The sequence below is a fragment of the Tenrec ecaudatus genome, chromosome 2 (genome assembly GCF_050624435.1).
Source record: "Tenrec ecaudatus isolate mTenEca1 chromosome 2, mTenEca1.hap1, whole genome shotgun sequence".
Classification (NCBI taxonomy): domain Eukaryota; kingdom Metazoa; phylum Chordata; class Mammalia; order Afrosoricida; family Tenrecidae; genus Tenrec; species Tenrec ecaudatus.
In genome coordinates this window covers 215,646,160-215,717,619 of record NC_134531.1, presented here as the reverse complement: position 1 = coordinate 215,717,619, position 71,460 = coordinate 215,646,160, and the positions used below count along the sequence as shown (strand labels likewise).

At 48.3% G+C, this 71,460-nt stretch overlaps 1 protein-coding gene across 1 annotated transcript; it reads left to right on the top strand.

Annotated features, from left to right (window-relative positions):
- Positions 1-50,069: 50,069 nt before the first annotated feature.
- On the top strand, positions 50,070-70,655 carry ETS2 (ETS proto-oncogene 2, transcription factor). Its single transcript, XM_075542288.1, has 10 exons — positions 50,070-50,245; positions 55,739-55,810; positions 58,964-59,075; positions 60,192-60,311; positions 60,804-61,004; positions 62,434-62,517; positions 63,831-64,055; positions 65,071-65,334; positions 67,280-67,398; positions 68,179-70,655. Exons 2-10 carry the CDS (start codon positions 55,739-55,741, stop codon positions 68,392-68,394), a joined length of 1,413 nt encoding a protein of 470 aa, XP_075398403.1. The 5' UTR covers positions 50,070-50,245; the 3' UTR covers positions 68,395-70,655.
- The last annotated feature ends 805 nt before the right edge of the window (positions 70,656-71,460 follow it).

The window sequence follows — 71,460 nt, the reverse complement described above, 5'->3', positions numbered from 1 at the left end:
ATGAAACCCAGGATTGATGCACCTATAGAGACAGACAGCAAGTAGAATAAGGAGCTCAGATCTGTGGGCAACTAGACATCTCCTTACAGAAGGGTGTCAGGGAGGAGATGAGCTAGTCAGGGTGCAGTGTAGCACCCATGAAACATATAACTTTCCTCTAGTTCCCAAATGCTTCCTCCCCCCGCTCCCCCCACCCACTATCATGATCCCAATTCTACCTTACAAATCTTGCTAGACCAGAGGATGTACAATGGTACAGATAGGAACAGGGAATCCAGGACAGATGATCCTCTCAGGACCAGTGCTGAGAGTGGTGATAATGGGACAACAGAAAAGTGGGTGAAGGGAAACGTCGGACAGTGTCAGATATGACAAACTAATAATAATTTATAAATTATCAAGGGTTCATGAGGGAGGGGGATCTGGGATGGAGGGGGGAAATTAGGAGCTGATACCGAGGGCTCAAGTAGAAAGCAAATGTTTTGAAAATGATGATGGCAACAAATGTACAAATGTGCTTGACACATGGATGGATGGATGGATGGATGGATTGTGATGAGTTGTATGAGCCCCCAATAAAATGATTTTTTAAAAGAATAAGGCATTCAGGGGTGGGGTAGGGTACAGTGGGGGGGGGAGGGAGATGATATCAAATAGTCCATGTAGAAAAAGAATAGTTGAAAACTGATTGTGGTAGCAATTGTATAATTCTACTTGACGTGAGTGAAATATGGTATGATGCATTATATGTCTTAAATCCCAGCTAACAAATAAATTTTTTTAAAAAGAAAGATCAAAATTGAATTGCTCAGCAAAGATCACAAAGCATATATCTGCATAACCACTGCCCAGGGCAAAGGCAGAGCAGAAAGCATGCAGTGGCCCCTAGGTGCCCTTCCCAGGACAACAACACCCTCCTCTCCAAGATTCAGACTCCAAACTCACTGCCCTCCAGTCGATTCCAATTCATAGGACCCTATAGGACAGGGTAGACCTGTTCCTGTGGTTTTCTGACACTGTAACTCTTTATAGGAGTCGAAAGCCTCATCTTTCACCCTCAAAGCAACTGGTGGTTTCAAACTGCTGACCCTGAGATTAGCCGCCCAATGAGTAATGATTACACTACCCCTGCCCGACTTTCTTGCTAACCACTGCCTGGCTTCTTTCTAGCTGCACCTTTAAAGCACGCCTTCCTTCAGACAACAGTTTACTTCTGCCTCTCTTTACACTTTATAAATGGAATCGCACAGCATGTTTTCTTGGGGTGTCTGGCTTCTGCTCAGAATCGTTTGTGAATCATTGAAGTTTAGATAACTGTAGCTTGATAACAGTCATGTGTAACATATGGTCTATTCAGGTAACATCTGACCCGCTATAGATCCATCTGTAAAAGTCTGTTATACAAAAAATCAGAGGTACAAAATTGGAATGGCTGGTGGCTTTGAATGGCTGACCTTGTGGTTAGCAGCCCAACACATCATCCACTACACCCCCGGGCGAACTTAAAGACAGATGTAGGAACCAAAGCTGTTTCTAATCGCGAGACTGTATATAATATGGTGTGATTTGCACAACATCCAAATCACATAGTGCCTTGTTTCACAGACTGCGTTGTGGACACGAAGGAACACATGCTGTATTTTCATTGCCGTATAATGTTTTAGTGGCTTCCCTGTTGCTATCATGCCTTTTCAAATATGGACTGACTCATCCATTGTGGATTATTTTGACTTCTTTTTTTCAAAAAAATGTTACTTAGATGGGTTGTATCTTTCTAGAATTTGTCCCTTATCATCTTAATTTTTAAATATGTAGCAACAAAGTTAGATGTCCTATTCTCTTATCTTAGAAACTGTAGTATTATTGTCTCTTTAATTCCCGATTGTGGCCCCTTGTGTTTTCTCTCTTACCCTGCCCCCACCCCTTTCACCTGTGTTGCCAGAGATTTATCAATTTTGTCAGTCTGGTGCTAGAGGAGAAAAAGAGGCTCCAAATTCAGATACAATTTAGAAAGACACAGTAATGAAGCCTTAAACAGGACAGAGACAAACCAGCATACACATGAGGCCATAATGGTGCCCAAGGATTCACAGGAGCTCAGCCACTTAAACGGGACTTAGAGAGAACAAAGGAAACCATGTAAAAGCGTAACTGGCAGGAGGTCAATACAACAGTTGCAGGCGGGACTACAGGAGGAGGAAAGGGACCAAGATGGGATAGAGATACACTTGCAGATAGCAGAGTTTACAAGATTGCTTCACGACCCTCCAACCAAGACAGTCAGATCATGACTCACGATTGTTCAATCCCAGGACTCTAGCTTCCATCAAGGACACACCCAGCCAAGTCTCTGAGGGCCAGGCTGCCCCGTTCTGGGCTGCCTCGGGAAGTGGTGGTAATCTGCTTTCAACCCTCTGCCTGAGGTTTTTCACATTGCCCGACAGCGGTCAGGAAGAACTCAGTGGAGGCCCCCACCATAACCCATAAGGAGGCCAGGTGGCTCTGGTAGTTTAGCATTGAACGGCTAACCTCAAGGTTATTGGTTTAAACTCATTAGCCACTCCATGGGAGAAAGGTGAGGTTGTTTGTTCCTGTAAAGACTCACAAAGCCTTAGAAACCCTACAGAAGGTCGCAAGAGTTGGCAATGAGCTCAGGTGGTGTAGTGGATTATACTTTGGGCTATTAACCACAAGGTCAGTAGTGCTAACCCACAACGACCCTGGCGGAGAAAGAGGAAGCCTTCTACTCCTATAAAGAGTTACTCTCAAAACCACAGAGGCAGCTTTCCCCTGCCTATAGGGTCCCTCTGTGAGTCTGGTTGACAGGTTCAACCTGGTTCCTTTGTGAACGGGGTCTCTGGAGGAGTTGGCAGCTAACGACCACACATGTAACGATTGTTGATTTGTCAATTGTCACAAGATGTTAGTGGCAGGAGAAAAGGGGTGCAGGGGAATGAAGGCATATGGGAACCCTCACATGAAATATTCAACAACTTTTCTGTAAGCTAGAAAATAAAGTCTATATGGAAAAAATATTTTGCCTACAATGTCCTTGCCAGCATTTAAAAAAAAAAAAGCAACAAACTTTGCTTCTTATGTTGCTATTATTAATTCACACGAAAAACATTGATTTTTTTTCCCCCTTAAATTTCCTTTTTGTAAAGTGCTATTAAGACGGAACGTTTCTCCTAAACTTGTTGCTATTGCTGTCAGGTTCGGACTCATAGAAACCACGTACAAGAGAACCAAACCCCGGCCGATCCGCGGCAGCTTCACAGTTCCTATGTACGAGCCCATCGTCCCAGGCACTGCGCCAACCCATCGCACGAGACACGTCCTCTTCTTCATCGACGCTCCACTCCAGCAAACATAAAGTGAGTCTTCAAGGACCAGCCCCTCCTGATAACATACCCAAAGTCCCTGCGATGACATCTGGCCATCTTTGTTCTCAGGAGCAGTCTGGTATTTCTTCCAAGAGAGTGTTGCTCATTCTTTGGGCTTCTTTGGGAACCTTCACCCAGGCCATAATTGAATGCTTCCGTTTCCCTTTCCAGTCAGTGCCCAGCTGTCATGAGCATAGGAGATGGTTGACAGCACCATGTCTCAGGTCATGTGCACCAGTCCCCAAAGTGACATCTCGACTCTTTCACACGTAAAGATCTCTCTTGCTGCAGTTCTTCCCAACGCAACCTGCCATGTGATTTCTTGACTGCTGCGTCCATAGACCTGGATTATCAATTCAAGTTAAGTAAAATCCTTAACAACTTTAATTTTTTAAGTATAGTTATTAGTTGCATGTATTCTTTTGTTCAAAGGAGCTCTGCTGGTGCTGCGAACTGCAAGGCTGGCGATTCAAAACCACCAGCCACCGCAAGGGAGAACATTTAGAGAATCTGGTCCCATAAAGACGTACAGCGTCAGAAACTCTATGTCAGGTTGCTGGCAATCTGATTGACTCAGTGTCCTGGGGTGGCTTCATTTATGTATGTATAGTTTGTATGCTGGTAGCACGTATCCAACAACAATTTGGAAAACACTCTTTAGATAAGACAACTTTATCATAATATGTAATAGCAACCTGTTTTTTCAGCCCACTGAAACCATCCGTTCTTTGGTAGACTAGGGGCTCCTCGTTCTACCCTGTGAGGCAGCATCTCCTGAACCCTGTGCCCCTGCCCGTCAGGTGGATTTAAACACCCCCACCACTGGTGCTCTTACACTATGTGCACTGAATCTCTCAACAAACCTCTGGTGCCCACTGCGTGCCAACCATTGTGGTAAATACAGAGAATAAAACAAAGCTGTGTTTTCATGAGTTCCGTCTGATGGGGACACCAGAAGGTGACGACGGCATGTGATGTAATGCCAGAATGAAGGAAAATGAAGGAGGAAGGAGGTAAAATCTGACTGGGAAAGGGGCCTGGGGAAAACAACACTGAACAGAATGATACACTCCTCCTTGCCTTGTCCTGCAGCTTCCACTTCATGCTCTTCACACGCACACACACACCACCCAATCACAAATCCCACCCCAACACACAGTTACCCCCCACATACTCTCACACTTACCACACACACATACACACACACCAGAAGTATACCATATACCAACACTCACACCACACATATACACCGTACGCTCACCCCCACATACAAATCAACTGGCAGCAGTGACAACATCTGACTCACCTTTGTGCACCCACAATTCTTGGCACAGCCCCTATGCCCAGTTGACACAATTCTGTCAAACTAACAAAAGTGGTTCAGGGCATCTTATTAACTTAATGCTATCCCACGGTAATTTCTGGACGAGTCTGGAAAGTTCTGGAGATTCTCTTGCCCTAAGCAGTCTCTGCCTTCTGCATCGGTCAACAAGGCTTGTGTTGAGGTTCTCTGAACAGCCCTTTTGCTTCTCTGAGTATGCTGGGTGCTCTGTCACATGACCTCTTATGGCCCTAGGAGGTTTCACGCCATTGTTTGGTTGAGTTTCAGGTTTACATGTAGACACAGGTCAACAAATTTTGACTCAATTTCTCTTCCGAAGGTGCTCTTGTGCTTCCCAAACTTACCCTAGGGAAGAGAAGGAGTGCCTGGCAATCTATAAATTGTGTCGTCCTGCCTAGACCCCACCCCCAATTTCAGATGAATAGACATATTGACAGTGATGACGGGTCGGGGAAGCACTTCCCCTTCCCTCTCTTGCCTGGTGGTCTCAGTCAGGTCCCTTTCATGTCTGTGGTGCTCTGAAGGTCCTGCAGCCCTTCATCTGGTGCCCCTTTGGCCCGGGGAGAGTCAAGACGTGCCCCCTTCCCGCCCACTTCCCCTGCTCTCCCTGCCCTTGCTTATACTGGGTTAATAGGAACCACTCAGCCATGCTCCCCCTTCAAGTGTCGCCCAGGGCAGGCGCCATATCTGCCATACCTTAGATGTGCCTCTGACTCCCACACAGTCCCACAAAGGCTCTGACTCTAATAAAATCTTCATTAAACACCATGTCCCGCCGATGCCCAGGGGACTGGGCAGGGGAGGGGCTTTGCTTCTAAGGAGATGCAGCGGGGAGGAGGCGCGCCTTCCTAGGCTACCATCAAACTTCAACTTTGGTAAATATAAAACTCTTTGTTTCCAACCTGCTAAAAAGTCCAAACATGTAGGTGTGTTCCTGTTTATGTTCAATCAAAAGGCCATGTCTCCTTGGATAGAGGCGCCTTAGGAAGCAGAGTGCAGGGAAGGCGCTCTGGGGACCAACCTCTGAGTCTTAATCACCCTGCAGCCGCAGAAAGTAGCACAGCCAGGCTTGCTTCTTCAGGTTAGGTGAAAGTCTCACCAAGACACCAAGCCAGCAATTTCTACGCGTACAGTTAGTGAGGTTGTCTCAGAGGTTCCCAAACTTATTTAGTCTACTGCCTCCTTTCAGAATAAATAAGTAAATAAATAGATAGATAGATAGATAGATAGACAGATAAATAAATAAATAGATAGATAAAGTCCTCAGCACCCACCTGGCAATACGAAACTTCTGTCCTGCAGCCCAGAATTCCGGGCAAGGGTAGGCACCAGCTTCAGCAGCCCCTCTGGCTTGTTCCAGCACCCCCAGGGACTCCCCCCAAGGGACAGTCTCTCCCACTTTGGGAAACTCCTCTTGCTAACCTTTCCAAGTGGTTGTGTTCTTCTTAGCTTAAACTCACTGCCCTGAAGCTTCCCAGCTAACTTTTCAAGTTGCTGTGTTCAATTTGATCTCAGAGAGGTCATTGTTTTTTGGTGTTTGTTTTTTAATGGGGTAAGGATAAAATGATAATGATATAGAGATAAAAATACAAATAATGAGTAAGAAAGAAAAAGACCACCGTGAATGTTTAAAAGGCAAATTTTCGTCATGGAACTGGCAAGAAATACTTGCAAGCAGAACAATTTCAGGTTGCGTCAATGTGAGGGGCGGGTGTCAATTGACCAAGTATCAAGTTTGATTCCATATAGTCATGATTACAATGATCTCTATCTGATAGTAAAACTGTTCAAGACCCTTGCCTGTGGCTAGAGGGGATCTGTCAGTGACTTAATCTGACTAGATACGCTGCAGATGGGTGATGGGCTTCCTCTGTCCTCCAGAACCTTCTACAAATTGGGAGTTGGCCATTTGAGCTCTGGTACTTTTTCCTTGGTCATATTTGAATGCTGTTCTTGTCATCTTTGGATCACACAAGCTGGTGTGCTTCTTCCCTGTGGACACAGGTACAGAGAGGTCATTCTTCACAGGAGCACAAGAGCCGGACAGACTCACCAGCCACAGGAAGCGAAAACAACACCAATATGAACAACTCGGTTCTTGCAGATCAGAACAACAAACCACAAGGTGACATGGTGGAAAGGCGTTTGAAGATAAAAGCCCTATGCTGGGAAGGTGTTGTTTGAATGAGATCACACAAAAGCGAGGAAGGAGATGAAGATGGAGTGGTTGACTATAGAACGAATAACTGCCGTGTGTCCGGTGCCTTTGAAGGTCCTTTGGTGATGCCAACAGCTTGTCTTTGTCTATGAAGCTAAAAGCTGGTTGTTCAAACCCATCCAGAGGAGCCTTGGGAAAGCACTAGGCAATGTGTTTCTGAAACGTCACAGCCAAGAAAGCTCTGTGATGCTCCAACATCGGGGTGGCCTCGTGCTGGAATCAACTCACTGCCCGTGTGTTTGGTTTAGCTCCATATCTTCTCACATACGTTATCCAGCTGAAGCTGGTCTAATTTTCACACACCTCTGAGAGCTTGATGTTGTTCGTTTTTACACCTTCGAGGTGAGGAAACAGAATCTCTGAGATGTTACTTCCCAGCACCAGGTCTTCCAGGGCAGAGGTGGGCTTCCGCTGTGTTGGGAATAAAGGGCTTCTGATTCTGCAATCAGGCAGCTAGCTCCCCCTGAGATGATGGGGGTAAAGAGGCCGAGGTCCCTGTGCCGCCTGCTCGCGCTTCCATCCTCTCACCTGCCAGCACCTTTCCCCCAGTGGCTGTGCCTCAGAGGATCACAATGAGATCAACGCAAGTCAACGCAAGTGAGTCTGGCGGGTTTCAGTCGCCTTTTCCTTTCTCATTCCTCCAGACGAAGGGCTTCGGTTGCCAGCAATCTGCAAAACGCACGTTATGTTTTAAGGGGAGCGTATTTCATTTATGTAACTAGTGTTGTGTAATTTCTCTCTCCCTTTTCCTTCAAGGTGATTTTTCAGATTGGTTCTTGTGACTTCTCATTAAAACCAAACCAGTTGCTATAGAATTGGCCCCAATTCCTGGGGACCTCGTGTGTGTCAACGTTGTCCTGCGCTCCACAGTGACTGTTGTCACAGACGTAGTTCACTAGGCTTTGCTTCAGAGGCACCGGTGAGTGACCGCAAAACCCCAACCTTTCAGTTTTCCGACAAGCGCTTGCACTCCCCCCCCCACCCCCACCCCCCCGCCTGACCCCCTGGGACTGTCATTTGGAAGTGCTGCCCCGCCCCTCACCCAGTGTCTGAAAATGCCTTTCTGCCTTCACACTGGACTGATGGTTTCCATAAGTATGGAATTCCAAGTTCAAAACTATCTTCCTCCAGATAATGATGCTGAGTAGTGGTCCAACACCTTTGGCATCGTGAAAGCCCACTGAGAGCTCCATTTCTTCTCTTCATCAGCCTTTGGGACCTAGCGCTGCTGTTGGGAAGCCTAGCGTCATTCTCAGCCTGGAAACTTGGCATGCTACCATTCCATTTTCCCCTCCCTGGAAGTTTATGAAATCTTTCTTGCCCAGGTGGTTGTGACATGTCACAATAGGGTAGGGTCGACTTTTATCCATGGTGCTGAGCACTTTTCACATCGTCGTTGGTGTTGGGTGCAGTGCCATCAGGTCAGCTCCAACCCAGCGCACTGCGGAAGGAAGCCCTGCCCCGCCCGGCACCACCTTACGATCGCTCCTATGCTGGAGCCGCTGTCGCAGCAACTGCCTCACCCCATCTCCTTGAGGGCCTGCCTCCCTTTCTTTCTGATTACAAGCCATTTTTTCCCGTTATCTCTGGAAACATGTCAATTGTGCTTAAAGAACTTCCAGCATTTTCTCTATTCTCCCTTCCAAATACTCTTGCAAATCCCAGGCTTCTCGTTTCTGACAATCTCCTTTTTTCTCTTTGACATTTTGTTCAATTTCTGAAAGACTTTTTCAACCACGCATCACAGTTGTTGTTGGTTTTTAATTGGATCTTTTATTGCTGCTGCGATGTTAATTTCCCATGGCTTGTTTGCTTATCTGTGTTGTTTTCTGAGTGTTGCTTTTTAAAAATGTATCCTATTTTTGGTGCATCTCACAACAGTGACAATAATTATTGGAATACATACAATATTTTTATAATGTATTTTTTATCTTTTACACTAGACAGTCTGTTGAAACATTTGGTAGTCCTTGGCATCTTCGATCCAATCTTGTTAAGACTAAGGAAATTAAAAATTGACTGAAGGTACAAATATGAGAACACAGAGTTTGATGGTGTAGTGATTGTGTTACTTTTCCACAGAGAGAAAGAAAAAGAAAGGCAATTAAGTTCTACTTCTGTAGTACCTACTGACTGAAAATCTCGCAAGCATATGGAACAGTATCCAGTGAAAAATGGAAGGGCTTGCACCCCTACCCCAAACCTTCCCTCCACATTCAAACTTTCCAGAAGCAATCACTTTTCACACATGTGTGTGTGCTGTGCAGAATCTCCTCTATTGGCCATACGAACATACTCACCCACATTTTTGTTTTGTTTCATTTTCCTTTAGAACCATAGACTTCTGAAACTGGCTTGTCCACTCAGTGAGACATGATGGACATCTCTCCAAATCAGTAAGTATGGACGTTATGGGTTACATTATGTGCCCCCTACCCACCCCCCAAAAATACAGACTGAAGTCCTAACCCCTGGGACCCAGGAATGTGACCTAGTTGGAGACATAACCTTTGAAGGTGTTATCAACTAGGATAACATGAAGTTACACTGAAGGAGAGTGGGTCCTAATCCAATGAGTTGGGTCCTTATGAAAAGAGAAGAGTCACTCTGTAGTGACACAGAGAAGAGAAGGCATGTGATGGCAGAAACAGGGATTGAAGTTATGTTACTTCAAGCCAAGGTCAGCCAAGGACTCCCAACAGCCACCAGAAGCTAGGGGAAAGGCAAGGAACAGAGGCACCTTCAGAGAAAGCAGAGGAAATCAACCAGCTTCTAGCTTCCAGAACAGTGAGGCAACACATGTCAGTTCTTGTCAGGCAGTCATTGTCCGGGCTTCATGACAGCCGCCCTAAGAAGTGACTACAACAGATTTATTTCTGAAGAATTGTGCGCCAATCTTAGGGCAGGCCCATGGGTTATATTGATGGTGATAATGTACAGTATGCCTTGGAAGGAATAGCATGTGTTTTATAAGCTACAGGCACAATTGGCTGCACACTCATTTGGCCTACCACAAAGGCCAAGTCACTCGCTTTTATAAGAGTCCAGATAAATAGTAAGGTGTGTGTGTGTGTGTGTGTGTGTAAATCCATCCGTTTTAAAGCCAAGAATTCCCGCCAGCTGTTTGTGAAGCATTTCTTCAAAGTTAGAGAAGTCTCAATGAGAGGAAATAGTCATAGTCCTAGTTGTTGTGATTTTTATCAATGTTCGTAGGAGAAATTGTGTCTTTGCATCTTCAATCTAGTAGAAGGTAGACCTAATTTGTGTGACGCAGGGATGGCTAACTTCTCATTTCACTCCAAACCCCAAACTGTTTTTGAGGTGAATCATAAAGAGCAAACAGACAAACTACATGATTAAGAAAGTGAATAACTTCATTTGTTTTCTCAAAGACCATAAATAATTGTGGGATTCAACGAGGTCTTGAATTACCCAGAAAAATAAAATTATTCAAGGGATTTTGCACGTTCGGAAGGCAGAATCCATTTTTGCTACCCCGATACTCATGTTATACCAGTGGTTTTTAAGCCGAGGTCGTTTTGTTCTGCAGGGGACATTTGGCAAAGTATGGAAACATTTCTGATTGTCACAACCAAAGGAGTGACATCTTGTGGGTGGAGGCCAAGAGACAGAAAAGACTTATCCTGCCAACAAGCAACAATGCCCAGGGAGAAAGTTAGCTTTTTCTCTTAAAGCAAACTTGAAATTCTATTTCATCTACTTTTTAGACACATCAGAAACACATATCATTCTGTTATTAAAATCCTACATACACACACACACACACACACACATTTAGTCTGGATTCTTGTTAATAAAATTCAGCTCCAGCCTTGCAGCAAAATCGGGGCCAGACTCTCTTCTTTTTCCTCTGGGACCACCACTCGGTTCTAACCCCCAGTGAGCGACGTGGGTTTAACCTCCCATTTTCCCACACACTTCCCTCACAGTTGCCCCATACAGGTTGCAGCTGTGGAAATTGTGTGGTGTGGGTCAGCAGTTCAAAACCACCAGTCGCTCCTTCGGAGAAAAATTAGGCTGTTTACTGCCATAAAGAGTTAGTCTTAGAAACGCTGTACAGTGGGGCAGTTTACTCTCAGAATCAACTCAACAGGAATGAATTTGAGGGTTTTTCATTTTAGTGGGGGGGTCAGCATGGCATGGTTGTAGGGGGTGGATGTCTCCTTGCCTCACCCCTGCTTTGACATGTCCCATTGTCCTAATAGTTAGCAAACTCACTAAGACCACCAATAGGGTGAGAGAATGTGAAACATCCCCACCTGCAGCCTCGTGTACTTTAGCTGTTTGTTGAAGGGCAGGCAGTAATAGGCTTTGGATGAGGCAGGAGTTTTACAAATGGATTTACGGAGTCGGCAGAAAAATGCATGCAATAAATAATAGAATTAGAGGTGATAAGAATGGGTTCCACTAGATTACTATTAACCAAAATGAGAGAGACCTTCAAGGAGATGGACTGGCACAGAAGCCACAACAGAGTCCAAGATGGCAATGATTGAGGCGATGGCCCAGGACAGGCCGCGCTTCACTCTGTGATGCAGCAGACGGCCGTGAGACAGGACCGACTTTATGGCAGTTAGCAGCCATACCTCTTGCCAAAGGGAGGGCCACCACTTATGGCTATCCACTTTAGGGAGGTCCAAAAGGTCGCTTCAAAATCCACTCTCCAGTTGGCTGGCGTTGCTCTGCCCTGAAAGGAGTGCTTCTCTCTCGCTTACACAGCACGGTGTACACTTGCAAATAACTGCCTTTGCGCAAATGCGCTGATGAGCAGCCTGCCATAAAAGACGAGAAACACGAAGAGCAGCCATTCTTGGAGGCATAATAAGGGGTTTAATAAGGGGTTCCCTCTGAAGAAGCTTTGCTCTGCCCTCCGCACGCTCATTCAGAATCAGGAATGAGAAAAGTGCTGATCGCTATTTATTTTTAAGCTATCATAAAATAAATAATCAGTGCCTATTAATGACCCTAATTATCCAGCTCCTATTTTTAAATGCTGGTCTTTCAGCATGCTCTAAGTGGGTGGTTTTAATTAAGCCTAATTGTCACGACGTCACATCCAAATGCACACCCTGCATGAATGATTAGCAAGGCTTGGAATTTAGCTCATTCACTAAGTATGAGTTTGCAGTGGGCTGGTGTATATCAAACTTAAACGCATCATATAAGTAATTTTCTAATAGCCACGATGGCGACGAGGGTGGTTTATGAGACTAGAGTCAGTTGGGTTTTCATCTACTACTGGTCTCTGATGATCAATTGTAGGCACAGCTGTCAAGATCCCTGAAAGGATGTCTCCTTAAGACTCTACGTTCGAATGCCTCTCTGTACCCATCTTCTCCTTCCGTCCAAGGTCAACCAGTTCATCTCATTCCTTCCCTAGAATTATAGGAACTTCAGGATCGCTTGCTTGAGAATTACCCTGCCAGCATCTGACTTGCAATGGAGAACTGATTTACTTTATTGAAACCATCGCCTCTTATTTCATCATGTGCATGTGGGCGGGGAAGCCCAGTCCTCCATTCAATCATGGACCTCCATACCACACACCAGTGAGTCAGCCTTCCTCCACCCATCCAGTGTCATCTTGCCATGAACAGCTATGGCTCTGAAGGATGCAAACATTACTGATGGTCTTTCAATAAACACAGTAAATGCAGAGAGAACCCCCAGCGGTGCAGCGCGCTGCGCACGTCTGGATCGGCTGATTTACCCTAGAGAAGCGGACAACCTCGGTGGAGCGTTCACCTGAAACTTGGTGCAGTGGTGATGGTGAGGTAGTCAGTGCCTTGTGCCAAGGGAGCAATGCGTCAAACCCAGTAGCAAAACGCAAATAACTTACCGAGACTGTCTTCCTCAAAAGCAGGGTTCTGTGGCTTGTAGCCACGATTCTTTAGGGGAATGGGTTTCTGAGGGGCCTGGTCCTCATGTGCGGTCGAAGACACGCCACCGCCGTGGTAGAGAATGGACAGGTACTATGCAAAGAGGCACAAGGATCTAAAATGACATCCCTTTTCCGGAGTCCCCTAAATTGGGTCCCACCCACAATCTTTGCTTGAAAGAGATCCCTTTTACTTGAGGTTGGAAGGTCAGAGGTCTGGAAAGTTTAATAAAGTGATTGGGAAACTACCAGAATTGTCCTCTGTGTGGAGAAGGCAATAATAAGCTAAATTTTATCCATTAAAAATCTTTCTATTTTTATCACTTGAAATTTTTTTTGTCCGGATGAAGTTCCCACTGTCACAGCGGTAACAGTTGTCACACTGCTCCCCCTGCCCAGTGTCCTCCTAGAAGTGAGACACTTGCGTTGGTCTTTAAAAAACATTGCCGCTGAATTGATTCAGATGCATTGTGGTGCTATGGGGCTGCGTGGAACTGCCCCAAGAGTTTCCAAAGCCACACTCTCTATGGAATCAGCCTGCTTTGTCTTTCGCCCATTGAGCTGCCAGTGGGCTCAAAATGCCAACCTTTTTTTTTTTTTAATTTTTAAATCATTTTACTGGGGGCTCATACAACTCTTGTCACAACCCATCCATCCATCCATCCATCCATTGTGTCGAGCACATTTGTACATTTGTTGCCATCATCATTCTCAAAACATTTGCTTTCTACTGGAGCCCTTTGGCATCAGCTCCTCATTTTTTTCTCCTCCCTCCCCACTTTCCCCTCCTTCATGAACCCTTGATAATTTATCAATTATTATTATTATGTCATGTCTTACACTGTTCAACATCTCCCTTCACCTACTTGTTTGTTGTCCGTCCCCCAGGAAGGGGGTTATATGTAGATTCTTATGATCAATTCCCCTTTTCTACCGCACCTTCCCTCCACCCCCCTGGCAGCGCCACTCTGACCACTGGTCCTGAGAGATCATCCACCCTGGCTTCCTTGTCAAACACCAACCGGTTGAGCAGCAGTCCAGTGCTCAACCACTGCTCCGCCAGGGCTTCTTAAGGAGCCTTTCTTTACTCGGTCTCAATGATCCTCCCTCCCCAAAGGAATCCCTGTAGATATAAAGTTACATGTGTCGTTTCAGCTTCTAAGGGAGAAACGACTTCACAAACAATATCCCATCAATATGAATTCTCTTCAGGTACAAATGTAAGATAAACACATCGAATCAGTCACTCTTTGAAGATGTTAATAGCTCACCTGTGGTCATAGGGGAGTTGTTGCTTGTTGTTGGCTGCCATTGAGCTGACTGACTCACGGCCACCCCGTGTGTGCGGAACAGAACCACTCGGAGAATTTTCCAGGCGGTGACGTTTCCCAAGTACCCCTCTCTGCTTGTCTTCCAAAGCACCTCTGGGAAGGGTTTGAACTGCCGAGCTGTTGGCTTGTAGATGAGTGCTTCGTCGTATGTCCCACCCAGCTGTCTCACACTGGACTAGTGTGGGCCTTAATTCATGATGAGTGAGAGACAAACAGAGCAAAGATAGCCAGATAACAACAGAGGCAGAGACAAGAGAGATGCATCTACAAGCCAGGGATCACTATCAGGCAGATAGCCTAGTTGAGACACCTAGCCTCCAAAACTCTGAGATTACAAAGGCCTGTTCTCATAAGCTACCCAGTTTATCGTGTCTTGTTACAACAGACCCAGGAAATGGATATACATAGGACCGAATCTCTCAGGTACCACTGAGGAGTAGGTTTATCATAGGACAAGACAAGCAAGAGATTAAGTCAAAATGAAGCATCCAACAGGCAGGCAGAGTGGGAGACCTGGACTAAGAAGCACCAAACCTGTCACCATCAAGTCGGCTCTGACCCCCAAAGGGACTGATTAAAACTGAGTGTCATCGAGTGTTCTTGGTGGTGATCTTTGTGGAAGCAGAATGCCAGGCCTTTCTTCCACAGCACCACTGGGTGTGTTTGAACCGCCAACCTATCACTTTGTATTCAAGCATGGTTTTCACTACCTAAGTTCGTTAGGCCCCCGGAGAACTGAGGGCTTTGGTAAGGAATTTGCTTTCCTAGAAGGAGGTACAGACATTCTTGGAATCTCAAAGAGCAGAGAACCCTGTGACCTAGTGCCTGGCAAAGCCCAACCACACTGGATCAGGGTGAGAAATCCCATAGTACGAACAAGGCTCCCAGATGCAGACGGAGTGCTTCCACCCCCCACTTCTACTTCTCTCGTTTGTCATAAATGTCTGACTTGTGAGCATTTCTGGCTCCATAGTGCCACTCCTCAGCTTCCCCACCCACTTCTAATTTCTCTCTGCACAGATAACTTCCAGATGCCAAGGCAGTGGCTGTCTACACGTCACTGTGCATACAACGCCCAACCTTCACCCTCGTCTCTATTGAAATGAGCAATACCATTACCAGCCTTCGAAGCAAGTCTGTTCCCCCAGGAGCACAGCCTCCCGGGCCTCAAAGTACAGAAATGATTCAGTAGTCCACCCAGCACAGCAAACCCATGAGTCACCGATTATGAGGAGCTAAAATGAGGCATTTTTCGTACACAGAAATATAAGGTTTGCAAATTCCTGGGATTTCATTTTATTGGGGAAGTAGCAGAGGCAAAAGAAGTTCCACTTTTTCCCCCCTAAAACAAATTGTACTAAAACCCACATCATGCAACATCTGCATGAATCAGCCCCCAAGGACTCGATGTGAACAGTTGTGGATATAAATAGATGTGCTGTTAAGCAAAGACAGATGCCTCCCGATGAAAATGTTAAGAAAACACAAACATAGTTAAAGTTCAAAGACATCGACTTGTATTTCATTTCTTTCCCAATAGGTGACTCTTCTTGGGCTATGGCAGTGAGGGATGGAGGAGAGCATGCTTTGTTTCCCAGTGAGGTGGTATGTGGGTCCCTGGGAAACAGGTGTGTGACGCACACGTCAAGAGGAGCATCCACCTGCTCTCGCGGCTTCTCATGGTCCCTTGCCTTATTCATACTTTCTCATGGTATTCATTGAGAACATTCCAGAACTCCTCTCCTCAGACCTCTTCGAAATATTATTTCAGGGAGGGCTCAGTGGGAGGAGTTGAGAAACAAATCACTAGAGTTTGGCTGATGTCAGTGAGAGAGGAGGTTGGAAGCAGACATGATTCGGGAGTGGAGGAGAAGGCCCCGGGTGGGAGGAGCCTCCGTGAGCGCAGGGCAGACTCACATGTCCTCAGTGCAGGGAACCCAGATCAGAAAGATGATCTGAATTGTGCTGGCTGCGATGCCCTTGTGGTGCCTGGTATCTGAGCACATCCCAGCACTGCATCACCGAGGATTAACACCAAGGTGTTAACAGTTGAATGGTGTTCCCTTCTCCCAAGTATGTGTTGGAATCCTGACCGCTATAACTGGGAACGCAATCCTATTTGAGAATGAGGGTGTCTTTGAGGTTCGTGGGGTCGTGTTAGTGTCAGCTGTGTTCCCATCCTAATGTCTTGTGGGCGACAAGACCTGCAGAGTAGACACAGAGATCAACACGCACAAGTAGAGAGCAAGCTACATGGCCCGGGACCTGGTCAAGGAACTGCGGGACACCAGGGCTACAGAGGTTGAGGCAAAGAGAGTCTACAGAGAGAGCCTTCCCCTGGGGCTAGCGCCTTGCCTTCAGATGGAAGAGCTCCTGAAAGTTGAGAAAATACATCTCTGTTCTTTGAAAATTACCCACTTGTGGTATTTCTATTAAAGCAGCACTAAGGAACGAAGACAGATGTTTTCAATTCTTTTTAGGGAATGAATGATTTCTTACAGGAGGAGCTTTGGGAGCGAGAAGGCTTAAACATGCAGACGGAGACAGCCTATGGCCGTGGTAGAGAGTAGGCAGGGTACTACTCACAGAGGCACACGGAATTCAGCTCACATACTGTTTGAGCAGCCACCGAAACTCAGTCCCACTCATCAGCCTTTCCTCCAGAGTGGTTTCTTTTACTCCAGGTTAGGTGTTCAGAGGTTTGGAAAGTTGGGTGTTGCTAACTGCTCTGGGACAGATGCGACTTTAAAACACCTGGCCATCTAGCACACTTGGCCTGGAGGACGCATGTAGAGAAGTTGGAGCCCCAGGGTTTGGAATGAGACACACTTAAATGTGGATTTCAGCCCCCTTTTTCATCCACAGGAGCACGGGTGGTGGAGTGGGCTATGCATTGGGCTGCGATCACAAGGTCCGCCGTTCAAAACCACCAGCAGCTCTGAGGGAGAAAGACTGGGTTTTCTACTCCCATCAACAATTGCAGTCATGGAAACCCACAGGGGGTCGCTCTGAGTCAGCACTGACTCAATGGCAGTGGGAAAGAGTTAAGGGTCACAGAGTGACCTCAGGGACGGTATTTAATCCTTCTGGGTCTCTGATGTCAACATCTGTAAAATGGAAGAACCTGTAGAATCTACTCCAGTGGAAGGGACACTCTCACTGAGGCTGTCAAAAAGTTAGAACAAGAGAGCCACTATCAATAGAGAAGTTCAAGGGTGCGTGTGTGCATGTGTGTGCGTGTGTCATTGTGGTAGGAAGTATTTTCACATCCATCCATCCCTTCAGTGAAGTGTAAAGGTTTTAGGAAAGGATTTAAAATATCAAAGAAATTCGGGGCTGAAAACATCTGTGTATTTTGACCATAAATCACAGTTGTCCTCAAGTCGATTCTGACTTTTGGGGATCTCATGTCTACCAGAGGAGACTGTTGGGTTTTTTCAGTGATTTTTCAGAAGTTGATCAGAAGATCTCTTTTTCTAGGCCCCTCTAACCTCAAGTCAAGCGCGTTTACACCATAACAGATTGTACCCGACCCTGACAGAGCAGGGCTTTACTTCCTCCCAGGAGGGCTTGTCAAGGCCTTGCTGCCTTTCGTGCTGAACTTCCTGTAGGGACCTGTCCTTGGGTTGGAGGTTATGTAGGATTAAGTTGGTGGCATTAATATTGGAAAATGAAGCAGACTAGATACTTACCCAGAGGTCGTTGTTGACAGTCCCTTCCTCACAGAGGATCCAGGCCCCACGGTCCAGGTCCTAAGGAGAAGAGCGGTGCTCAGCTCGGTGAGGGAGGGCCACAAAGGTAGCCAGGTCCACCTTTCCTTTGTTCATCACGAAACCAATGGTCTGCAACTTGGCGCTTCTATTTTAAATCGTGGCAAATGTGTATTCCAACATGCTTCATGTGTACAGTTCAGAGACATCCATTATGTTTCCCTTGGGGATTGACCATCACCAAGATCCTTTATCAAGTTTTTCCATCTCCGGTACAGAAGCTCGGCATCTCCTTAGCAATGAGTTTCCCTTATCTCCTCCCTCTAGCTCCCTGATAACCACTGATAAACTTAGGTCTGTCTGTGTGTCCTGTCTTGGTTCTTTCTCTTTTTGTGTTGAGTATCTGAAAAGAACATCAAAGAAGAACACCTATTGGGAACCGATTTTCAATCCACCAAACCCACTCCCATGCAGTTGAAACAGACTCATAGCAACTCTGTGTATGACTGAGAAGACCGACTCCTGGGGGTTCTTGAGACTGTCAACCTTTACAGGAGCAGAGCGCCTCATCTTTCTCCTGCAAATGGGGCTTGTGGGTGTGAACCGCTAAGCCCACAGTTCCACCAGGGCTCCTCTGAATTACGTTAGGGCACGTTATTCCTTCCGGAACCTGAGAGGTTCTACTTGTAGAGACTATCAGTCAATTGTGTACACTAGCTGGGCGAGCTGTCTCACATGGTTACAGCAATTTCTGGTTGTGTTGATATAGTATCTCGATCCGTCAGAGATCTGAAGTTTGGTCTCCATGTAGCCAGACAGCTGCGCGTTCGGATAAAGTATCGCTGTGTTCAGCAAACAATCAGATAAGTATTGATTGAGATGGGATAGAAAGGCAAATGCTCACAGACCCACATTCTCTTCCTCCGCACGTAGGAGAATTGTGTTTCCTTCCTAGCCTCCTTTGCTGTCCCCTGGGCAAGAGTAGTAGGTGCTGCTTTTAGGCTTGGACATAGAGCTCCTTACAGCGCTTTTCACGCACCTTCGGTCTATTCTATGGTGACCCTGCCGAGCCCACACCATGTGGAAAATACATGAAGTTATTCTTGATGATGCGAAGACGTGGGCCTCTGGAGGTGGTGTGGTGGGGCAGTTTGCCTGATTCTCGTTTCTGGGAAGCATAGGTGGGAATCGCTAATCAGGGTGCGTATGAGTAATATCCTTTCCAGTATTTTCCTCATCCGGTGTGTCGTACAAAATGGATCCCAAAGAATCATATTTGGGAGCTGTTATAAATTGAGTTGTGTATGCCAGAAAGAGCTGATGACGTCTTAACCCTACCGGTAAGTGTGACCGCTTAGAACTGAATACGTGATATCATCACCAGTTGAAGGCGAAGGTTCAGATTCACCAGGCAACTCTGTAGAGGGGAGATGAGGCTCTCGGCTACTGTGAAGATATCCAGTTTCAGAAACCCCATATATGATCGATAGGAGCCAGAACTGATTCTCTGGCCGTGGGCTTGTGTTACTCAGAGCAGTGACCGGCTGAAGGGAAAGACGAAAGCTTTCCTTGGTAGCTAGGATGAGAGTGGCCAAGGCAAGCTCCCCAAAAATTAAAAGGGTCAGGGAATAGAACTATTTAATAATTTGCTATCGGCACCTGGCAATAGGCACTATGTGAAGGTGGAGAAACAATGATCAATAACTTGATGACTGACACTGCCTTCCTGGCTCTCAGGATCCAGCATCCCACTAACAAACTGTAAGAAGGATGTGCCTATGTAAGAGAGCCACCACTTGCCTGTCAGTTGGTTGTACTGTGGGGGTTTGTGTGTGGCTGTGATGCTGGCAGCTGTGTCACTGGTATTTCATATGCCAGCAGGGTCCCTCAAAGTGAACCGGTTTCAGCAGAGCTCCCAGACTCAGAACAGACTACAAATAAGGGGCAGGCTGTCCACTTCGGAGAAATGAGCCACTGAAAACATTATAGACAGAACCAAAGCATTGTCAACTATTGCAGGCTCGTGAAAAGCAGCAGAGAATTGTCAGAGATAGTGTCTGAAGATGATCCCCTCAGATCAGAAGGCACTCAAAATATGACCGAGGTAGAGTTACTGACTCAAAGTAGAGATGACCATGATGGCCTCATGCGCATTTGATAGTGGACCTCGAGTCAGGAAGATCCAAGAAGAATCGATGTGTTTGAACTGTGGGGCTGGCAAAGAACATTGAAAGCACCATGGACTGCCAAGAGGACAAACATCTGTCTTGGAAGAAGTAGAGCCAGAATGCTTCTTAAAGGCAAGGATGATGATATGTCGTCCACCTACTTTGGACACATTGCCAGGAGAGACAAGTCCCCGGACATGAGCATCATGTAAAATAGTGGGGAAGTGAAAAGAGAACATTTTCGACAAGATGGATTGACACGGTGGCTGCCCCGATGGGCTCACACTTAAGAACAATTGTGAGGATGGTGTAGGACCAGCAGTGTGGTTCTGCCTGCTGTACACGGTCCTTCTGAGTCAGAACAAACTCAATGGCACCTAGCAACAACACCATGTAACAGAGCCTAACTTTTGGGGGGAAGGTGGACTGCCAGTGGGTATGAGTCATCCATCTAGGGGGAAAGCAGGGATGAAGGATCGTGGAGGAGGAACAACTTGTAGTGGTTAGTTGCCATTGTGTTGGCTCTGAGTCATGGTGACCTTCTGGATAACAGAACACAGTGTTGCTCACTATGCTTGGGTCATTATTGTGCCTATTGGGTCAATCCATCCCACTGAGGGATTCCTTCATTTTAATTGACCCCCTACTATAGCAAACATGATGTCCTCAATCTGTTGGTCTGTCCTAATGCCACATGCAAAGTAAATGACCCAACGTTTGTTTCCCCAGTAGCTTCTAAGGGTCACGCTGACAGGATTTCTTGTAAGACTGATTTGTTGATTCTTCTGCCAGTATTTTCCATATTCATTGTCAGATGCCTCAATTGGAATGCACCAATTCTTCTTCTTCTTTTTTAATTATCCAGCTTTGATATGCATATCAGGCAGTTGAAAAGATCACTACTTAGGTCATGATAGCGATGTTTTTACTTCCTTCTGGGCTGAAAGGGGGGAGTAGGGAGAAGGGGACAGACTGGGATCAAATTACTTTGCAAAAATTCCTTAACATTGCTGTAGCCCAGAGGAGCCCTGGGTTGCTAGCCTGAAGGTCAACAGGTTGTTCAAGACCCACAGCCAGTCTGAGGGAGAAATATGAGACTGTCTACTCCAGTAAAGATGTACAGTCTTGGAAGGCACCGAAGCAGTTGTACCCTGTCCTCTAGCGTCACAGTAGTTGAGATGGATGTCACAGCAGTGAGGTTTGGGGGTTTGGGTTGGAGCCTAAGCAGTTCTGGTGTTCCCATCGGGGACAGAGGAGAGAGGGCTGGCTAACCACAAGGTCGGCTGCTCCACAGGAGAAAGAGGAGATGCCCAGTCCTGCGAAGAGCCTCGGGGGTGCCACAGAGGCCGTTCTACTCTGTATTCTGGGGTCTCTATGAGTTGGTATCAACTTGATGGAAGTGAATTTGGCTTTTTGGTCTGGTTGTAATCTACCCCAAATGCCCGCCAACTACCCACAACCTGAGCCTCCCTAGTCCGCCTTGCTCAGAATTGAGCCTGACCCCAGTCCGGGCAGGAGAGGTTCCCTGGGAAGAGGGTAAGAGCCTCCAGGAAAGTCTAAGAACCACCCCACCCCCCACCCCCCACACACCTAGAGTTCCAGCTTGACTGACATGAGCTGACTACAGCACTCTGAGCTAGTTTGCTTTCGTGCAAGTAAACTAAAGCCTGTACAAAACTAGAGTCAACGCTGCGCTGTGTGACGTGGCACGCAATCAGGGAAGGGAAACGAAAATGTTTTCTACACATAGTGAGTGATAGCAATGTGGTGAAGACTGCACCCATCGCAAGCAGAAGGCTTGAGAGACCGGGAGAATAGGAAAAACAAACCCAGGGAGTCCCGCCAGAGCCCCGGCACTAGGTAAGGGATTAAACTGGGTCCCGAATCAGGTACTCATTACTCAAATGCTTGGCTGTTTAGGGAAAAGACGGGGAACTGGCTCGCTGTGGGCGGGTCACCACGTTGATAACGTCTTTGTCACGTGGGACCACTGCCGCTCTCAGATCCAATTCACTTTCACCTAAATGTTGACTTTGGGCCCGCCAGAAAAACCGGCTCATTGTTAACCACGCAGTCAGGCTCTATTTAAATCAAAATCCTCTCTATTTACATAACACAAAGAGGGTCTGGGGAGGAGGGAGGAACTGGCTTGCCGAAAATATTTGCTCTTGCCTGGCTCTGCGCAAACTTGTCTGGTTAATCCTCCCCACCGCGGGAAAGGGGGGTGGGGGGGGGAGTGTTTCAGAACTCCCTAGTCGGTGGGCTGCAGTGGCCACCTGCAATCCTAAGGCCTGAGGATCCTGCACATTACCCAAACCCAAACCAGACTCACTGCCGTTGAGTCCATTCAGACTCAGTCGCCCTATAGAACAGGGCAGAACTGCTCCTGCGGGGTTTCAGAGATGACCTCTACAAGAGTAGAAAGCCCTGTCTTTCTCCCACAGAGAAAGCACTGCTGACCTGAAGGCTGGCAGCTCAAGGCGCCACCAGGGGCTGCCATCCTACACACCACAGTGGGTGGACTCATTCCACTGTCCAGTGTGATTAAACTGAACTTGACAACGTCCTTCCTCCTGTCTTCCAAGGCAGTGGGACAGAGCAAAACAGGACAATTAAGCTCTTCATTTTTATACTCAGTTCTCTGTGTCTACTAGCGTGTCCAACGATTAGACTTGTCCATTCAGAAAGAAAACAATCCTGCTTACCCCAAAGCATAAAATCAGATCATTCATTTGTGGATGGAGTGACAGCATCTGTGATTCCTGGACCGATTGTATGCTGAGGTGACTTGCTCAGTAGACTACAATGGATAGACGGATACCAATTGCCATGGCATCCACACCAACTCGTGGGGATCCGGGATGTGACAACGTCAGAACTATGTGTCCCTGAATTTTCAATGGTTTCTTTTTCACATAAGATGGCCAGGTCTTTTCACCAAGGCACCTCTCAGTTAACAATGAATCCTGCCATCTGTTCATTGTCCCTAGGAGCTCCAGAGAGATTGACTGAGACAGGGCTTTCCACTCCCATGAAGATTTACCTTCTTGGAAATCCACAGGTGCATTTCTACTCTGTCCCATATGGTCATAATGAGTTGGCATCTACTCGACAGCAGTGAGATAGTGCATGTTTGCTCCTGGTCTTCATTTCCACCACCACTGAGTGCTCCGTGGTCCTGGCCCGTCCTCATAATTCTGACCTTGGAATCCACTGTTGCAGCTACTGTGTCTTCCTCTTGGTTGCTGACCCTCCACTTGACCAAGCATGGTGTCCTTTTTCAGAGACAGGTCTCTTTTGATAACATGTCCCCAGTATGTGAGATGAAGTCTCACCAGCCTCCCTTCTGAAGCATAGGGTTGTCCTTCTTCCGAGACACATCTGCTTGTTCTTCCGGCAGCCCCGAGGCGGGACAATTATCTGCATGTTAGACATGGGAAGACGGGGACCCAGAGACAGGGACCCACCTCCTGCGAGATCGCACAGCGAGAGTGAATGGCAGCACCAGGGGTCTGACTCTGCTGTCTGGCTGCCTTTTAAAACACACCCAGAATAGAACTCACACTCTGTGAAGTGGGGGGGGTGGGGGGGTTGTCATACATGCCTGAGTGTTGAACTGAATTACACCCCAGGGTCACACAAACCAAAATATCCAGTTGCAGAAAAAGAAAAGAACCTGCACACTGCACATTACCTTAAACGGGACTTTTTTGGGTCAACTTTTTTGTTTTAGGATTGGCCCAATCCGATTGGGTCCTGAAATGACATTTTTCTTGACTTCGGATTTCCAGCATTAGCAGCTGCAGCTCCAGAGATAACAAGATGTCCAGAGATACCAAGACGCAGTCACCTTGCCCTCTGGACTGTTTCCAGGACAGCCAGGGCCAAAAAGATTGAGGGTACCTCAGGGTGTTTGTTTTTTTTGGGGGGGGGGAGTATTACAGCCACATCTCGATCTTGACAGCCTAGCTTTTATCACGTATCCCCTTAAAAGTCACAAGTGTTTTGACAAGTTTGAAACAACCACAAAGCCACCACTGAAAAGGAGAAAGAAAATAAAGTTCCTTATCAAGTTGAGAGGAGCCCTGATGGTGTAGTGGTTACACGTTGGGCTGCAATTCAAAAGGTCAGCAGTTCAAAACCACCAGCCTCAAGCAAGGGAGAAAGATGGGGCTTTCTATTCTCGCAAAGAGTTAGTCTCAGAAACTCACGGGGCCACCTCTATGAGTTGGCATCAACTCTATGGCAGTAAATTGGGGGTTTGTTTTGGGTAGTGCAGGGGGCTCCCCAACAAGTTGCTAACTACAAGCTCAGCAGTTCCAACCCCCCAGTGTACACTGAGAAAGAAAGATGAGGCCCTTTGCTCCTGTAAGATATGACAAAATAATAATACTTTATAAATGATCAAGGGTACATGAGAGGGGGGAGCAGGCAGGGAGGGGTAAAATGAGGACCTGATACCAAGGGTTCAAGTAGAAAGTAAATGTTTTGAGAATGATGATGGCAACAAATGTACAAATGTGCTTGACACAATAGATCAATGTATGGATTGTGGTAAGAGTGTATGAGCCCCCAATAAAATGATCTAAAAAATATTTAAAGTTTCAGAAACCCAAAGCCGTGTGTGTGTGTGTGTGTGTGTGTGTGTGTGTGTGTCACATCTGAGGTCACTCTAAGTGGGAATCCACTCAATGGCAGGGAGCTTATTTTGGGCTGACATCATGCATTTTCTTTCTCCTTCTGCAATCGCCTCCTGAAGCCTCCACTCACCACGCATGTCTGGAGCACAGGCTGAGAGCGGACAGGTGGGTGGGAAGGGGAATGATGACGGGCATCATTCAGAAGACTGCAATTTCTCTTCGCTTGATCTTAGCCAAACGGCCGACAAGCGATGAAGACTGTATTTTCTCACTCGCTGTATGAGTTTCAGAAAACATGAGCTTTGAGTAGATGTCATTTGTACTTACGGACCTGGGAGAATTGAGCAACAGACCGAAATCAACACCTCCCCCATTCAAATGTAATTTATGGAGAGACATTTATTAAGTCTTAAACAGGACAAAGCCAAATCACCCAGATGAGGGAAACCATTAGCATAGGCCCTACTGTTGTTCAAAAATTCATAGAAATTTGACTACTTATAGGGAGTATTATGGAAACCATGACAAAGTCATGGCTGGGGGCAGGCAGATCAATGCCTCATGGTTGCAGGCAAGACTATGGAAGGGGGAAAGGGACCCGGATGACGATAGGTACACTATCGCAGTTAGTAGAGTTTACCACAGAGTGGTTCAGGGCCCTCCAACCAGACAGTCAGGGCATGACTCACGACTGTGCCACCCTAGTACCCCAATTTCCATCAGGGCACACCCAGGCAAATCCCTAAGGGCTAGGCTGCCCCTCCCAGGGCAGGCTAAGGGAGTGGCAGCAATCCACTTTTCAAAACACTCTGCCTGAGGGAAAAACTTTTTTTACATTGCTGGTCACTGGTCACAGAAAGTTCAAGGGAGGCTGAATCTCGGCCGAGACTCCAGAATGGTCCAGAATGGAGTTAGGGCTCTGTAAACCTGGTGCTTGGGATTTAACTTCTAAGACATCAGGTCAGACCAAAGCACCAACAGCAGCAACAATCCAAACCGACTGGAAGCTTCTTGTGTTATATCCACACCCACAATATTGAACCCGTGCTGAAAGCTCAAAACCTCTGTGTTAGTGATGACGAATTCTCATTATGAGGGAGGTGAGGGTGTTTAGGGTTATTTCAGTAGAAATAGCCACAGCTTTGGAGAGAACTCAGTTCTCCTGGGCCTTCAGTCTGGGATGGAATAGGAGCCCTCAGGGAGTCCTGGGCTGCCCTTCAGAAAGTTGGTGGTTGGACCCTACCAGTGACTGCTGGGGTGCAAGGATGGGCTTGGGGACGGGGAGACCTGCCCCCTGTTCAGGGGACGATTGCAGCCTCGAAGATCCTACCGGGCGTAGGACTCGGAAAACACACCACAACTATGGTATGATTATGAAATCATTTCTCTGTCCTAAGTTTTGTCTCAGAGTTCTGATGGCCTAGTGCAGCGGTTCTCAATCTGTGGGTCGTGACCCCTTGGGGGGGGTCAAATGACCCTTTCACAGCTACACCCGATTCATAACAGTAGTAGTAATAATACAGTTATGAAGTAGCAATGAAAATAATTTTCTGGTTGGGGGTCACAACCACATGAGGAACTGTATGAAAGGGTCGTGGCACTAGGAAGGTTGAGAACCACTGGCCTAGTGGCTTACATGTTGGGCTGACAATCAGAGAGCCAGCAATTGGGAACTACCAGTTGCTCTTTGGGATCAGGAAGAAGCTTTGTAGGACAGCAGAGTGACAGCCACAGAAACTCAGAGGGGCAGTGAAACCCTGCCCAAAGCTGCCCTATGGGTCCGGATTGACCCAATGGCAGTAAGCTTGGTTTTTGGGTTAAGTTCTATTTATTTGAATTCTCTAGATTTATTTTTTTATATAAAAAACATTTTATTGGGGGCTCTTACAGCTCTTATCACAATCCATACATCAATTGTATCAAGCACATTTGTACATATGTTGCTGTCATAATTTTAAAAAATTTATTTTGTTTTTAAAATAAATCATTTGCCATCATCGCTTTCAGAATGTTTCCTTTCTACTTGAGCACTTGGTATCAGCTCCTCTTTTTCCCCTCCCCCACCCCCCACCCTTGTGACCCCTTGATACATTATTATTATTTTCATTTTTAGCACCATCTGCTGTCTCACTTCACTCACATTTCTGCTGTTGTTCATTCCCTTGGGGGGACGTTTATACACAATGATCGGTTCTCCCTCTCTCCCCCTTCTCCCCCACCTTCACCCTGCCCTCCTGGTATCACTACTCCCATTATTGCTTCTGGAATTCTCTAGATTTTTAATTTAACAACTTTTTCTTTTTTGGGCATTAGTGTTGCACCCTATAGTGAGCTACTTAGAGAACCCCCCCCACCCCATACATGCTTAATTATGTGACTGTTTTATGACCAAAGCAAATAGTTGGGAATTTAGAAAGGGAGGTATGGAAATGAATGCTTGATGTGATACAATAAATACGGTGCATTCAACAGTCCCTTGAACATATTCCAGAGGTATAATGGTAAATATTTATTCATTCAAATGTACTATGGTCATATAAACCTTATGAACCAAATGATTTTTATAATATTCTAAAAAAGCAAAAGTCTGAAGAGTGAACGAACTGAAATCTTAAAATTCGGATTCATCTTTAAAGCTGTTCCTTACCATAATACACTCTTCAGATCTGGTCTTTCTATATCCAATGGCAATCCTGTCCTTTATGGGCAGCCCCTTTCCTAGCCTCCTTTCCAGAAGCCCCTCACCCCTACCCCAGGAAGCTGGCTTTACATTTTTACATCCTAAAAGGAGGACCACCAGGAAAGATTGACATGCTAATAGTGGACCGCATAGTAGGTGGTGGGCACCAGGTTACTGATCCCTAGGAATTGCATTGGCCCAGAAAGGGGGGGCTCATCAGTCCGGAGGCCACCGAGGTACAACATTCCAGGGGGAGAAGTCATCACTTGCACAAGCCCAGCCCAGCCCCCTGGGGAAAGCCCACCTTGTGGATTTTTCTGCTTTGTGTCTGTTTGTCACACAGGCCATTATTAGACCAAGTGACTCACTGCCACAATCTGATAACATCTAGATGACTCATGCCCATGACACCTGGTGAGCTCCGTAAAGGGACTGTTTGTTCGGACCACACTCACTCCACGGGCCTTTCCTGGAATCGAAAGAATTTCTCAAAGGTAGACAATCATTCATTGCTCCAGCTCTGTGGGCACCCCCAAGAGAGACGTTGATCTGGCCACACTAATTGGCGCATGACTAATTTGACTAGGTGCCTTCCAAGAATGCAGCGTCGACAGGTAGATACAACAGTGGGGGGTGGGGGGTGGGGAGGGTGTCAAGGTGTATCAAAGACACCCATTCAGAAAGTTGGCTGTTCTTCTAGAGTTGGACTGGCCCAGCTGCTCACTTACCTCCCTCACTGCTGACTAGACTTAGCTTAAACAACCTTTGTCCCCATCATCCAAAGGGAATATTTACTGTTATTGTAATGACTCTTCTCAAGGTACACAAGGCGACACCTCAGACACTCAGCCTTTCAGCAAGCACAAAGAGGCATTGTTCGACCTACCGTCCTGGGAGGCCTCTGGGGCAGCAGACACAGCAATGATAACCCAGCCGCCCCGTGGGACTCACCTCAGGCTTCCAGGGGCCACTGTGCTGGCACCGCACTGGGTCGCTGCTGCCTGACGTGGGTAGTGAACTGCCTGGCCACTGTGTGTTGAAACAGTGAAACCTCAAGCAAGCACGGTGTTGGGGGGTGTAAGGGGGAGCGTCTTGGTTCTGGCCCTCAGACCCTACTGCGGACCAGCTGTGAGACCTCCACAAGTTACCGCCCCTCTGGGCCTCTGGTTTTCTAACCTGCCGAAGTGTGGAAACAACCAGAGCAGGGAGTGGCTCTCAGTGTGGTCCAGGCTGCATTCTTGAGGCACCTGAAGCCCTTTCGAAGGTGTCTTAGGTCAAAAGGAGTTCCTTCTGGGGGTGGAGGAAGGGTGGCAGAGGGAGGGGGCACAAATAGTGCACGTGGCTGCCATCATCTGTCTCTTGAGTCTAGAAGCTTCCTAACACAGGGATCCTGAATCCAAAGAATGCACCTCCTTCCCATCTCTTCTTGCTAGTAGTCAGTCCCCTACCCCCACCCTTTTCCGCCTCTGGGGTGGCTCATTTTAAGCCCAGTGGGATGCCCAAACTAATCACCTCATTTGGGTCATATACATGGTCTCATCCACACAGTCATTTTATGAACCTTATTTACATGATTATTAACAAACCGTCCAATCCCTTTGCTGGGACACCGCACCTCATCTGCATAGTTCCAATCAATCATTTGGTGGGACCTACTAAGACTATAGCTAGAAGAGCTATAGTAAGTGATGCACTGCACTGCAGGAATAGAGATCATTAGAAGCTCATCTGCAGGACATTTGCACACTATCTTATATTGTCCAGGGTAATTATATAAAAGGAGTCAAGCTTCCCTGTGCTCATGTTCTCCCAGAGGGGGTCTCTGAGTAGACAAGCACAGTCTTGGCCTCAGCCAACATTTGTCAGAAGGCCTGCTGCATACACTCAAGTATAAGCCGACCTGAATATCAGCCGAGGCACCTAATTTTACCACAAAAACTGCATTTAAAAAACGCTGAAAAACTCAACTTATATATGGTACTTACCAAGTGTATAGAGACCCCAATGTGGTAGCAATGACAGATACTTTATAAGAAAATGCAGAAGTCATAAAGGCCTGGAGAAACTAGAGTCACTGACTCATTAGTCCATTCCCTTATCCACCAGACGCAGCCATTTGCATACAACATGCCAAGGCTGTTGAAGGTGTTGGGATACTTATATGATAAGTATCCCAACAAGTTGTTCTCACTCTCACTGAGCTTTTGTTTAGTATGAGCCTGGGGAAGTAGGGTAGTTACAAAATCGTTTGTCAATTTGAGAGGCTTAAGAGTGCATGGGGTGGAGTCTAGCCTGTCAATCAGGTCATAACCAATGAATCCTCTGTGTGGGAATGGCCTTCTCCTGAGGATTCTGGGAACTCCTGTATTCCTCCTTGGAAGCAGGAGACACACACTCCCTCTGCTCACTCAATGGCTGACATTGCAGCTGACAAGACACATGGAACTACCATAGTGCCCTGGGCTGGAGAAGCCACATGGAGACCCCCTGCCAGCTCTGAGATGCTTACAACTCCACTGGATCCACAAGACTTCCCATCCACTGTCCTGCGATCTTCCTGCATTCTGCGTCATTGCATGTGTTTTGTGACTCTGAAGAGGACTTTATAGATTAGTATCAGACATACGGGCTTCTAGACTTATGGACTTGATCTGGACTGCACTGGGATGTTTTCTCAATATTCAATTGCTTTTGTATATAAAGGCCTTTCTCATACACATATGAGTGTGTATGAATTTGTTTCTCTAGTCTCTCCAGACTAATACAGGAGCCTAGAAGACAAACAGATGAAGTAACCAGACATGGGGATGGGGTGGGGTGGGAAGGGAACTGTGGCTTTTGAGTCTGCTCAGACTCATGGAGCCTTCAGATAAGCCAAGGAAAACTGCATCTCCACAGGGTTTCAAGACAGAAAGCAGATGGTCAGGTCTTCCAAGGCGTTGCTGCTTTGATGCAAATCACTAACATTTTTGTCCCACCCAGGGCAGTTGGTTCCTTGAGATCAGGGATCGGGAAGACAGTCTTGAGCCAGGGACATTTATTCTGGCAGATAAGAATGGCCAGCAGCTCAGAAATTATGGAAGGATATTCCAGGCACTGGGACAAGCCAATGCAAAGGTGCTGACTGGGGAGGAGGTTTGGGGTATACCCTGCAACAGACAGCTTGGTGTGCCGGAATATACTGAGTCAGGGGAATAAATAATGATGGGCCTATTAGTTTCTTAGTGATGCGCTAACAAGACACCACATACTGGAGGATGTATAAGAACAGAAACGGAATCCCTTAGTGTGGGAGACTGAGGGTCCAAATTCAGAATGTCAACAGGACTATGTTCTCTTTGCAGGGTTCAAGGGAAGACATGCTCCTGGCTGCTTCTGGTCGCTCTAGATGTCCTTGTGGTCCTAATCTGGTGTCAATTTGAGGACTAAATGTGTCGGGGTGGAGTCTAGCCTGTCAATCTGGAGATAGCCAATAAGACCTCTGTGTGGGCATGGCCTTCTCCTGAGAATTCTGGGAAATCTGCTACTTCCTCCTGGGAGGCGGGAGACACTTCTTTCTCTGATACTCCTTGGGAGACATAGCAGTTGACAAGACACACGGACCCACCCTGATGCAGAGACCCCTGCCAGCGCTGAGATGTTTCCAATGACACTGGATCCAAAGACTTTCTACTCACTGGCCTGTGATCTTCTACATTCCACGTCATTGCATGTGTTTTGTGAGTCTGAAGAGGACATTATAGATTGATATCAGCCATATGGGCTAATATCAGACTTATGGACTTGATCTGGACTGGCCTGAGATGTTTTCTCAATGTTCAATTGCTCTTATATATAAATCTTTCTTATACACCTCTGGGTGTCCATGGATTTGTTTCTCTAGTCTACCCAGACTAACACACCCTGGTTTGCAGCTGTGGTGTTACATGGTCATCTGCCCTCTGGCCCTGTGCCTTCTCTTTTATGAGGATACCACTTACATGGTGTTAAGACCCGCTGTACTCAAGTAGGGGCACATGTTAACTAATAACATCTTCAAAGATCTTATTTCTGAAGAACAAAAAAAGTCACATTCCTACAGTTTAGTACTTCAACTTACCTGCTTGGGAGTGACCTTTTTTTTTCACCCCTTTTTTTTTTTTTTTGGAGTGACCATTTAACCCATAGCAATTTGGGAGGAAAACAGGAGCCGGATTTCATAGGGTATTGTAAGGAGTGGAGATTTTCTTTGATGTGGGGGAAATGGCTTTGGAGGATTTCGAAGGAGTGAGTTTCCATCATAGGGCGATGGAGGCTGTGTGTAGAGAATGCCTTACAGCAGGGCTGGAGCAGAGCAGAGTGCTGCAGTTCGGGGCTGGCTCTCTGGTCCGGGCTAGCAATGAACAGCAGGGAAGTTGCTGGCTAGGCTGGGGAAATGCAGTAAATGCAGAGCCCACAGGACGGCTCTGATGAAGTGGCTGGATGAGTGAGGGAACCAGAGAAACCCTGGTTGGCTCCTGAGGCCCAGGCATGAGTGGCTGGCTAGACAGTGGTGTCCCTTCCTGAGATGGAAACGTTCCGCTCCATCTGTCTTTACTGGGAAATAACGCCCGTACTTAGCTCTAGTCACACTGCAGTGTGCGTGCTGGCTTCCCTGCTTCCTCCACTCCTGGCCCCAGCACCTGTAAATCCTCATGTTTACATCAGCACCCGGTGTCCACATTGAAACTCCCACAAGCTGGCTCATAGGTAAGTTGACAGCATTGCTGTCATTCTTGGTGTTAGGTGTCCTCGAGGTGGCTCTGACTCACAGCGACAATATGTACAACAGAAGAAAGCACAGCCTAGTCCTGTGCCATTCTCAAAATTGTGCTTATGTTTTGAGCCATCAGTGCAGCCACCATGTCATTCCATGTTGTCCACGGTTATCTTCTTTTCCATTGTCCTGCTACTTCAGCAAGCATGATGTCCTACTCCAGGGATTGGTCTCTCCTGACAACATGTCCAAAGGACGTAAGGTGAAGTCTCCACCCATGCCTCCCAGGAACATTCTGGCTGTACTTCTTGCAAAACACATTAGTTTGTTTTTTGGGCAGTCCATGCGACTTTCCATATCCTTTGCCAGCACCGTCTTTCAAATGCATCCATTCTTCTTCAGTCTTCCTTAGTGAACGCCCAACATTCACATGCAAGGAGATGATTGAAATACTATGGCTTGGGTCAGGTGCGTATTCGTCTTCAAAGTAAACTCCTTGCTTTTCAGCGCTCTAAAGAGGCCCTGTGCAGCAGATTTACTCTGCAATGCATCTCTTGATCTCTTGACTGCTACTTTCATAAGCACCGATTGTCAAGGTGAAAGCCTTGACAACTTCAATCTCTTCCCCATTTATCATGTTACCTATTGGTCCAGTCGTGAGGATTTGGATCTTCTTCACATTGGGTTGAAATCCATACTGAAAGCTGTAATTCCTGATCTTCATCAGCAAGTGCCTCAAACCTCCTCACTTTCGAGCAAGCAAGGTTGTGCCATGTGCCTATCTCAGATGGTTAATAGACCTTCCTCCAGTCCTGATGCTGTGTTCTTCTTCATATGATCCAACTTCTTTGATTATGTATTGAGCATGCAGATTGAATGAGTGCGGCGAAAGAATGCAACTTTGACGCACACCTCTCGGGGCCTTAAACTGCACTGTATGCCTTGCTCTGTCTTTGCGACTGCCTCTGGGTCACGCACGAGCTCTGCATGAGCACCTAGTGCTCCAGGAGTCCCAATCTTCTCCTTTAGCCTTTCGACCTGTGAGAAAACCAATCTCTGCTCTTTAAAACCCCCATCTGTCGCCTTTCTCTTACAAATGGAGACAGTAAACCCAGCCCACCCCCATGCCTCACTGTCTAGCCGAGAGTCCCCTGCCTCCTGCCTAGGCTGTCCGTGCTAAGTTGTTTCCTGAGGCTCCACCTGGGTCTCCTCTGGCTCCTGCAGCCGAGCACTGCCAACTCAGGGACAATTAGAACAGGCCTTTATTTTCTCATCGTTGTCAGACCAGGTGTCAGAAAACGAGGTGTCAGCTGTGTCCCTCCAAAGACTCTAGGGGAGTCTGCGTCCTTGCTTCTTCCACCTTCTGGTGGCTCCAGGAGTTGCTGGCCTTGTGGCCGCCTCCCTCCCACCTCAGCGTCCATCTTCACGTGGCCTCTTGTCCTCCCTGTTGGTCCTGTTGTGTAGGCACTTGGCACTGGGATTAGGACCCACCTAGACAATCCACTGTGATCTCAACTTGAAATCCGTAACTTAATATGCCAGCAAAGAACTGTGTTTTGCAAAAAGGTAACCTTCCAGGGTCAAGATGCGGATACATCTTTTTGGGGTTCACAACCCAAGCCACTTCAGGGATGTGACTGTTACCCTAGTCGAGAATCACTGTGTGTGACAAGTGTTGCATAACCAAGCCAAGATGACAGACGACGCTGCTGAACAATGGAGATGACCTTCATCCAGATTTCAAAACACCGACCTGGCCACCCTTGCCTTTGGTTGACTTGGCAGTGATGAAAGAAGCAACCCACGTTACAGCCTCGAATGCCCAGGGTCAAGCTGTTCCTTCTGCAAAGCACAAGGAAGTCATTTTATGAACCAAATTGACTGCCATTGTTTGTTGCTGGCAGTAAAATGGGTACAAAGAACAGAAGGTTGGTCCTGTCTCTGCACGGAGCCGATCAGGCCAATGTGCAAGCCAGTGGGCCAGGCTGAGTCACCGTCTCTTCCATGGTTACCTGGAATACTAGGGCCCCACCTGAGTATCACAGGGCAAGGGTCAAGGGAGCCGGCGTCCATGAAAGCACATGGTGGTAAACTGTGAAGAGCTGTATGCATGTAAGTGCCATGCTGCTGGTTTGAGTGGAAAATCTCCACAGGATGCTAGTCCCGAATCTGCGGCCACATTTGCCTGTAACCTGTGGCCAGCCCTTCGGACTGGTCAGAGTGAGGCGATCCAAGATGGGCACTGCAGCACAAGGGCGCGTCTGGGAACTGCAGACTGGACTGCACACGTGCAAGCTTCTATGATCATTCTGAGAAGCTCAACTCCTGTCATAAAAGGTGGGGGTCCAAACCCACCCACAGGCCCGTTGGAAGCGAGGGCTGGGGATCTATGTTCCGGAGCAGTGCTACTCGTCGCACCCAGGGTTGTCCTGAATCAGAAGAAACATGACGGTCACAGGGGACTATGAAGATTGCTGCCAGTGTTTCCGCAGAGTCTCCAGGAGATTGTGCGGTGCGTTTCCATCCTTTGATTGGTACCGGTTTTCACGTGTCGGTGCACATTTACTAACAAGCAGCCTACGTTTGGGCTGGGGAGGTGGTGATAACTCATGCGGGGAACCCCCCCCCCCAGGCCCCCGCACGGAGGACTGCGTGACAGTGGTCTTACAGAGGCCCGCGGAACTGCTCTGATCAGCCCGCACGTGGTGGAGAGGGAGTCGTGCCCAGGAGGAGAGGTAGAACTGAAAGTAGAATTTGTGAGGTAGAAAGTAAAATAGAAACTAGGCTAGTTAATGATTTACGCTAAAGGGGCAGGGGGGAAGCCATGCTGTGCCTGATGGGGCTTCCAGAAGAGAAGGCCTCCCAGAGCTGGCTTTAGAGACCAGAAGTGAAGGGGGGGGGCAGACAGGCCACGTGGCTGGCGTTTTCCCCACAGAGCGGTCCGCACAGGAAGGAATCTGTCCTTGGGGGAATGTTCTGGAGGCCTGTGGGACTGGTACCCCAAGAGCGGGGAGGAGGAATCCCTGAGGGAGAAGGATGCTCTTCAGGAGGCTTATGGGATCTGGCCAGGGCTTTCTCTAAATCAAGTGGCGTCTTTGGATTGACTTGCACACTTTAATGGGGTGAGTTGTATGGTAGGTGGATTACAGTACCTCAAATTGCCAAAAGGCTGGAGGAAGGCCTGGCCGTCTTCTCCTGAAATACCTGATGGAGCACAGTTCTTCCAACACCTGGGGCCGCCATCAGGTGGAGGCGACTGGAGGGCCACTGGTTTGGGGTTTGAGTGGCTTAGCGGAGGAGGGCCAAGTCTGACTTCGGTTTTAACAGGACCCCTCTGGCTGCTGTGTGGACCATAGACATAAAGTTCAGAAGACTCTGGGCATCAGGGCAAGTAGTCTGATTCACAGATGGCACCGAACAAGTCATTTTGGAAATGTCAAAGCGTTGTTATTTTCCCCTAAGCTAGAGTGGGCGGCTCTTACAGAGAAGTCGTTCGCTCTTTTCTTTCTTTTTTTCTACAAATACCAAAGTGTGGGACGAAAATAAAGACACAAGAAGGCTTGACATGCTAAGTTGAGGCACACTGTCTTCTGTCAACCAAGCAACACATGTGCTTGAGCTGAGAACGAGCAGAGGGCTTCCTCTGTCTTCCTCCTACAAGGGGAGTCTGGCGGTCTGTGCAGGAGCCAATACCTGGAGAATCTTCTTCTGCCTGCTCGGCTGGGAAGGTGCAGGCCTACATGAGCCTGGGAGACCAGGAGGGGACAGGTACGGGCTGAGCGAGTCTGGTGATGGTCTGCCCCAGACCTTTCCTGGCCAGGTAGTCTCACCCTTTCCTCTCTGGCTCAGGCTGGTCCCTCTGGGCCTTGCTACGCATTCCATTGTGCTAGCTGTTGCTAGGTGACGTGGAGTCCGGTCCCCGGCCCTGTGTACAACAGCACGAAACACTGCTCATTCCTGTGCCATCCTCATCACCGGTCTTGTGCGGGAGCCCATTGATGCAGCCACTGTGTCAGTCCATCTTATCAAGGGCTTTCCTCCTACCGCTGCCCCTCTACTTTACCAAGCAAGATGTCCTTCTCCAGGGACTGGTGTCTCCTGATAACATGTCCAAGGAATGTGAGATGAGGTCTTGCCATCCTTGCCTCTAAGGAGCATTCTGGCCGTAATTCTGCTGAGACAGATGTGTTGGTTCTTTTGGTACTCCGTGCTACTTTCAACATTCTTGGCCTGCACTGTATTTTAAATGCATATCTTCTCTATTCCACGGTAAGATCGACTCTCCCCTCAGGTCAACACTTAAACATGGGCCTGCAAGCAGAAATTGGATAATTGGACATAATACCAATAGACATTACCCATGAAAAGGAATGAAATGCTAAAATTCGAAGACACCATATTAAATGGAAGATGCTAGATGAGCAAGACCATTGCATCCGGCCGGGTTGACTAGATAAACAAACAGGGGCATTCGTATATGTGTAAGAAAGCTTTATATCAAGAAGTAGTTGTATCTCAAGAAAACATCCCAGCGCAGTCCAAGTCAAGTCCATAAGTTCAATGTTAGTCTGTTAGTCCCTAAGACCCTCTTCAGACTCATGCAGCCACTTGTAATAATGCAGAATGAAGGAAGATCACAGGCTGGTGGCTGCAGAGTCTTGTGGATCCAGTGGCGGTGGACACATCTCCAGGACTCTGGCAGCAACCAGGGTCAGCCAGCAGGAAGGTGAAGGCAGAGAGGGGGGATGTTTTCAGGGCCTGCCTTATGAAAAGACCACACCCACTAGGAGACACCATCAGGCTGTGACTTGAATGGCAGGTGAATGCCACCCCTACATATTTATATAACTTCAAGTTGACATGAAATTACGTAACTGCCACCACCATCCTTATAGGATACCATGTAGATGAAATACCAAGACTCAGCACCTGTAAGGAAGACAGGGCAGTGTTTCCTTCTGTTGCACACCTGGTGGCTAGACGTCTAAGCCGATTCAACAACGTCACCTAAACTCAACAACGCCATCGAAGCAGGAGTTCCTGTGTGGAGCCATGGCTCACGCACGTGACTGCTAACTGAGAAGCTGGAGCTTTGAGGGCCCCCCAGGGCATCTCCGAAGAAAGGCCCGAGGATGTTCTTCTGCAAAGTCAGTGATTGAGAATCTAGGGGGCACAGCCCTTCCCTGACACGCCGAGGCGTCCTGAGTCAGGGCGGACTGGAGCGCAACTGGATGGGAGAAGACAGATGTGAGGGACGCGGTTACTTGTTGCTGTTGCAAGGGTATCGAGGCGGTTCCGACTCATAACGACCCCGTGCACCACAGGACAAAACACGGCCCGGTCCTGCGCCATCGCCCAATTGCTGTTATGTTTGAGTCCCTCATGACAGGCACTGGGTCAGTCCATCTCATCCAGGGCCTTCTTGTTCATTGCCCTTCCACTTTGTGAGCATGACGTCCTTCTCCAGAGACTAGTCTCTCCTGACACCATATTGAAGATGAACGCTTCACCCCCCTTGCTGCTAAGAAGCGTTTCAGCGGCAGTTGCTTAGGGAAGTGATAGTGGATGTTACGGGCTTCTTCTGGGGGTGATGACAATACCATTAAGGTCATGGCGATCATTGTACGTGTCTGTGAATACACTAAAAACCCTTGGACTGCCTGCTTTAAATGGATGGATGGCATGGGGAGCTGTACCTCACGATGTCTGAAAACGTGAACATATATCCATGTGTATTCACACACAAGCGCATGCTCTTTTGTAATATCTGAAAATAGTTATTAATCACAGGCTCAAAGGTTCACATCCATCCTGAAGAGTCTTTGCAAAGTCCATCTTGACTCCCACTTTCCATTAAGAAAGCACAGTGTGAAGACAATAAATGGGATTGACTCAGACGCCTGGCCCTGGTTTTGGAACAAGGGTTGAGCAAACTCCCTGTCTGCCATGAGTTCTCTGTGAAAGGACGTGCCCGCTGGCCCCTGCATACAAGGGAATCCTTGCCCAAGACAGCCACTCAGGACCAGTTACGACACTTACAGGGCCCAATTTTTTTTTTTTCTTCCAAAAGTAGATTGCCAGGCCTTTCTTCAGAGGTGCCTCTCGTGGATCTGCCTGTCCCACCTGCCAGTTAGTAGTTAAGAGTTAACCCTCCGCATCACCCAGGGACTCTCCTCACAGCCTCGTGGGTTAGAAGTCTTCATAAACAATTAAAGCCGCACAAACACAAAGAGGGTGTCTAGACACAACTGGAAAGCATTCCTCCAAAAAAATCAAGTCGAATTTAAATACTGAAATTTCTTAATGATTTTTTCACTTGTCTCCTTGACTCTGTTGCATTACTTAGCCTGGAACAATGCGTCTCCTTTTTTCCCCTTTTTATCTTCAAGAGTGGCGTGTGACTTCACCTTACTTACTCATTTGCTAGACTGACTGGCGCAATAATGACTAGCTCGTGGTTTGTGTGAAGGTGAGCGGCTCAGTGCTCCAGTTTGCAGGATGAGCCCTCAAAGCCACGGTGGGTACATTCATCAGTTCAGCGCATACTCCGGGAACCGTTTTGTGATTTAGAAAACAGCACACAGCTACAAACTCATGTATTTGTACGGGTCTGACTCACGTTTCAGACATATTTATTTAGGGATTATCAATTTTCCAGAACGCCTCGGGCCCTATGACTGCATTGGTCGTTCAGACGTGCCTAAAGCATGTCGTCATGCAGTTGAGTAACATGGTGGATCCTCAGGGAGGCTTACACTCTCTTACAGTGTTGTTGCCGTATAGGAGAAAACGACAGCGTCGAGGAAGAATTGGGTGGACATGTGTGCCAAAGACTCCTGTTGTCCTCTGGGAAAGAGCTCCGAAGAAGTGATCCCTGGGCTAGTAATTGTACCTACTTGGGTCTCAGAAGTTGGTCTCAGTTAGCAACTCTCTGAGTTTTATTGTTTATTTGTTTATTTTGTTTCCAGCTTTAAAAAAATCATTTTATTGGGGGCTCATACAACTCTTATCACAATCCATACATACATCCACTGTGTCAAGCATATTTGTACATTTGTTGCCATCATCATTTTAAAACATTTTCTTTCTACTTGAGCCCTTGGTATCAGCTCCTCATTTTTCCCCCTCCCTCCCCTACCCTCCCTTCTTTATGAACCCTTGATAATTTATAATATTTTTTCATGTCTTATACTGACCGATGTTTCCCTTCACCCACTTTTCTGTTGTCTGTCCCCCAGGGAGGGGGTTATATGTAGATCATTGTGATTGGTTCCCCTTTTCTCTCCCCACCTTCCCCTTCCCCTCCTGGTGTGGCTACTCTCAATATTGATCCTGAGGGGTTTATCTGTCCTGGATTCCCTGTGTTTCCTTCTCTTATCTGTACCAGTGTACATACTCTGGTCTAGCCAGGTTTGTAAGGTAGAATTGGGTCATGATAATGGGAGAGAGGAAGCATTCAAGAATTAGAGGAAAGTTGTATGTTTTATCATTGCTATATCATTGCGCCCTGACCAGCTTGTCCCTTCCTTGTAAGCCTTCTGTAAGGGAATGACCAATTGCCTACAGATGGGCTTTGGGTCTCCACTCCACGCTCTCCCTCATTCACAATGATATGATTTTTTGTTCTGGGTCATTGATGCCTGATACCTGATCCTATCAACCCATCATGATCACACAGACTGGTGTGCTTCTTCCATGTGGGCTTTGTTGCTTCTCAGCTGGATGACTGTTTGTTTATCTTAAGACGTTAAGACCCTAGATTATCTCTTTTGATAGCCAGGCACCATGAACTTTCTTTACTACACTTGCTTATGCACCTGCTTTGTCTTCAGCGATCTTGTCGGGTAGGTGAGCATCATGGAATGCCAGGTTGACAGAACAAAGTGTTCTTGCATTGAAGGAGTACTTGAGTAGAGGCCCAATGTCCACCTGATACCTTAATACTAAACCTATAAATATATGTACATAGATTTATTTTCCAATCACCATATATAAATATATTTACATGTGTACATGTCTGTATTTAGACCTCTATAAAAGCCTTTTGCCTCCACGTCCTTTCCTTTACATCCTTTTACTTCCCTCGTGTCCCACTATCATGTTCAACCTTCACTTGGGTTTCAGTAATTCCTCTCTGTTACATTGCCCTTGATCAAGCCCTACCAGGCCTCCTACACCCTCCTTGCCATTGATTTTCAATCTCTTATTGTTCCCTTGTCCCTGGGTTTGTTAACACCCACTTCCTTTCCACCGCCTCCCCTTCTCCCATGTCCCCCTGCAACCGTCGGTCCTGTTGTTTTCTCCTTCAGATTGTTTACCCCATCTATTTGTTTGTCTTTCACTTTGCTATGAATACATTTTCTGTGCATGTGAAAATTGGACAATGAATTTAAAAAGACAGAAGAGTTGATGTGCTTGGATTGGGGTGCTGTGGAAGAACAAATAAGCCAGGCATCGAGGAAATAAGACTGGAATTAATACAGAAGACTTAGCAGTAAGGATAGAGCAATGCCAACCTGCTTACTTTCACGTCATCCTTAAAGATTGATCTCTGGAGAACTCGATCATGTTTGGTAAAATAGAAGGCCAGAGAAAACGTGGGAACCCTGCCCTGAGAGGCATTCACACAACAGCCCATCAATGGACTCAAACACACACCAGTGAGCATGAAGGCTGCGCTTCAGCAATCAAGACCACAGGAACAAGACGCAGGAAGAGGCATGGTTCTGTAAGGTCGCCGTGGATCAGAACTGGGCTGAGGAGACTACGAACATTAAGGAGATCCTTTACTAGTTTTAACGTGCAGCGTTTCGCCCCCTGCTATCTTACCACGGAAGAACAGAAAATTACAGTCCAAGAAACCATAGGCTTCAGTGACGGCATCGGGCTTGCGTTTATTCATTTTTGTGAACCCAAACCTCGCTCAGAGTCTAGAGCGAGACAGTGTTCAAGGGGTGAGTTGCAGGTTCTCCTGGGGTAAGGGAGCTTCTCTTTAATCAGCACACACTTGGACTGCATGTTGGACCAGTGACTGGTGTGAGTCAAACTTTCACTGCCATTAAGTTGATGACAGCTCATAGTCACCCCCCTTCCCCTGTGGGTTTCCAAGCTTCTAACTATTTACGCAGGAGTAGAAAGCCCTATCTTTCGCCTGTGGAGTGGCTGATGGTTTCAAGCTGCCAACCATACGGATCGCAGCCCGACACGTAACCACTTTATCACCAGGGCTCCTGGTCTGAGGGCGTAGCAAATAGGTACTCTTCTCATCCTCACCAAGAAATGTATTGCTATCACACTTTCCCCAAGGCTGCCCTTCAGCAATCAAGACCCCATAAGTGACTCTCATCACACATGACACTCTCATTAGCATGTCCTCTTGCCCAGAGGGCACCCTGGTGGCATAATGGTTCCGAGTTGGGCTGCGATCTGCAAGGTTGGAGGTTCAAAGTTCCTTAAACCGTTCCAGGCTCAGAAACGCTCAGGAGTAGTTCTACCTTAACCTATAGGGTCGCTATGAGTCGACATCGACTTGATGGCAGTGAGTTTGAGTGTGGACAGCTTGAGACTTGGGTAAGGAGCCCTGCTAATGGCAAGGGCAGCCGTTTGAACCCACTAACTGCTCCCTGGGAGAAAGATGATGATGCGAAAGTTTTGGAAACCATAAGTAGAATTGCTATGAGTTGGAAAAGGAGCCCTTGTGGTGTAGCTGGTTTTGCGTTGAGCCGCTAATCACAAGGTCAGCAGTTTGAACCCACCAGCTGCTCCTCAGGTTTTCTGCTCCTTAAATAGTGACAGTCTCCTCTCTGCACTATCCGGTCACCGAGTGGCAATCAACTCCCAGGCAGGGGGTGAGCTGAGTTAGAGGGCAGATCCTTAGAGGGCAGTGGTTTGGTTTCTTTTCGTTTACATTTGGTGGGATCCCTGGGTGGTACAAGCAATTAAGTGGCTTGCCTACTGATTGAGAGCTTGGAGGTTCCAAGTTACTCTGAGGTACTTAGGAAGAAAGACCTGGCAGTCTGCTTCCAAAAAATCAGCCATTGGAAACTCTCTAGAGCACAGTTCTGCTCTGACACCTGTGCAGTCACCACGAGTCAGGGTCATACTTGATGGCAACTGGTCAAGTGTCAGCTGCCTGGATACAACCATCCTGCAGTGAGGATGCGGGACTGTTAGTGCAGTGGGTCTCCACCTTCCTGGTGCTAAGACCCTCTCAGACAGCGCCTCAGGTGGTGGTGACCCCAACCATAACATTGTCGTTGCAACTTCATGGCTTTCATTTTGCTACTGTGATGAATCGCCATGTAAATATCTGATATGCAGGATGTATTTTCATTGTTACGAATTGAACCTAACTGAACACAACTGAAGCATAGCGATTAATCACAAAACAATATGTAATTATATATTGTGAAATATTTATGTGTTTTCCGATGGTCTTAGGCGACCCCTGTGAAAGGGTCATTCGACCTTCAAAGGGGTCACGATCCATAGGCTGAGAACTGCTATGCTAAAGGATCCCATCACAGCCCTAAACCTGTGCCCACCTGCAAATGAACCTGAGTGTCGGCTGGGTTGGGCAGTATGGTTACTGTATATCTATATCTGGAGGGGGGGGAGTGAGAGGGCAACAAAGTTGGCCTTTATCAGTTCCCACACTCCTCAGTGGAATCAGTGCTACCATTGGACCTTGCTGGGACACTCCGGGGAAACTGTCAATACCATGAGTAAGATACCAGAATATTCAGGAATTCAGTGATTTTTTTTTTTGCCTGGTTACGCATTCAGCTGCTAAATCCAAGGTTAGCAGTTTGAAACAGCCAGCCGCTGCTTAGGAGAAAGACGGGGCTCTTTCACTGCTGTAAAGAGTGACAGTCTTGGAAATTCACTGGGGCCACTATGAGTCTTATAGGGACTCATAGCTACCCTGTCCCATAGGGTTACTATGCGTTGGCACGGGTATGGTGGCAGTGAGTCTGGAGTATTTTGGCATGTCCAAGGGTGTTCTTTTTCCTCCACGACCCCACCTTCCTGACCCTAGAGGTTCCAGTTTCTCGCTTGCTTTTTGTATGTTTGTTTGTTTTGAGTGACGTTTGTATGTACATTGTGCATTTCTTTCTCTACATTTTAAGGGCAGGGAAAAACCTCAATCATCTTTGTCTTCCTGGTCCTAGAACCCGTGTTTGCTGAGTGAATAAGCGACACTCATCAGACCGAATGACGTCTGTTGAACTTGAAACCCCCATGAATTGTCTGTTGACTTTATTGATGGGCAAGGCAAACACGAAGGTGCGTCTCAGGTTAGAGGTTTCTTTTTAAAGGCTAGGGCGGTAAGCTAAACATTTTTAATGATAGTGTCTGGTTTCTAAAGAACTCCTTATCTGTATTTCACTCTCTAGAGAATTTAGTATTTACACATAATCTGCTGTGGTCTCTCTTTCCTCTGGTCTTCTCTGAGCTTTATTTGATCCCAAAAGAAAATAATCAAGAGGTCTCTTAAACTCAACCTGGCATAAGGCAGCTGATCATCCACTCCGCTGTGCCTCCTGGCTTCTGATCTTCTTCTATCGCCTTTGACTTTTGGTCTTAGAGCACAAGGGTGATCCTTAAACAGGTTTGCATCTGCTGTAAAGGCTGGTGATCCTTGTGTAGTATGGCATTCAGTAGTCAGTGAATAATCAGGCAGGAGTGTAGTAACTAGGCTCAGTAACTAGGACATTAACTATCAACAGGAAAGGGGAGAAAAAAAAGTCTTAGGACCCTGATGTCATCCCCAAACTATTATTTGTCATTTTGTGAAGAGCACATGAGCACCTAACTGTGGTAATGGAGCCGCAGCGCAGGGAAGGGCCCAGGGCAGGGGTCTTTGTGGGAAGTCGAGGGGTGGAGGGATGGCCCTGGGTGGAAGTCGGGACAGCAGGCTTGGGTGGACTCTGTGTCCCAGATCAGGGTGGGCCACGCTGACCTAGCTTTCCCTTCCAGAGACCAACACATCTCTTTCAACCAGCCACTTTGTGATTCTGGCCATGATGATGATGATGATGATGAATTTTTTAACTAAAAGATCATTTTATTGGGGGCTTTTACAATTCTTGTTACAATCTATATATCAAATGTATCAGGCATATTTGGATATATACTGCCGTCATTCTTTTCTAGACATTTGTTTTCTTTTTTTTTAATAATTTTCTTGGGGGCTCATACAACTCTTATCACAATGCATACATACATCAATTGTGTAGAGCACATTTGTACATTCATTACCCTCATCATTCTCAAAACATTTGCTCTCCATGTAAGCCCCTGGCATCTGCTCCTCATTTCCCCCCTCCCTCCCAACTCCCTCATGAACCTTTGATAATTTATAAATTATAATTTTGTCATACACTGTCCATTGTTTCCCGTCACCCTCTTTTCTGTTGTCTCTTCCCCAGGGAGGAGGTTATATGTAGATCCCTGCAATCGGTTCCCCCTTTCTACTCCACCTTCCCTCCACCCTCCCGGTATCGCCACTCTGAGCACTAGTCCTGAAGGTATCATCTGTCCTGGATTCCCTGTGTTTCCAGCTCTTGTCTGTACAAGTGTACATCCTCTGGTCTAGCCAGATTTGTAAGGTAGAATTGGGACCATGATAGTGGGGGTAGTGGGGAGGAAGCATTTAGGAACTAGAGGAAAGTTGTATGTGTCATCGTTGCTACACTGCACCCTGACTGGCTCATCTCCTCCCCACAACCCTTCTGTAAGGGGATGTCCAGTTGCCTACAGATGGGTTTGGGTTCCCACTCTGCACTCCCCCTCCTTCATAATGATATGATTTTTTGTTCTTTGATGCCTGATACCTCATCCCTTCAACAGCTAGTGATCACACAAGTTGGTGTGCTTCCTCCACATGGACTTTGTTGCTTCCGAGCTAGATGGCCGCTTGTTTACCTTCAAGTCTTTAAGACCCTAGATACTATATCATTTGATAGCCGGGCACCATCAGCTTTCTTCACTATATTTGCTTATGCATCCATTTGTCTTCAGTGATTGTGTCGGGAAGGTGAGCATCATGGGATGCCAGTTTAATAGAACAAAGTATTCTTGCATTGAGGGAGTACCTGAGTGGAGGTCCAATGTCCATCAGCTAACTTGATACGAAACCTATATATCTAGATATATACACACACATTAATATCTATTTCCCCATCCTCATATATAAATATATTTACATAGGTACATGCCTATATTTAGACCTCTATAAATTCTCTTTGCCTCCTAACTCTTTCCTCTCTTTCCTTTTATTTTCCTATTCACCCACCCTCATGCTCAGCCTCCATTTGGGTTTCAGTAATTCCTCTCGGTTACATTACCCTTGATCAAACTCTACCAGGCCTCCTACACCCTCCTCACCACCGATTTGGATCACTTGTCGTTCTCTTGTTTCTTTCCCCCCACCTTCCCCTCTCCCATGTCCCCTGGAACTGTTGGTCCTGTTGTTTTCTCCTCCAGATTGTTCATCCAGCCTATCTTATTTAGACAGACCCATGGAGATAATAACATGCACAAAAACAAGAAAGAGCAAAACCAAGCAACAAAACAAAACAACAAAAAGCCAATGACTAATAAAAACAAAGCAAAAAACACAACAACAACAGCAACAAAAGAGAAAAGTCCAAGGACTATTTGCTGGCCTTTATGAGTGTTTTCTGGTCAAGTCTGATGGGGTGCCTTGACCCCAAAGTCTATTTTTGGTCTTCCCTGCGGACTTCGCTGCTCTGTTCCCCTTGCTGTTCTAGTATTTTGCCTCGGTGTGGTGGGATCAGATGGGTGGGCACAATTTCCACACTGTACCTCCAGTGTTGTCCCCCATAGGATTTTGGGTCAGTGAGGGATGTAGTGTCTCATAGTGGGGCCAGCCATATGGTCTTCTCTATGGATTGGCTGCTCTGAGTGGGAATCTCATTGTCAAGGCTTGGTGGGCCAGGATGTGCTCCACTCTCTCTTCCTCCCCCTTTATTTGCTCCCGTGTGCTCTGATCAGACATATCCCTCTCTCTGAGCTGCAGCTTCATTGCTGTCCTCTGAAGTAAATTCTTCTGGGGGGAGGGGCAGCTAGACATTTACTTTCTATCGAGCCCTTGGTATCAGCTCCTCTTTTCTGTCTTTCCCCTCACAAGATTATGATGTTTAAAAATATTTGTTATTGCAGATTGGGTGAACATTTGAGAGCAGATCCGTTCCCCTCAGCAGCTCATAAACATTTTGCTTCCTGCCATTGCAGTCTACACAGTGTAACAGCACGTATCGCACTTCCTCCTGTGTCTCCTGCTGCTCTTCCTCTTTTCTTCACAACTCTCTCCTTGGATAACTGCTGCCCTTTTGATCTCAAATGGTGGATTCCTCCACAGTGTTCATACTTTACTGATGTTATTGTTCTCCTTATAAAACTTGACTCACTGGCATTGACTTCATTCTGGTTCATGGCAACACTACAGGGCGGGGTACAACTGCCCCTGTGGATCTCCAAGCTGGAAGTCTTTGTAAGATTCTTATGACCCCCGTTTCAGACCTGTCTATGTTTTGGCTGCAAACAGAATCATGCGGGTGGGTTTATTTCAAGACCTGAAGGGTGATTAAGGGCCATAGCCTTAAGGGTCCCACCAGTCTCTATTTAGTCAGTAAGCCTGGTCTCTGGGGCCACGATTGATCATTTTTAACAGAGGTTCTCCCATTGAGACATGAGATAATAAGGATAATTTTTTTCTTCTTATGTGTGTGACAGTTTTTTTCAAGGTGTTTCTCGTGAGATGATTCAAGGAGGGAGCTTAGAGAAAGGAATTTAGTAGCTGTCATTTTGAGAATCTCTCACAATACTGATAAATATAGGGATTTTTCTTATATGTCCACCACAACCTTCTGGCATAGGTGTCATAGACAAAGGGATGGACGCCGCTGGTTCACTTGGACTCATGGCAACCTTATGTACAACAGGAAGAAATGTTGCCCAATCCTGTGACATGCACAAGATCAATGCACGTTTAGTATGTCACCGGGGCTATGTTGTCAGTCTTTCTAAGGGTCTCCTGCACCTTTGCTGGCCCTCTGCTTCACCAAACATGGTGTCCTGCATTGACTGATTGATCTCTCCTGCTGGCATGTACACAGCAAGCGAATATGACAGTGTTCCGATGTGACTGATGTAAGTCATGAGGTTTTCATTGGCTGATTTTCAGAAGGTCTCCAGCCCTTACTTCTTTCTAGTCTGTCTGAGTCCAGAAGCTCTGCTGTAACCTGCCCATGGCATGACGAGGTATGTGAACTATTGCTGCACAGCGTCCAGCACCACAGCCACACACACACAACCACAGTCCAGCAAACTAACAGTCAGGTGGAGGATAAGGTTCACTCCTGCCTCCTAGTCTGAAGAAGAGGAAACTAACCTTCAAAGGGGTTCAATAACAGGCCCAGGGATTCCTGAGTTCGCAAGCGGCGGAGGCATGGCTGCTTAGAAAGGTTTATCTCTCAACTCTGGTGCTCCTTCTATGCCCAGTGAGCCAAGTGCCTCTTCCTCAAAAAAAGAAGAAAGATATCTTCACAAAGAGCCAACAGGTCTCCATTGGTCTTCTTTAGGGAGCCCAGTGAGAAAGGACTAGTGATCTACTTCCAAAAAATCAGCCAATGAAAACCTTTATGCAGCTGACCATGGGCACGGCGCAGGACTGGGCATTGTGTTGTTCCATTGCCATGAGGCAGCATAGGTCAAAACTGCATAAGGAACATCTGGCACCGGACGTGTGTGGGGAGCACGGGGCATATAGGACGAGGCAGTCTACTTGAGGGCACTGAACTGCCTGCAACTCACTGCGGCATCAAGCTTCTCAGCTGCCATCAAGGGAACAGGACTAGCCCGAGGGAGAAGACCCTGCATTAGCTGAAGTGGCAGCCTAGATGAGTCAGGATTTTCTGCTTTAAAAAAAAAAAAAAAAAGGACGGGGGCATATTCCTCATGTCTCCATGGTAACTTATTATGGATCTGTATTCCATTTATAGAACTCCTTCTTGACCTATCTAGGCTTTCTGATCTGGGCCTGAATGTACACTGAGAAGCCATCAGAGTCGATTCAATCTCTAATCAATACTGATTTCCCCTCACAGTCTGACCCTGCCTCTGACACATGCCACGGTGATACCTGGACGCGCTCAGGTATCGAGACAGAGGAAGGTGCGGCAGGATCTCAATTATCGACATAATCCCCAGATCCAGGATTGCTGTGGATTGCTATGGAAACAGAGAGAAGCTGGACTGCCACCCTTGCTTCGAAGCAGCCCTGTCTTTATGATATAAACTCAACTCAAAAGAGTATTGCTACAGAATCCTAGAAACTTTAATTAAACAAAAATGTGAAGCTATTGTTTCTCAACATAGCCTCTCTGTTAGGTCTATCCAGGAGCCTTGGTGGAGTCCTGGTTACTCCTGCCCACAAGGTCCGAAGTTCAAAACCACCAGTTGCTCTTCAAGAGATACACAGGGCTTCCTACTCTTACAGTCCCGGAAACTCGGGGGTGGGGGGAGTAGGTGGGGTAGTAAGTGTGAAGGAAAAACATTCCAAAGTGCAACTTTCCCTCAGCAATTCAGTGTTCCATTTTCTTCAAACGTCTTCTGAAATAAGCCCCTCGACTGAAGACCTTTGAGAAAATCTATCAAGGTTACCCCTCTGTATTGCCCCAAAGTGGTCGCCATAACCTTCTGATCGACCTTTGCTGAAAATCACGGTTGAGCCCTTTCCCAGAAGGCATCCGAAGGAGTCCGAGACAAGTATATAACTTAGCGTACTTGTCTGCAGACTCTCGCTGAGCCCGGAGCCGTGTTCAAATGCAGCGTTCGTTTAGAATACACCTGTGTGCGCATGAACTGGAAAAATGTAGGAACAGTATTTTTTGACTCACCCTCATACTTTCAGTTCCAAGGTCCTGCCTCAACTAGTGTTATTTTTGTTTTGGGAATCTAAATTTAATCTCATGCACACCTTTTGGGATCTACAATTTTCTCCAAAATACTGAGGCTCAGTGCCTTCTGAGAAAAATGGAAACCCGTGTGTGGATGGTGGTTTCGACCACCAGGGTGACTACTCCCATAAAGATTTACAAAGTCTGGGAGACCCAATAGAGAATCCCCTGAGTTGGAATCCACTGGAAGGCAGTGAGTTTGGTTTAGGCTCTGTGTGAAGGCTGCTCCCAAGGAGTAAAAGCTCTGACAACGGTGGTTACTGAGAAAACACGGCGCAGTTGTAGGGGCGCCTCTAACACCGGACTAAGGGAAATGGGGCATCCCTGAGCAGTGCAGATCGCTGAGCACAATCACCTTGGTGACTCAGCAGAGGGCTCAGATTGCACTTGTTAACCTCACTTAGTGCCTTTGCACCATACAATAACCAGAAATCTTAAATCCAGAGGGAGATCCAAGAAGAGAGTCGAATCTACTTTAGAGGGCACGACCCAGAAAGACCTTAGTACCCAAGCGCGGCGACCACGCGGCGCCACCAGCTCTCGCCACTCCTCCATCCATGCTGAATTCGAATGGCAGGTTTCCTGTGAAAGCCTCAAGGACCAGGAAAGGAAACCAATTTGTCTTGGGAGGAACTCTGCCGGCACCCCAGCCCCCACCCGGGCCCTGGGACCGAGCCAGGTGACAGCGGGCGCGGGAGAGAGGTGCCCGCCGGCAGAACCCGCTTCTCCTCTCCTCCGACCCCCACTTCTGCAGCTCTCCCCACGTCCTCTCCGTTCGCGTCTCCTTTCCCCTCCCGTCTTCCTTCCACCTTTTCCTTCCTTTCTCCCCTCCCCTTTCTCGCCAGTCTCCCCGCCTCCTCCGCTAGCTCTCCCGCGTCCCCATCCTCCTCCCTCCTGCTGTCTCCTCCCCCGGCCCTCCCCTCCCCTCCCCTGGGTCTCCTCCCCCCCTTAGTCCCTCCCCCCCGCGCTCCAGAAGAGCCGCGCCGCGAGGGGCACCGGCCGGTTAGTTCCTCCAGCGCGGCGCCGAGGGCAGGGTACCCAAGCCTGAGCGCCCGGCTCGCCGCCCCCGCAGCGCCCCCGCGCCCCGCGCCCCGCGCTCTGCCTCGCCCCGCGCGCCCCGAGCCGCCGCCGTCCGCACTGGCCTAGCCGCAGCGGTAAGAGTGGGGTCCCGGGCTGGGTGGGCGGGCGGTGTCTGCGGGGGCCAGGGCGCTTGGAGCCCCCCTCCGCTACGCAGATCGTGCGGGGCGTGCTGGCTGGGCGTCCGCGGAGAGACTCCCGCAGTGCCACGCTCCACTCCTTGGCTGGGGTGACCCAGGAGCGGGTCGTGGGGGACATCGAGTTCTGGATCCCGCGGCGAGCCTGGGGGATCTGGGTGGGGGTGGCGGCTCTTTAGAAGCGGAGGGGCGCGCGTCTGGGTTCCGCTCTCCGGATGATCCCCCCCGCCATACCTCCCCCCAACCCCGCGCACCGGATGGCCCTAGGGGTGGTGGAGGGCCTGGCGGGCGCCTTCGTGCCCAGGGCCCCGACCACGTAGTCTGGGCTCCCGGGCCTGGCGCACTCGGGCGGTGCCGCCGGGTCGCCAGGCGGCCTCCCGGGCAGGGCGCAGAGCTTGTTTCACTTTGCTTTGGCTTTGTTTTCTAAAAAGGCTGTGCGGGCCCGAGTGGCTGCTCTTTGCTGGGGTTCTTGCCTGGGGGGTTCCCCTGGGGCCTGAATGCGCCGAGGGTGTCCGCCACGCCGGAGGACGTCGGGGTGGCCCCGGAGCGTTGTCCGCGGGCCGTGCGCCTCGGGCGCACTCCGTATTCGACCGAGACTTCATCCGGTTTCCGACAGTGGAGGGCGGCGCAGGGCCCGAGATGGAGGCTGCCGGATCGGGGGACACGCGCCTAAGCTGGAAGGTGGCACCTCGAAAACGTGCGGGAGCTTAGGGTTCCCGCGTCACCTGCCAGGCGACATCCCGGGCCCACCCGGCGATCCAAGGGAGGCCTCAGGAGAGTGAGCCGGCGCCCCCCCCCTGCCCCCCGTCCTTCCTAGACCATTTCGGGTGCCCCTACACCGCCGGATTCGAGGGGGGGGCTCGCCGACGTCAATGAGGGATCCTGGAAGCCAGACTGCTTTTATTTCCCTGTTTTTCAAGTACTTTGAATGTAGGAGAAATTGAGTATTTGTGTGTGCGTTTGGGGACTTCAGTGCATTTTTATGTTGATCTGTACTAAATTCCAAGGTAGACTAAAATAGCAGTTGTGCTACTAATTTAGAAAGTAAGTGAGCAGGCCCCTTTGGAGATAGGAGTCATTTATTTTAATTCACCAGCGAGAGATTACGTGTGTACCATACAGTGGAAGCGATGTGTGTGTGTTATCTGCCGGCCCACACTGCGAGCAATCACTTAGATAAATCTCCAAGTTAAGGTTTATTAAAGTTCTGAGTAATACCACAGTACTGTAAATGTTTAGCCCCGTGTACCCCCGGGGAAATATATTCAAACACTCATTTCTGGGCTTAGTCATTCATCTCTAAACTTTCTAAAGAGAAAAGACAAAACTAACCTTTCAAGGGGTGCCACAGTTTGTTAGCTTTATATTATCAAATCCTCCCAAACGCCAAATCTGCATTCTAAGCTTGCATAACCGATCACATGTGCTAATATAGGTCTGATAGCAGGCAAGTACATTCTGCTGGGTTTTAAGCCATTCCATTTGGTTAAGGCCCCCACCCCCATGCCCCTTGAGGCTTCAATATGGTGACACTTAACAGGACCTAAACTTGAAGTTGATTTATGTGGAGAAACCTGGCATGCCTGTCACTTTTAACAAGCTGTGTTGAGGAAAATGAGGGAACTTAAATTTGATTAGTTATGTGTCTGCCTGAAACCATTTGGCAAAGAGCACTTTGATTCTACAGGGTGTTTTTTTTTTTTTTACAAAACTCATTAAGACTGGACAACAAAAGAATTCTATTGTGTAGCCAGTAATTATAGCTCTGTATGTGGGAGTAGGAGGCTGCCTTTTCTCCTGGTATTTGTACACAAAAGCCAAACAGAGCTTTTCCAAAGTTGTCCACAGCCTTTCTTCTCTGCTCTGGGAAGGTGAGTGGTTCGAACCCGCTCAGGTGCCTTGGCAGAAAGACCTGCCTGGCAGGCTGCTTCCCAGAACTCAGCCATTGGAAATCCGGTTGGAGCAGGGTTCTACTCCGACACCCGTGGGGCTCTGTGAGCTGGAATCGACTGGACAGCAACTGGTTTTGCTGGCTTCTGTGTAGATGCTGGACAAACCCAAGACGTCCATTGTCTCAGCCTTCTGTTTGAGGCATGTTTATTTCATCAACAAGTCGCCTGGCTTAATTCTACCCACATGAATGACACAGCTGTCAGGGAAGGGGGACTTTCACATAGTCAGGAGTAATTACTGCCATTCAGTCAGTCGGACTCGGAGCAACCCAAAATTGGGTTTCCAAGATGGCGTTTTTTTTAATGGGAGCAGCCTCGTTCTTTGAAGGATAGGTTTGGACTCTGGCTAGTGAGTGTGAGTGTGAAACTGCTGGCCTTGTAGCTAGCAGCCCAGCGCCTCCAGGACCCCTTTCATAAGGAGCAGCAACCAGACCACTTGTGTGCTATCTGCCCTTTAGTGACTTGAAGGTAGAGGGGCTCGTGCCTGCCACAGTGGATTAGGACCATGTACAGCTGGGCTGGGATCCCCCCCACCCCCCTTGCCCGGTAGTTGCACGATTCAGGTATGTTGCTTTGCTTCTGGGCCTTCTCTGCCTCCCTGCCATGCAAGGTGGGATACCAACTCCCTCTGGTAGGTTAGGAAGAGTCCAGGAAGTGGGAGTACATGGTACTGAAAGAAGAACTCTCTGGTGGTTTGGTGGGTTATGCATTGAACTGCTAACCACAAGGTTGGCTGTTTGAATCAGCCAGCTGCCTCACGGGAGAATGCCGAGGCAGTCTGTTCCCGCCACGATTTAAAGTCTCAGAAACCCAAAAGGGGCAATTCTGTTCCATCCTGCCAAGTGGTTATGAGTTGGAATAAGTCCGATGGCACTGGGTTGGTAGGTTTTTAAGAAGCTTGGGGTTGAGGGCTCAGGGAGTACCTGCGATGGCAAGGTAGACAGACCGGAACTTCCAATCCAGTGTGTCCATTTTGCATCCCCGAACAGCGCCTCTCCCCACCCACCCACCCCAGAATGATGGTCACGGTCCTCTTCCCCTTCTACTGGTACCAGGATCATTTGCTGCCAGCCAGGGGAGTTTACAGCCTTTCCAATGACACTCCTCTCCCGATGTGTGTGTGTTGGGTTGGGTGGCAGGGTTAGTGGGCGGTCTGATTTAGCTCTCATGTTGATCATAAAGAGGAAACAAGCACACCCTTGCATTTAAATAGGAACACGAGAATACGATAATTGCAGCTTCCAGTAAGTCATAGAAAGGGCAGCCTCTTCGCAGTGAGGTTCTTGGGTGTTAGAGGTGGAGACACCTACTAAAGGGCGGGTTCGGTAGGCGTACCCTTGTGTACAGTGTTGTGATGGGCCGTTAGCTCATGGCCATGGCGCAGGGGAGGAGAGTGAGCAATGCCTCTCGGCAGAGGTTGCCGGCCCCGTGTGAGGCCAGTTGTCATGGAGTTGATTCTGACTCGTGGGTGTCAGAGGACCCCCGTCCTCCCTGGGGTTCTCAGGGACTGCTTTTCCACAGCATGTCAGCAGGCCTTTTATTCTGAGGCCTCTCTGGCTGGATTTGAACCTTCACACTTCCTCTTAGTAGCTGCGCATGGGAAGAGTCCATTCTCTGCACCACTTGGGCGCTCCTTCAACGGAGTTTCCCCTGACCTATTTGAAGCTGAGTCTCAGTCACTCTTTGCTCAGCACTCTGGCAGTGCGTTTTACGAGCGGCCGTCAGAAACTTGTGGACACATGGGGTGGAAAAAAGACCATTGTCCCACAAACGTTTTGAAGGTCCCTGTATGTCTTTAGAACTTAACCTGGCCCAGCAAGTGCATTTGGGGGCCTCCAAGTACGTGTGCAGGCTGCTCTCTGCTGTCCAGTGCATGCCAACTCCCAGGGATTCTGTAGGGGGTTTCCGAAGCTGCAGACCTTGATCAGGGCAGCTAGCCTCATCTTTCTCCCGAGGGGCAGCTGGTGGGCTCTGACTGCTGACCTCGCGGTTAGCCCCCAACACGCGTCCATCATCCTTCCCGTTTGTTATAAAGCCTGAAAACTCACTGCTATCGAGCTGATTCCACCTTCCAGCTACCCTATAGGCTAGGGTAGCACTTCTCTCAGTGGGTTTCCAAGGCGATAACTGCTTATTGGGGTAGAAAGCCACATCCTTATCTCATGGAGCAGCTGGTAGATTCGGTATAGTGCCACCGAGTTGATTCTGACTCGTGGCGACCTAGAGGACAGGGCAGAACTGCCGCTGTGGGGGCCCAAGACGAACGCTTTCTTCTGAGGAGCAGCCAGTGGTTTCAAACTGCCGACCTTGTGGTTAACAAGCCAACCCGGAACCACGCGTGCCCTTTTGTGTTAAAAAGAGCGACACAGATGAAGTGAATTTCAGCCCAGCTCTAGTAACCGAATGTATTGGTTATGTAAGTGCGCAGCGGGTCTGCACATTGTTATGGAGATATAGGTGATCAGGTCATTGTGAAAGTCAGTGCATTCCTAAGTTAAAAAACAACCACCACCAAGCCTGTGTACCCCAGTCTATCCTGATTCGGAGAGCTGCTCCACAGGGATCTGTTTGAAGACAGCTTGCCAGGCCTTCCTTCAGAGGTACCTCTGGGAGGGATCATACTTCCGGCCCTTAGGTCCATTAACACAGGGGGTGGGGTGGGAGACACATTTCTGTCCCCATTGGCCAGAAATGCCCAGAAGTCGTGCGTGGCTGCTGCCTAGTGACAGCCGGAGGACAGCGCAGGCTGAGAATAAGAGTGGGCCATCATCAGAATCACTTCCTCTTGTAGAAACACACAGCTGAGCCACACACAAGGCCTGACATATTGTGAACTTGCATGCCCAGGCCAGGAGGCTCTGGGGCGCTGCAAAAGCATTTGGGCTGAACAGTTGGTTCTCTTTTATTCCCTTGCTAGATGTGCGCTTCCTCCTCATAGCATAACCCAGGAGAAAGGAAGGGAGAGCATTCCCAGCAGCCCTCCCTGGGATAGGCCCTCTGGGGGCTGGCTGTGCACGTGTGTAGACAGGCAACTGCCTAGGCCCATGCTCCCAGTTGCCTGTAGACTGACGGTAAAGGGAAGCTCCTCCCCTCCTCCCCCAGTACAAGACAGTCTGCCTCATTGTAGCAACCCCAGGAAGACTACTCCGCAGGAAGGCTCCCTTGGGTAGCCGTCAGCAAGGGACTTGCTGCTTGTCTGTTTCCCCTTTTGGCAGTGGAATTCAGAGGAGTCAGCATGAGGTAATGTTCAGTAATCTAAATGGTATACCCAGTTATTGTCCTTTGTAGGGGTTTTGGCTTTTACGATATGTGCGAGAAAGGCCATTAAAATAAGAGCTGGGGTTACATTTTGACTTACCTGTTGGGCTGTGGGAGTTGGACAGCCGGAATCAAGTATTGATGGATGCTGCCCGCCATGACTTCTCTTAAGACGTGCTTGTTTAAACTTACTCACCTCTGACCCTCTTTTGTCTCTTTCCAGATGAATGATTTTGGAATCAAGAACATGGATCAAGTGGCACCTGTGTCTAACAGTTACAGAGGGATCCTCAAGGTGGGTGGTCAAGACTTTAAAAGATTAAAAAAAATGAATGGGAAAATGAATGATGGGCTGGGTCCCAGAAAGCAAGTTCTAGTGTTGTCATTTGAATTTGCTGGGTGGGGCTCTGGGTTCTTGGCTTAATTGCTCCGGACCTCAGCTTTGTAGTCTTCAAAATGGGTGTCTTGATGCTGGCGCAGTTTGTTCCCCAAGAAAGAGAGCCGCTCAGCTCGTGGGTGGCAAGGCCTCTGTGGTTTGTTTCTGAGGCTCCAGCCAAGGGCAGAAAATGTGGTTCTCAGTTGCGCAGAGCTGGCGAGCTTCTCTCTTCTGTCTTAGCTGCTCAGGAGGTCTCCTGAGTGACACGCGTGATTTAAGAATAGAACGAAAAGAATTCGAAGAGGCAGACAGACCCACTGCTGCAGGCTGCCCTTCTGTCCGAAGAGCGCCAAAGGGCCTCTCCGTAGGGAGAAAACAAGGGTGTCTTGTTTACCTAACAACCCCAAAGATGAAAGGCTCTTCTCTGTGGACACACGGCCCACAGAGCTGCTCTCCTAGTTGCTTTTAGGGACATGCTGTGGCAGCCAGATGTTTCCACATGCCTTCTCCAAATGCGGCAGGAAGGTGTGTTTGAGCATGATGGGACGAGCGTGCTTCTAAAGCAGTCTTATGAAGAGCAGCCTCCTCAAACCTAGTGTCTTAGGTAGTGATGCACTGTCTCAGGTGTGTTACACATTCTTCTGAAGATCAGCACGCGGTTATCTCAGTGATAGAACCCGAAGAGCTGGAAGTTGGGACTGGCTCTTCTTGTGTTCAGAAGATGACTGATCTCCAAGCTCTTGGGCTTTCTTGCATGATTTGATCAGGATTCCAAGCATGGCAGAAACAATGCAAGCAAAAGAGAATTTGAAGTCAAGGCCACACTCCCAAGAACAAGTTTTCTATAAACATTTGACGCTATCTATGCAATTTCTGCACTTAGAATCGAAATGACCCTTTCAGAAACAGGTGTGTTAAATCGGCTACACAGGTGTGTATTGTTCTTTGGCTTCCTGGTTTAAAGCGAAACAAAAATTGACAGTCATGAAGGCATTTCTTAAGTCACCAGGGCAATGTTCGTGAGAATTGAATAGATAGGTATTTCACCACAGTGAGCCCTGTTGTAAAGCTGCCTGCGAGATAAGATGAGTCTTTTGTACTTGATTGCTTGATTTTCCCCTCTTGGGTTTGAGATGTATTCTGCAGTCAGACGCCATTGTCTTGGGTTTGGGGGCTGGGCTCTTGTCTTCTGACCACTGTCCTTTGCAGTGTGTCACTCATGGTTCTGCTTTTGTGAAAAGAGAGTACGCTAATCAATTTTTATTGGTAAATGTATTCCACATTCTTTTAATTGATGATTCAACAGATGGGTCATTGTATTACACATAACATGGGATTTCCAATTTATGTTGGAAAAATAGAACCTTTCTTCGCTTTTTATTTTTCCTGCACAAGGGAGGCACCAGTGATGAATCAAAACCTAAGAATCTGATTCTTGCCAATGAAGCTTAACTTCAAAGGGAGCTACTTTCATAAAAGTTACTCAGATTGTCTGAAATCAAGACAATATTGAGGTTTTATATTTTCGTGTGTCTCTCCACTCCCTTAAGCTGTAACGGGAAAATAGTTAAATAATTCACTGAATCAACTCATTGAGTTGATTCCAACTCTTAGCGACCCTATAGGACAGAGTAGAACTGCCCCTGTGGGTTCTTGAGGCTTCGAACCTTCGAAGGGAGTAAAAAGCCTCCAATTTCTCCTGTCTAGTGGTTTGGGGTGCTGTCTAGTGGTTTGGGGTGCTGACCCTTAAAGCTGTAGATAGATTATACCTATTTCCAGGGGCATTCTTTCTCCTTAGCAGATTTGGAAGGTTTTTGTCTTTTTTTTCTTGGTAAATGTATGGGTTTTGAACCATTTTCCATTTCTTCATGTCATTAATCTTCAGTGATATGAATTAATTCATTGCGTGGCTCAGCCTGGACTTCTCTATCACCCGTCACAGAAGCTCAGTGTCCCTTCAGCATTGTGCCACCCACCTGCTCTAACCCCAGGCTGTACGCCCTGGAATCTAGCTGCTCCGACTCACAGCGACCTATGGAACAGGGTAGCACTGCTCCTTAGAGTTTCTCAGGCTGTTCCTGGAGCAGACGGTCTTATCTTTTCCCTTGGAGCAGATGGGGGTCTGAGCTGCTGACCTGGCTGTTAGCAACCCAGCACTCCTCCTGCTTCCCCACCAGGGCTCCTTCAGGTGACCAGTGGTAAACTTTGGTTCTAGATATTTCAAAAAGGAGGATCATACAATGTTTGTGTTTTGTGATTGACTTAACTTCATTTGGCATAATGTTTTCAGGGTTCATCTATACTGTAGAGCAGGCGTCCTCAAACTACGGTCCTGGGGCCACATGCAGCCCACCGAGGACATTTATCCGGCCCACTGGGTGTTTTTGCCCCGTTTGATTTTTACTTCAAAATAAAATTTGTGCAGTGTGCATAGGAATTTGTTCAAAGTTTTTTTTTAAAAACTATAGTCTGGCCCTCCAACTGGTTTGAGGGACAGTGAACTGGCCCCCTGTTTAAAAAGTTTGAGGACCCCCTGCTGTAGAGTATCAATATTTCACTCTCTTTACGGTAGAGTGACATTTCCTTGAATGGATACATCACATCCTGTTTATCCATTCACCTGTTGATGGGTATTTCCCCCCCTTTTTGTGATGTGTAGTGAACATCGGGGTACAAATATCTGTGTGTATGTACCTCCTTTTAATCCCCTTGGGTATATACGTAGGGGTGGCATTGCTGGGTCACAGGGTCTTTACCTTTTTGAAGGTGCGCCAAAGTGACAGATCCCACCAGCGAGAGAGAGAAGGGGGGGGGGGTTCGTTTCAGTTTCTCTACATCTCACCAGCACCTGTTATTTTGTTTTCTTTAATCATAGACATCTCCTTGTGTGTGCCACTTTGAGCCGCTTGGAAATCTATTTAGAGACAGGATTGGCTTAATCCATCTACTGCCCTATCATTGCCAGGCTGACCTGGGGCATTTCATCGAGGTTAGGCGTGGACCACTTCTAAATCGGGTCACTCAGGACATTGAAGCGGAGCGCTTTAGTCTCCTTTCTCCTCTGTTTTCCAGCGCCAGCCAGCCTTCGACATGTTCGATGGGTCCCTGTTTTCGGTTTTCCCCTCGTTGAGCGAAGAGCAAACACTCCAAGAGGTGCCAACAGGCTTGGATTCCATTTCTCATGGTAATTATTTACTCCGCCTTGACAAGTTATGTGTGATTTCCCTGAAGTGGTTGAGTGAATAAAGTGATGACAATTCACTGTGATGAGTGCTGGTAGCCTGAACCTTTGGTATCAAAAGTCCGATCCAGTCTCTGGCCCTAGGAGAAGGCAAGGCGGCTCTCTCTCCCACCAGAACGTCATTCCAGTGTCTTCCCAAGCCAGACACCCGAGCAAAGAAACGGTTGTGGCTGGATTGCAGTAGATTTCCATTCTTGATAACTTCCAGCATTCCGTCAGACTGGGTCTTTATTTCCGCGATTCACTCGCAAACCAGCCATGAGCCAGTGGACCTTGGATGCAGACCAAGTTAATATCTCTGTTCACATCGTTGGATAGATCCTCCCCACGTAGAATTTTTGGGAGCCACAGTAATGTGGCTCATGCCTGTTTCTGGTCATGGGTTCTCCCCTGGAGCCTGTCCGGTGGCGCCTCTGCAGTGATGATGGCAGTTAGTGATGGACACCTTCCACAGATGACCTTGTGTCACATACAGTAGGTGCTGGAGCACGCCGTCCGGATAGTGGATAATGACGTGTGGGCTTCCAGAGGCACACTGTCACGTGGCGGTTTCATCCCTGGGCATGGCTGAGGAGCAGCCAGCAGGGGTGTCGCTGCTGTAAGATCTGAGCATGCCGTCCGGTGTAACTTCAGGGTGCTGAGTGTCGTGTGTTCTCCTAGCATGCTTGCACTCTTTCCACCTGTCGCTTAGTTCACTGGAAGGACGTTCAAAGTAGGCTTTTACAACCCATTAAGCCCTTGGATCAAACACTGCTCATTTCTTTCATTGTGTAAAAAATGTTTAGTAGACCTAGGTAGAAACGGAACCTAGGCGAACCGGAAGGAAGCCGACGCACCAGGGAGCTTTACGTAGTTACGAGGTCTACGATCTTGTCTCAACACCACTTACGGGGGGTGGGGGGGAGCGCAGAAATAAGGGTCTGAGTTAAATATTTATACTCCTTTAAGCAATTAATTAGGTAAAGGTTTGAGATCAAAATGGGTCTTTCTTGGAAACTTTTCTCACCCTCGCCCCATCTGATGCTTGAAGCACTAATGGCCCTCGGGGTTTCTCTGCAGAGCCCTCCAACTGCGAGCTGCCTCTGTTAACGCCGTGCAGCAAGGCGGTGATGAGTCAGGCCTTAAAAGCTACCTTCAGCGGCTTCCAGAAGGAGCAGCGCCGCCTCGGCATCCCAAAGAGTAAGTGGGAGCTAGAGCCGCTCTTCTCGGGTGGCTAAGTACTCAGCTCTTAGCGGGAAGGCTGGTGGTTCGAATCCCAGGAGGTACCTTGGAAGAAGGTAACAGGCTGCCATGAGTTGGAATCCGCTCCGTAGCAGCTGGTTTGGTTTTTCGGTTTTGTTTTCTGAGTGCGCTCCATGAACAACATTTGACAGGAATTGCTTGGTCATGGTGTATTTTTTGGACTTTTGTTCAGAATGTCTTGCAAAGAGTTGCTTCTAACTAGTCACATCGGAACCAGTTTATAGGTTTTTTTCCTCTCCAAAACTCGGCTGAACCTGTAATCCAGCTCTTATTAAGTGCACATGAGAGGGAATCTGTTAGCATCGTACAGTTGTCCTTGGACACAGAGGTGTCTCGTTCGTGTATTGATGAGCACAGGTCAGGGTGACTCTGGCCCGGTGCCGCCTTCCATCCTTGGCCCTTGTTCCATTGTTTTTCCTTCCCCTCCAGATCCCTGGCTGTGGACTGAGCAGCAGGTGTGCCAGTGGCTTCTCTGGGCTATCAATGAGTTCAGCCTGGTGAACGTGAACCTCCAGAGGTTTGGCATGACTGGCCAAGTCTTGTGCAACCTTGGCAAGGAGCGCTTTCTGGAGCTGGCACCTGACTTTGTGGGCGACATTCTTTGGGAACATCTGGAGCAGATGATTAAAGGTACCAGATGAATGGCGTGGCTCCTCATCTGGGTCAGCTGGGGCCGGGAAGGGTGACGGGCCATTGGTGCTTTTCAGCTGTAGGCTTGGCTGATCCAAATAGTTTAAAGTAAATTGCCTGAAAATACCACCCTAGTGAGTCAGCTATATGGCAGTGATTATAGATTATTTTTCTTCCACTTAAGAATATGTGTGTGTGTATTAAGCATCAAGTATAGCCACAAGGCAATTGAGTGAGTCACTGATTTGTTCACAAAGAACCCAGTTCGTTGTGGGAGGGCATGCATGTTGAGTTGGGTATACAGGGCATCCTGTTCTTAGGGGTTGACTACAGAAAATCAGTCAGCCGAAGACAAAGGATTTCTTGTAGTCCATTCAATTCTGAATTCCAAAGTAAATTTTCCAAAGTCCAAGTGGCGCCCTCCTTTTGCTCTTGGTTTGCAGGCTGTGTAAACGAACGTGTGAGTGTTTGGCCCGTGTCTGCACATTGGTGCATTGAAAGAGCACGCCAGAGCGCACTGCGAGGCTGCAGTGGCCGCCGGACAAATGGAGAATAATCATGATCCAGACCCTGAAAGAGTTAGGAGAGCGATGTGAAAAGTGCGTTGAGTTAGAGTTACTGTGATGGATCACTGAATTTTAAAGTGAGCAACCCTAAATCTTTGTAGACGCAGGGAAGTACCCTGATTGAATTGGAGTCAAGCACGCTGAGTGTCCATGGGTACTATAGACTCAACGACTTGGCAGCCTTAGGAATCTGAGGACTCTGGGTATATATATATATAATTTCCCCCCTTATTTTTAAAGACCTCCTATTTTCTCTGAAATTGAACAGGTCTTAATCTGAGAAGGTTCTGCTGAACCTGATTATTGGCAAACCTGGCATGTTTTACTGTTGATCAGACGTAGTATGTGAGTGTGTACGTGTATTTGTAGTTAAGCAAATATGCACAGAAGGTCCATGTTTCTCCGCTTCGAGGTCCTTGGACAAATGTGACCCTGTGACACACGCACAGGGCATCATATAACTCTCCGTGCTATACTTGAGACACTTCTGGGTGGACGGTGCTGGGCCGTAAACGCCATGGGGTCAGGAACTGTGTCTGTCTTGTACTGTACTGCCCCGTGGGATTGCTTCATAAGCATGAAGAGAGTGCTTTCATAAGCATTCAACTGTTTGTAGATTGTGAATGAGGCTTACCCATAAACTTTAGACCTTTCAGAATATGCAAAATAAGCCATCTTCATTTCCAGGGCCTTTTGTCCATTAACTAGAAACATGTGTCGCCAACTCTCGTTCTTTTGCACGCCACATGCTTGTCAGCTTATAAAACTATTAGAGACCAGTCATTTGGAAAGTACCTTTCCTTTTTCCACATGTGGTTTTTACTGTGAGTTGCAATCTTAGGTCTTCTGTGTCTGTTTTTCAGAAAACCAGGAAAAGACAGAAGATCACTATGAAGAAAATTCACACCTCAACTCGGTTCCTCATTGGATTAATAGCAATTCAATAGGTCAGTCTGATGAACGCAGCCCCTAGGATCTTGGCTGTTCGTCTTCCTGTGAGATTCGGACTCGATTTCTGGAAGGATCGAGACCTGCCTGGTCTGAAGTTGAGGCAGAATATGACGGCTGAGCTTCTGTACACTTGAAATGTGGCTGGTCTATGTGGACATCTGAATTTTGGAAGCTTTGGGGTGTAGCAGGAGCCCTGGTGGCACTGTGGGTTAGGTATTGGGCTGCTAGTCCCAAACTGGATTCAAATCCACTACCCACCAGCTGGCTGCTCCTGTAAAGACAACCTCAGAAACTATGTAGGGTTGGTATGAGTCAGAATCCATTTGATGGCAGTGGATTTGATTGGAAACAGTATCATAATGTATGGTTATTATGCACTGCTTTAATAATGTATGAACTATTGATAGGCCATTAAAAACAATGCTACGGGACATTTTAGGCTAAACTAATTTCTTGTTACTTTTACTGGAGTTAGACATTGTAGGAGTGCCTCGCTGTTCCCTTTTATATGGTCAGCACTGGTCTAGGGAGTTCAGAGAGCAAGGGGCGGGGTAAGTGGCTTTGGCCAGGTTATCAGGCAGAATTACAAAGGAGGAAACTTTAGTGTCAACAGCAGTTAAACACTTGGCTGCAAGCAGGTTGGTTTTTCGAACCCACTCACTGGCTTTACAGAAGAGTGAGCCTGGCAAGTGCTCTCCTAGGTAAAGACTACAGCTGGAGACCCTTTATGGGGCTGTTCTGCTGGGTCGGACTAGATCACAGTGAGTCAGCACATAGTGGCGGCACCCACAAATTGCAAAGAAAAGAGGCCAGTGTGGGAAGCCGTCCCCCATTTGCTCTGGTCTGGAGTTTTCAAAGGGCTCCTGGGTGCTGTGCTGGCAGGGGTAGGCTGAGTAGGGCGTGGGGATCGGGAAATGTGCTTTGATGGTGTCAGGCCAGCTCTGATTCTGCTCAGGCCTCAGGGTTTAACTCCTATGCACTTGAGGGCCTCCTGCTGAGCATCAGCTGGCCCTGGGGTTTACCAGTTGGGCCTTTCATATGGAGCTTCCTGCCTCCCTGAGCTGTAATTTTCAGAGGTTAACTCCCAGTGAACTTGGGTGGAAGCCCGGGCTTTGCATCCAGACATGCTATAAGGCTTGAGAAGAGGGGGCCTTAGTGGGCAGCCTGTTGCAAAAGCCACATTTGACGTAGGATTTGCAGAGGGGCAATGGGCGCCAGAGGGAGAGAGCAGGCAGGACTGGGCGCGGGTGGTGTGCTCAGGACTTAAAGTGACCGCTCATCTTCCCTAAGTGCTGTCTGCCTGTTCCAGGTTTGAGCATGGAGCAGGCCCCCTACGGGATGCAGACACAGAGCTGCCCCAAAGGCAGTCTCCTGGACAGCTTGTGTCAGCCCTCACCTGTGCCCGGTGCCCTCAGTTCCGAGCAGGAGTTCCAGTTGTACTCCAAGTCCCGACTCAACACCATCAGCGTCAACTACTGCCCCGTCAGCCAGGACTTCCCGGCAAGCAACCTGAATTTGCTCCCTAACAATTCCGGTAAGATGGGCTGCATCCAAGTGTCCCTGTACATCAGGCTGTCGGCTTGTTTCTGGGAGCTGGGGCGAGGTCCCCCATCTGAGAATGATTTTCCCCCCTCCCCTTAATAAATACACCCTCTTTTCCACCATTGGAAGGGGTCAGAGTACTTGTCCACATTCTGAGGGGCTTTGGGCTCTACCAGACATTTGGTTCTTCCAGCTGTCACACACAGTCTGTCACACGCATTCAGGGCGCCAGGAAAGCAGAGGAGTCGAGTCCCTACTCGTGAGGATTTCAGTCCTCTCACGAACGGGTGTTTCAGGAGAGACAGACTTGGGCATGTGACAGGCTTTTGGATTGAAACTGAAACATAGATAAGGGACACAGCCCATTTCTTTGTCGTTCATCTTAGCCAGTTGACTGCTCAGCTTCTTCAGCTTCTCCACAAGGTTCCACCGAGGGGCAGGTGGGTGGGTGGTTACACCCGAGCTTTGCATGGGCTGGAAATGGGACTGCGGTATTCTGCACGGAAGGCAAGGATCATAGTAGGATTGAGCCGCCACTGCCTGCTCGTTGCTTTATAGCATTCTGTTGTAGAAGCTACCGTGCATTTACTTGCCCCTTCTACAGTGGCTACGGTTAGCAGTTCGAAACTACCAGGTGCTCTGGGAGAGAAAGAGGAGACTTGTCACTCCTGTCAAGAGTGTACAGACTCTTGTGATAAACGTTGTATGAGCCCCAATAAAATGATTTGGGGGGAAAAAGTTACAGAACTCCCGTGCTGCCTTGCCACCAATCAGAGTGCACTGGATGGCAATGAGGTTTTTTTTCCCCTTCTTTTTGTGTCCTATTGATGGCTGGTGTGGTTTGTACACTTAATGTAAGGATTCAGCTCCTGGTGTGAGGAGTCGCTGAGAGACTGGGCACCGTTCTGCACCCCTCAGAGAGTGCAGGTGACACTAGCCTGGAGTGATGCCCCAGGTCCCGGTCACTGCCCTGGAGGACTCAGCAGAGTTCTGTGTTTCTGCGCCAGGTAAGCCCCGAGAGCACGACTCAGTCGAGAGTGGCGCAGACAGCTTTGAGAGCTCCGACTCGCTACTGCAGTCCTGGAGCAGCCAGTCTTCCCTGCTCGACGTGCAGCGGGTGCCTTCCTCCGAGAGCTTCGAGGACGACTGCAGCCAGCCCCTCGGCCTCAGCAAGCCAACCATGTCCTTCAAGGATTACATCCAGGAGAGGAGCGACCCGGCGGAGCAGGGCAAACCAGTTATACCTGCAGCCGTGCTGGCAGGCTTCACAGGTGAGTGTGGCCACACAGCCCTGCCCGGAGTCCCCTGTGACCTGCAGCGAGCCAGGCTGAACAAGGGCCACTCCAGTGGACGCTCCCGATCTCTGCCAGGCTGGCTGGATCCTACAAATGCCACCCGTGTTGGGATTTCTGTGGGGCCCATGAAAACTGCCAGGCTGTGCCCAGGGTGTTCTGGGCATCCCAGAAAGGAGTGAGGGACGTGGGGAGGGAGGGGACGCTGGCCTGAGGAACTCCCTTCCCAGGACCAGGGCGCTAAGCCTGCCACTCAGGCCAGGGCTCTGTCAGGGAGGGGCTGAGAAGCCTGCGTCCAGCCACGCAGGCACTGTTTACCTCTTCTCCTAAAGTCTTATTGTGAAAGTTTAGGCGAGAGCTATTCTAGGCACAGGACAAATATTAACACTGTTTTTGTAACCCAATGTTTCCAGGACTTCAGCAAAAACACGGATTATTTTCATTGCCTGCTGTGTCCTTAAATGGTACTAACACCCCCCCCCCCATGTTTTGACCATATGGAGCCGTTAAGGATTAAAAAACAAAATTTGATTGGTTAAACTAAGCATTTGTAGGCACACCCCCCCTCGTTTTCCAGTCTATAAATAGGTTGGAAAGGAATACACTGCTGTGTGGAACTTGGGAGCCCAGGGGCGGCAAACAGCTCTGGTGCTGCCTTTCACGTTAATGGGAGACAACAAAAAAGTCCACTTTTCGTCGGGTCAGCCCCTTGTGGCCATGCGCCTGCTGTACTTCCATGGGGTAGCAGGGAGCACAGCAGGGTGTCCAGTGGCTCTTAGGTTTGGCTTTTTGTTTCGCAGTCGGTTGCCAAGGCCTGTGTTCTAAGCCAAGGTGGACTGCAACCCCCACCCGCCCGTCTGTGAATGGCTGGTGTTTGCACCTCCCAGGGCGGCTGCCAGCCGGGGGTGGGGTGGGGTGCAGGAGGTAGACTGCTCCCCCCATGGATGTAGGTTACCCAGCCCGTCTTAGAGGGGCGCCAGCGGGTTTGGGGGAGTAGTGGCTGTGAGGTGGCAGGAGATGGGGGTGAGCTGGAAGACAACTGTGTGTGGCCCCCGGCAAGGGGCCTGCTCTCCAGCGGCTCTCTGTCTTGCAAAATGATAGCTGCAAAGGCACGCCGGGAGCGCTTTGTCCAGCACAACTGCGGGGAGGCCGTGAGCGTGTTGCCGCTGGTGGCTTGCCGTGAGAAAGCCCGCCTCAGGGAGGCCGAGCCACCGCCAGCTGGGTCTTTCCACATACTAAGCTCTCTGGAGGAAATGCTTCCTTGGTCGCCCCTATCCCGTTGGAGTAGAGTTTCTGGAAATAAATGGTGAAGGCTTTAGCATGAGGAACCAAACAGGTGTTGTTGCTTGCCATTTGGGCAGAAAGACCAGAGCCAGATATCAAGGGGACATGGTCTCCACTGACGGGGCAGCTTCATATTTAGGGTCCAAACTCATCTCCTTCAGCCACCAGCACCTGGAGTTGCACCTGTGTGTTGGCATTCGATTCAGAGAGTTGGGTTGCTGCCTTCCACGAGCTTGTTTGATTAGGATGACTGAGAGCCCAAGGCACCATGGTTAGGGGTTCGGCTGCTAATCGAAACGGTGGTGGTTCGAGTTCACCCTGCAGCTGTTGAAGAGAAAGACCTGCGTCCGAATCCATTCAAAGGTGGCAATGACCAGTGAGAATGAGTATTCTTGGAGTCCCTGGGTTACGATGCTTTTAACCCCCTGGCTGCTCATAGGAACGTCCCTTCACACCCACCGAGGGCTAGGTACCTCAGAAGACCGGCCTGGCGGATGGCTTCTGGAGGTCTCAGTTCTGAAAATCCCACGGAGCAGTTGTGCTCTGCACACCTGGGGTGGGTGGTCGCTGTCAAAAGTGGTCTAAGCCCTGTGCTAGTTCACAGTGATGGGAACGTGCCATTCTCCTCTCGCCCGTCCAGGCAGTGGACCTATTCAGCTGTGGCAGTTTCTCCTGGAATTACTCTCAGACAAGTCTTGCCAGCCATTCATCAGCTGGACAGGGGACGGATGGGAGTTCAAGCTTGCTGACCCCGACGAGGTAAGGTCAGGCCTGGGAGACCTCTGGACTCTGAGCACTTGATTGCATCCTGTGGGGCTTTCACACGCAAAGGCCTCACTGTGTGAACCTACACCTTCCTACCTGAGCCTTCAGGCAACGGCGCACACAGGCGAGGAATCGGAGATGTCTTGATAGGCACGTTGCCAGTGTGTCCTGGGTGTGCACATGGTCCTGAGAGGGCGTCACCGTCTCACCCCGTCGCGTGATTTTTTTAAAAAGCCCACGCTTTGAGCTGAGACCTTCTCCAGCCCCATGGGCAAATGCCCCAGCCAAGTCGCATTTCTCCGGCTGCCTTCCAGCCTGCTGACCTGAGCTGAGCAGGGCTGGCACTGGCACCCTGCCTTTGATCTCCGGCTTCGGGGGAACATCATCTGTCACCTCTGTGATTCTGTTGGGACAGGAAGGTTGAGGACTGAGTCCTGTCACATGGCCGCTTGTTAATGAGCTCTTCCTGTTAAGTAAGCACCCAGGGGGCAAGACCCCAGCAGCCTGTCCTTTGTCTTGGGGGGTGGGGGGGGAGGCTCTGCGGCAGGAGGTGCCTGAGCCCAGTACGGCCAGTGCTGGGTGTCTCCGGCTCTGTCCTGCACCTTAGGGACAAAGACCTATGGTCCTGGCACGTGTATTAAAACAGATCGTGCTTCTGCGAGCTGGTGCGGTTGTCCGTTCTCTGGCGAACTGGAGTCATCGGCAGGAGAGCGATGTCGTTAGATGTTTCCTCCCGCCTTGAAGTTCATGCCTGTGTCCTTTGGTGCTCCCCAGGTGGCCCGCCGTTGGGGGAAGAGGAAAAACAAGCCCAAGATGAACTACGAGAAGCTGAGCCGCGGCCTGCGCTACTACTACGACAAGAACATCATCCACAAGACGTCGGGCAAGCGCTACGTGTACCGCTTTGTGTGCGACCTCCAGAACTTGCTGGGCTTCACGCCGGAGGAGCTCCACGCCATCCTGGGCGTCCAGCCCGACACAGAGGACTGAGGCTGGCCAGACTGCCTGAGCGGGCCCGGCCCCGTGTGACTGTGATGGGAAGGCCGTCCCGACCGCCGCTCCAGGGACCTTGAGCAGAAGGGATTTCATATGTCCAGGAACATCGCTGAGACGCAGTAGTCTTCCTGCCTCCGAAACCGTGGCCCTCCAGCCGACTCGCATGGCGGAAGGCAGGCAGCAGGGTAGCTCGCTTCACGGGTCTGCCGACAGGCTAACACAATTGACGATGCAGCCAGCCTCCTTCAAGGCAGTTAGGGAAGAACCACCGGGAAGCCGTGCAAGCTCAAGGCCGTCCTGTGTGCGCCCGATTGTGCAGCTACGCTCTGTTTTGTGAGGAGAGCGCAGGGTGCGCGTGCTGCATGCACACGCACGGACACGTGTTGGTTCTCTTTTGCCTTTGGCGACCGCAGAATGCAAACGCGTTCTCTTCGTCTAGAGAGGGGTAGGAGGGTGGGAAGAAATGATTCACGCCATTTCAGAAGTCAGTTTTGTATATATTATTGTTATCTTGTAATTGTTATCAAAATCCCCTACCAGTCCTATTTAACAGAAATTGTATATTGTAATTTAAAATAATATAACTGTATTTCCAAGAAGAATGCAAGACACCCGGTGTTTATTCCTTTTTGTTCAGTAGAACACACAAGGTTGCATCTGCCCAGGACCGATGAAGAGAAATTGTAAAATGTCTATTGACATTTACTCTACCGACAGGAGTGAGATTTAGAAGGGTTAATTCCTTTTGTATTTTTTTTTTAAATGCCATGGCTTATTATGTGGCAAGGACTTTGTACATTTGGGACTTTTTACCAGAAACTAATGGCATATTCTCTGAGGGGGCCCACCTGGCCTCCATGTGGTTTCTTTAATTGTAATGTAAAAGTAAATAGTTACAAAGCAGTATTTTTCTTGACAAATGGCATATGTTTTCCACGTCCGTGCATGCCTTTAAGTCAGTTTATAAACAAAGCTTATTTTATTTTTCAGTTTTGACTGTGTTCTTCCAGTGCACCTACCCCTTGACCTGCTGTCTCCTCCCCCTGCCCTTAGTTATTCTGTATGGTTAAAATAAGAGAACTATTTTTGGAAACATGCAACTCCTTTTCAGAGATCAGGAGGGATTTATGTAGCAGCTATTTTTACTGCAAAAGTAATTCACTGGAAAAAAATGTAATTTGTAAGAAAGCTTTATTTTTATCTCAGCTCCTTGTAAAGTTAAATATTGTAACAGAGCTGAAGGTTCCGGGGTGGGGGCGGGGAACCTTCATGAAAACCTCTTGCACATAAGTGAAGCAGGGCTCATCTGTCCTTGGCCCTCAGTCGTGTTTTAGGTAACATGCTCCACCCCTAGCGTGTCAGAACTATGTTTTACAGGATTCTTCAATGGCTGGAGTTTTGTTTCTCCAGAATTAGCTTTCCAGGTCTTTATTTTCTCGGACCTTCAACCTTTCGGTTAGCAGCTGCAGCTGTTTCAGCATGACCCAGGGATTTGGGATCACATACCAAGTAGCTTGTAGTTCAGGGGAGAATTCCTTCATCTTCTAACTCCATTACTTCACGAGTGGGTTTTTTTTTTTTAGAAGCCCCTTGTTACTGTTGCCGCTGTTCTGCCTGTCCAGCAGGAGATAATTTTGTTACTTCTCCCGGACACTATGTGGGGGCAGAGAGGGTAAACAAGCGGGAAGGAGCATGCACAGCAATAGTTCCTTTGAAGAAAATATTTTGTTTGTGGTGGGAACATCATTACTTGCTTTAGAGCCACTCCTGGTCAGCCAGGGGCTCTTGACCTTTAATAAACTATCAGATCTGGTTGGCTTCATTGTTGAACTGGTCCAGAAAGCTTAAATCGGCTGGGGTGGTTATACGATAACTTGGGGTGGTAGGACAAGCTGGGAAAAGCCAAGCGAATACTGGGGGGACTCCTGACGGGCCCACACCAGATGACCCGTGGTGTGTGTAAGCATAGGATGTGCTTTCATAAGCAGGGTGTATTTATCACTCCCCCATCTGTTGATCACATAAACAGACACAGGACTGGGGACATTTTTCTGCCGAAAGAAGTCTTAGCCATCAATTCATTATATATTGGGCTGAGCCACATGACATTGCTATTGGTCAATTTTTTTCCCTTCTGTTTTTCTCATTAATCGACAAAACCTGGCAGTTTTATATCACTCGACCTAATAGTTGTGGAAACTAAGGTGCATTATAAACTTTTGGCATGGTAATAAACATCTTGTGTATGAACAGTTTGTGCTTTGGTCCGTTTCTTTGGTCTCCACATTTTGTTTACCTAAACTCCCAGAAATAGTTCTCATTCCTACCCTCCTCTGACAGGGAGGAGGTGAAATAAGGATCTTAAGCCCTGATCCAACTTGGCAACCTTTGTGGACAGTCAGACCTCCACTGAACTGATTTTACACCCACGTCTCGCCACCTGTCGGCCATCGCACTGCAGTCACTTGAGATGCTGCTCACAAATATCACAAGGGTCATCCCTGGTACTCCCGGGGAGCATTCCAGCCCAAGAGTAAGAAGCACCTGGCCGTCTACTCATGTCGTCAATGCTAACTGGATCCCAACAGAACCTCCTAGGTTGGAAGGCAAATACGGAGGCTGCAACAGGCCTGGAGCCACGAAGGGGTGGCTCATGACTCAGAAATGGGCAACGTTTTCTTCTGTTTACAGGGTCTCTAGGTTGTCAGGAGGCCATACAACAATCAAATCGGAGTAGTAAACCATAGCAGATGAATCAGCTCTGATGAGCCCTTCCTGAAGGAATGCCCCAAAGTACACCTGGAAAACTTCCCCAGAAGGGATTCTGGTGGTAGATTCAGGTGTGTGTCCTTGTGACAAGCGAAACCCTATCTTGCCACCATGAGTCAATTTTGACTCCGCGCAGCCCGCGGTAGGGTTCCCGAGGCTACGTTGACACAAGTAGACAGCCTCATGTTCCACAGAGAAGCTTTAGGATGTCTCTAACGTTACTTGAGGCTGTGAGGTTCGGGTGTTCTTTAATTGAGTCCACATCCCTGTATGACCTCGCAAGGAACTGCT

What these genes read in the sequence shown, in the direction of transcription:
- ETS2 (XM_075542288.1), top strand. Translation starts at nt 55,739, where the DNA reads ATGAATGATTTTGGAATCAAGAACATGGATCAAGTGGCACCTGTGTCT. An exon ending in TTTGCTCCCTAACAATTCCG is followed by an intron (nt 64,056 to 65,070) that starts GTAAGATGGGCT and finishes TTTCTGCGCCAG; the next exon opens with GTAAGCCCCGAGAGCACGAC. An exon ending in CGTGCTGGCAGGCTTCACAG is followed by an intron (nt 65,335 to 67,279) that starts GTGAGTGTGGCC and finishes TCGCCCGTCCAG; the next exon opens with GCAGTGGACCTATTCAGCTG.